The 71,614-nt window shown below is 44.3% G+C and overlaps 1 protein-coding gene across 2 annotated transcripts; it reads left to right on the top strand.

The window, feature by feature from the left end:
* Positions 1-38,674: 38,674 nt before the first annotated feature.
* Positions 38,675-69,852, top strand: RBBP6 (RB binding protein 6, ubiquitin ligase). 2 transcript variants are annotated; one of them, XM_063143327.1, is made up of 18 exons: positions 38,675-38,899; positions 43,267-43,366; positions 46,881-46,919; positions 47,240-47,276; positions 52,799-52,843; positions 55,132-55,220; positions 55,335-55,431; positions 56,075-56,214; positions 57,538-57,710; positions 59,005-59,108; positions 59,466-59,785; positions 60,637-60,730; positions 60,814-60,892; positions 60,974-61,031; positions 61,832-62,197; positions 62,565-62,666; positions 63,825-65,558; positions 67,809-69,852. In XM_063143327.1, the coding sequence occupies exons 1-18, from the start codon at positions 38,734-38,736 to the stop codon at positions 69,382-69,384; spliced, it is 5,319 nt and encodes a 1,772-aa protein (XP_062999397.1). In that variant the 5' UTR covers positions 38,675-38,733; the 3' UTR covers positions 69,385-69,852. The 2 variants fall into 2 exon arrangements, with proteins under 2 accessions (XP_062999397.1, XP_062999398.1); XM_063143328.1 differs by lacking the exon at positions 46,881-46,919.
* Positions 69,853-71,614: the final 1,762 nt, after the last annotated feature.

The following is a 71,614-nucleotide window of genomic DNA, read 5'->3' as shown; positions in this document are numbered from 1 at the left end:
ATCAAATACTTGCAACGTTGTCACACAGAGGAGGGCCAGGATTTCTTCTCGATCATCACAGAGTGCAGGACACAGAATAATGGGCTCAAGTTACAGGAAGCCAGATTCGAGCTGGACATCAGGGAAAAACTTCCTGGCAGTAAGAGCAGTAGGACAATGGAACCAATGACCCAGGGAGGTTGTAGGCTCTCCCACACTAGAGGCCTTCAAGAGGTAGCTGGACAGCCACCTGGCTGGGATGCTTTAAGGTGGATTCCTACATTGAGCAGGGGGTTGGACTCGATGGCCTGTATTCTGCGATTCTATGATTCAGAGCATCATCGGACGAGCATTTTATAGCATGCTCGTTACGGGGCACTCACAGATTTTCGCAGCTCCCTCTCACAATGCTGTCTGCCTCCTGTGCTTCTCCTGCTGGTTTCCCACTCCTTTTGCCATTTTTTCGTAGTAAAATAGTCCAAACAAAATTCAAGCTCCATCATACCAGTGTTTTATCACACTCTTGTCCTGCCTGGTTTGCCATTTTGAAATGTGATACTCACATGATGTTGTGCCTGACCTGCAGTCACTTTGCCTTTCCCTCCCCTCCCCATTTTCCCAGGGTGGGGAAAGTGTGATTTATTTTCTCCATGCGAAATAAAAGTGCCCTTCTGTCCCCGTGTATTGCTATCCTCGCACTATGTTGCTTTTGTTGGGGGCAGTCCTGCTGATGAAACAGGAGGGTGCAGTGTTTCTCCTCCATCTTGCTGAGTCTGTCAGTGGAACGTCTTTCACCCAACAAGGAACAAGGAACTGGAGAGGGAAGGAGAAGGGGCAGGGACAATAGTGGGAGAGCAAACAAGTGAAAAGAGAGTTCACCAGTACAGTGGCAATCGTGAAAGGGACCAGCACTTGCTGCAATAATGAAACGGAGGTCAAAATCGCAGGTGTATACCAGGAAAGAACAGTAGGTGTGATGGAGCTCTGCAACTCTTCCAAGTTATAATGAAATTGGTCTCCATTTCCTGCCATGTGCAGAGAACTTTCACTGTAAAATGCCCACTAGAGGGCGCAGTCGCTCTAGGCTGAAAGGGCCACGTGGTTGCAGCTCGCCTCCCCTTTCTCGCCTGTGATTTTTCTGGTCCCTATAGTGGAAGAGCAGCAGGGTGACGAACCCCTTTGCTGCACAGTAGAGGAAGCGGGTGGCCCCTGGACTACACTCAGCCCTCTCCTTACCATTGGTGTCCTGCAGCCAGATTTCTTAGATTAGGGGTGAGCACCGGGCAGAAAGCTGATTAGGATCCACTGGTAATTTGCAGTAGATTTTAAAGGGTTTCTGACTCTGAATTGTTTTAAAAGAACAGCAGCAAAAAAAGCACTCCCCATCTAAATTAGTCTTGAGGGGTGGGGAGTTGTTGTTTTTGTGTGAAAGGACTGTGAGCTCAGTTCTGACGCTGAAAACAAAGTCTTGGTCAGAGCCACATGCTGGCAGGCAGCCTCGTTCCTTCCATCTGCTAGGTGTGTGTCTGCTGCCCCTTATACCTTTGTTTTGCAGCTGACTCCAGTTAGCTGCCCACCCCCACCCTCACTGTGTGTTCCCACTGCCACTTGGAACCCTTCTAAATGTCTACTATATAGCAAGCTCACCATCTGTTTCTCTCCTCCACCCCCACCCCAGCCATGATAGAGTATATGGAAGCACAGACAATTCATCTCTGATAAAACACAGGCCTTGTATTTCCTTTGGGGAATACAAAGTATCTACATTGGTTGGGAATCTCACCTGTAAGGAGATTAAAGGGGTGTTGGCAGCGTCTCAGTGAGGAAGGAGGAGGCGGGCTGAAGGCAGCTTCTCGCGATAATGGACAGGCAGCGCCCTGCCCCTCTCCTTGGGCCAAATGATAACCCCAATTCTGTTCTTGTCGACTCTGGCAGCAGAGTGCAGGGTGGTGGTGGTGTTTCCTCTCTCCTGACAGAGGAAAAAATTGGGGGTCAACATTGGGAGGGCAGGATGCTCTACCTTGATTGTGAACATCTGTCCCTCCGAATGTTTCTCTGTTGTGGCACCTTGGTTGTGGAATCCTCCTCCCCCCCCCCCCCCCCGGAGGCCCAACTGGCGCAGACACGGGCTTTGTTTCAGCACCAAGTTAAAACATGACTTTTTATTAAAGCTTTTGAGGTCTAAATTTGCCTAAAGCTGCACATGTTGTTGTTTATTCATTCAGTCGCTTCCGACTCTTCGTGACCTCATGGACCAGCCCACGCCAGAGCTTTCTGTCGGCCGTTGCCACCCCTAGCTCCCCCAAGGTCAAGTCTGTCACCTCCAGAATATCATCCATCCATCTTGCCCTTGGTCGGCCCCTCTTCCTTTTGCCTTCCACTTTCCCTAGCATCAGCCTCTTCTCCAGGATATCCTGTCTTCTCATTATGTGGCCAAAGTACTTCCGTTTTGCCTTTAATACCATTCCCTCAAGTGAGCAGTCTGGCTTTATTTCCTGGAGTATGGACTGGTTTGAACTTCTTGCAGTCCAAGACACTGTCAGAATTTTCCTCCAACACCACAGTTCAAAAGCATCTATCTTCCTTCGCTCAGCTTTCCTTATGGTCCAGCTCTCGCAGCCATAGGTTACTACGGGGAATACCATTGCTTTAACTATGCGGACCTTTGTTGTCAGTGTGGTGTCTCTGCTCTTAACTATTTTATCAAGATTTGTCATTGCTCTCCTCCCAAGAAGTAAACGTCTTCTGATTTCCTGGCTGCAGTCAGCGTCTGCAGTAATCTTTGCGCCCAGAAATACAAAGTCTGTCACTGCCTCCACATTTTCTCCCTCTATTTGCCAGTTATCAATTAAGCTGGTTGCCATAATCTTGGTTTTTTTGAGGTTTAACTGCAACCCAGCTTTTGCACTTTCTTCTTTCACCTTTGTCATAAGGCTCCTCAGCTCCTCCTCGCTTTCAGCCATCAAAGTGGTATCATCTGCATATCTGAGATTGTTAATGTTTCTTCCTGCGATTTTAACTCCAGCCTTGGATTCGTCAAGCCCAGCATGTCGCATGATGTGTTCTGCATACAAGTTGAATAGGTAGGGTGAGAGTATACAACCCTGCCGTACTCCTTTCCCAATCTTAAACCAGTCCGTTGTTCCGTGGTCTGTTCTTACCGTTGCTACTTGTTCGTTATACAGGTTCCTCAGGAGGCAGACAAGATGACTTGGTATCCCCATACCACCAAGAACTTGCCACAGTTTGTTATGATCCACACAGTCAAAGGCTTTAGAATAGTCAATAAAACAGAAATAGATGTTTTTCTGGAACTCCCTGGCTTTCTCCATTATCCAGCGGATATTGGCAATTTGGTCTCTAGTTCCTCTGCCTTTTCTAAACCCAGCTTGTACATCTGGCAATTCTCGCTCCATGAATTGCTGGAGTCTACCTTGCAGGATCTTGAGCATTACCTTACTGGCATGTGAAATAAGTGCCACTGTCCGATAGTTTGAACATTCTTTAGTGTTTCCCTTTTTTGGTATGGGGATATAAGTTGATTTTTTCCAGTCTGATGGCCATTCTTGTGTTTTCCAAATTTGCTGGCATATGGCATGCATCACCTTGACAGCATCATCTTGCAGTATTTTAAACAGTTCAGCTGGGATACCGTCGTCTCCTGCTACCTTGTTATTAGCAATGCTTCTTAAGGCCCATTCAACCTCACTCTTCAGGATGTCTGGCTCTAACTCACTGACCACCCCATCTGACCTATCCCCAATATTATTATCCTTCCTATACAGATCTTCCATATATTCTTGCCACCTTTTCTTGATCTCTTCTGTTTCTGTTAGGTCCTTGCCATCTTTGTTTTTGATCATACCCATTTTTGCCTGGAATTTACCTCCGATGTTTCTAATTTTCTGGAAGAGGTCTCTTGTCCTTCCTATTCTGTTGTCTTCTTCCACTTCCGTGCATTGCTTGTTTAAAAATAATTCCTTATCTCTTCTGGCTAACCTCTGGAATTTTGCATTTAATTGGGCATATCTCCCCCTATCATGGTTGCCTTTTGCTTTCCTTCTTTCTTGGGCTACTTCCAGTGTCTCAGCAGACAGCCATCTTGCCTTCTTGGTTTTCTTTTTCTTTGGGACGTTTTTTGTTGCCACCTCTTGGACAATGTTGCGAACTTCTGTCCATAGTTTTTCCGGGACCCTATCTACTAAATCTAGTCCCTTAAATCTATTCTTCACTTCCACTGCATATTCATTAGGAATATTAGTGAGCTCATATCTAACTGATCTGTGGGTCTTCCCTATTCTCTTTAGTTTGATTCTACATTGTGCAATAAGAAGTTCGTGATCTTCCGACCTGGGAGTCCCATCTTCCAATGGTATACCGACATATCTCTGGTTATACTGATCCATTTAGTTTTCATGGCAAGAATACTGGGGTGGGTTGCCATTACCTTCCCCAGGGATTGTATTTAGTCTGACCTCTCTACCATGACCTTCCCGTCTTGGGTGTCCCTTCACGGTTTAGCTCATGGCATCCTTGAGGTGCTCAAGCTCCAGCACCACAACAAGTGCTGGAGAAAGCTGCACATAGTTTAATTGTTTTATTGGTTTTAATTTTTATTGCTATTAGCTTGTTAGTAGCTAATATGTTTTTAGCTGTGCAAAATATTTATTGTTTTACACTGTTTGAATTCATTTTATGTGTATGCCCCCCTGAGATCCCAATGATATAGGGCAGGACACAAATGTTTTAATTAATAGAAAAATAATAAAGAGGCTTCCTCTTTTTTTAGAAGGGGCACTTGGGAAGATCAGTGAAGGTATTGTCAACACACTGGGGACATATTTGCAGATGACACAAAATTGGGTGGGATAGCTAATACCCTGGAAGACAGAAACAAACTTCAAAGTGATCTTGATAGGATGGAGTGCTGGGATGAAAACAACAGAATGAAATTTAATAGGGATAAATGCCAAGTTCTACATCTAGGAAATAGAAACCAAATGCACAGTTACAAGATGGGGGATACTTGGCTCAGCAATACTACAAACGAGAAGGAACTTGGAATTGTTGTAGATCACAAGCTGAATATGAGCCAACACTGTGATGTGGCTGCAAGAAAGGCGAAGATGTCCTCATTCCTCGCATTCCTATGATTCCAACAGATGTGCCATTTCAATTTAAGAGATTGCAATTCCCAATTCGATTGGCGTTTGCAATCACCATCAACAAAGCTCAGGGCCAATCTTTAGAATTGTGCAGTTTAGATCTAGACACAGATTGCTTCTCACATGGACAATTATATGTTGCGTGTTCTAGAGTCGGCAAACCAGACAATCTCTATATCTACACAGACAATGGAACAACTACAAATATTGTATATCCACAAGCATTGTGAAATTAAACATATTAGAAACATCCACTTTGTCTTTTCTTTCTTTTCAATTTAACCAGACTGAGCCACAGCAACGCGTGGCAGGGTACAGCTAGTCATTAATAAAAATGTTGAAGAGCACTGGGCCCAGGACTGAGCCCTGCGGTACCCCCCTCGTTGCCTCTCCCCAGTTTGAGAAGGTTCCATTGATAAGTACTCTTTGAGTCCAATTCTGTAGCCAACTGTGAATCCACCTAATAGTTGTTCCATCTAGCCCACTTTTAGTTAGTTTGTTAATCAAACTAATATTAAGAAAAGGCTTCTTGGAATAAAGATGTTTTCAGGAGGCACCGAAAGGAGTACAAGGTTGGCGCCTGCTTGACCTCCAGAGGCAGGGAATTCCACAGGAGGGGCACCACCACGCTGAAGGCTCTTCCCCTGGTGGATTCCAATCGGAGGATGGATCTGTATTTCTATATATTTTTAACATATAGTGCAACTCCACCTCCCTTTCTATTTCTTCTGTTCTTTCTGAACAAGTTATATCCTTCAATTGCTATATGCCAGTCATGGGAGTCATCCCACCAAGGCAGGATCTACACTATTCATTACACCGTTGTTTAAGTGCATTGTTGCGTCCTCCCTTGCTACGTTACAAAATGCAACTTGAGCCCAGTCAATCGAAATACCTTTTCTTCTATCGTTTTACCCCGGCACACTCTTCTTTAGAACGTTCTTCATTATGCTCATACCGGCTCTGAAGTAAACCTCCTTCTTCCGGTGACTCTGAGCTAGACCTGCCGGGATAAGCCAGCAGGGAGGCGGGGCGACGCGTAGGGACGAGGGAAGCCCTGCAGCGTCTTAAAGGGGCCACGTGCGCCCCGAAAGATAAGCGGTTTTTTTAAAAAATTAAGCCTCTGTCCCCTTTCACCGCCCTCCCTCCCCCTCCCCCTCCCCCTCCCCCTTGTCACGTTGTGCCAGCTCTCCCTGCCCTAGAAAAGCCCTCACTTGTCCTAATCAGGAAGCAAAGACCATGGTCACGAGACATGACTTTGAAAGACGGCATTGAATACAACGAAAGGTTGGAGCACATTGTTAGTTTTAAAACGATTTTAACAGAAAGTGGAACGGTTTTAAAAGTCAGAAGAAACGTAACAACAACAGCATCACGTGACTGCTGACGTCATCTCTGCCAACTTGTTACATTTCATCTAGACAAGTGTAGATGGGCTCCAAGTTTCAGTTATACCTATCAAGTCGTATTTGCCTTCATGTAATAAGAGTTCAAGTTCATTCTGTTTGTTTCCCACGCTCTGGGCGTTAGTATATAGACATCGAAGACCATGTGTTTTATAGTCTGGCTTTGTTCCTACATTTTTGCGGACACTATTTTGGGGCACTATTGGAGCTGTTCTCTGTACTGTGGTGCATTGGTCTTCATCCATTGTTGCCTCGAAGTTTACGTCTCCTGCCCCCATAACATTCAGTTTAAAGCCCTCCTGGTCAAATTCTTCATGCTGTGGCCAAACACATTCTTTCCAGCCCTTGTGAGGTGCAACCCATCCCTTGCCAGCAGTCCATGTTCCAAGTAGCGTAGCCCATGGTCCCAGAATCCAAAACTCTCACGTCGGCATCACCTTTGTAGCCAGTCGTTCATCCAGAGTATTTTTCTTTCCCTTTCTAATCCTCTTCCAAGAACCGGAAGGATGGATGAGAAAACTACCTAGGCCCCAAAGTTCTTCAGTTTCCTTCCCAGAGCTTCAAAGTCTGAAATGATTTCTTCGTAGCTCTGCTTGGCGACATCATTTGTTCCCACATGGATGAGAAGAAAGGGGTATGTGTCCGTGGGCTTTATGAGCTTCGGTATCCCTTCAGTCACATTTCTAATCTGTGCTCCAGGGAGACAGCACACCTGGCGAGTCCATGGGTCTTCACGACATACTTGGGTTTCAATCCCACGCAGCAGGGAGTCTCCCACAACGACTACTCTTCTCTTCTTGGTTGACCTACCTTCTGCCTCTTGTTCACTGTTGCACGGTGTCTCCTGTTCTTCTTCCTCTGCAAACTGTCTGCAAAGTTTTTCCCTATATTTTAAAAAAGGCTTATATCTGATCCAGCAAATTATCGCCCAATTAGTTTGTTATGTATAACTAGCAAACTATACACAAAACATCTTTACAACAAGCTGGACAACTTGGACAACTGAGAAAGCTATTTTGGCTGATGAGCAAGCAGGGTTCAGAGAAGGTTGATCCACCATAGACCTCCATTGCCTTGCCATTAATGGATAAATATGCTAAGAAACCAGGTGGCATGCTTTAGGGTGGATTCCTGCATTGAGCAGGGGGTTGGACTCGATGGCCTTGTAGGCCCCTTCCAACTTTGCTATTCTATGATTCTATATGCAGCTTTTATTGATTTGAAAGCTGCATTTGATTCGATCTCACGCACAAGACTCCAGGACAAATTAAATTCCTCAACTATAGACGAAAGACTTCTTTTTTTGATTAAATGTTTATATAATAACACCTGGTTGTAGGTGCGATGCTCTACAGATGGACAGCTTATAGGGTCTGTGCTAGCCACAAAGGGAGTTAAGTAAGGCTGCATTTTGGTCCCTGCATTGTTTAATTTGTACATAAATGATATTGTCAAGACCTTAACATCCCCGCGTTTCACGCCCCTAAATTGGCTACAAAAGCTATTTCCATCTTATCGAACACAGACGATGCGATACTTCCTTCTCAAACAAAAGTGGGCTTAAAAAAAGTAATGAGGGCATTTTCTGAATATTGCCAGAAAGAACACCTAGTTGTGAATTCTAACAAATCTAAAGTTATGGTGTTCTCAAAAAAATACAGGGCCCATAAATGGCATATGGATAAACAGCTGATTGAACAAGTGAAAGTCTTCAAATACCTTGGTGTAATCTTTCAATCAACAGGGTCATGGTCAGTCCATCAGAAATATGTGGTGGAAAAAGCATCCCGGAGTGCTAAAAATCTGTTACGTTTCTTTCACACAAAAGGCGGCAAACATATACCCTCAGCACTTGAAGTTTTTAAAGCCAAACCTTTAACACAGTTATTATATGGGGCTCAGATTTGGGTGGATGCTTATTCTAGACCTGTGGAAGCTGTTCAGTCTAAGTTCTTAAGACAATTTTTTTCTGTCTCACACTGTGTTCCAAATGCCTCCTTGCATTTGGAGGATAATCTTCCCTCTATTAGTTTACAGGCCTGGTGCAGGACGCTTAATTATTGGCTTCGGCTGAACTTAACTCCTAATTAGGGCTGTGCTCCGCTTCGCTTAGGGTTGTAGAAGCTGCATCGGAGCGCCCTTATTCTCCTCTGTTAAAGGCGGAGGAGAAGTGAGTTGGGGGGTAGCAAAGCATAGCAAAGTGGAGCGATCTGCCCGCCATTTTGGAACTTTTTCCCCATAGAATTACATGACTTGAACTACGCATGTATAACTTTTTTGTTTTTCAAACTACATCCTTGAAACTTACTGTGCTTAGAGGGTGATCATTGGGAGTCATTTGTGCTGATTTTCAGAAGTTTTCACTGTGCAGTTTGCTTGCTATTAATTTCTTTAGAATGGCTAAAAGCGGGAGGGGGGAAGCGCTTTTTTTCCACCTTGATGATTGACAGATTCAACGCCCAGTCATGATAAGTGATAACCTGATGTGAAGCGTCCTCCAATCCCAATGTTGGAGGGGGGAAATAAGCAAAACAAGATCCTTAGTAACTTGAGATACTAGTAACAATGATTTCTTTGTCTATCGATTGGACTTTTTTCAGTGTTTTGAAGCAGTAGCCCCAGTAAACTCAGACACACAACCTTAAATCATATACTAAGTAATATAACAGATAGGCAACACATCACTGCAAGGTACCCACCATAACCTTGGGGAACAACTGAATAGAGGAGGTGGAAGGGGATGATGTTCATACAGCATGTGGACGTGCCCAGTGCACACTGCCCTGCCTTGGGGGTGGGATCATCAGAACCCTCCAAAGGTTAGCCATTTGGAGAAGCCAATGACATGCACGAGTTGAAGTGTGATGTGGCTTTTCAAAGGCATGTAACTAGACAGGGCCGTTAAATGACTGGAATCCCCTGTCCCTCTGGGCACGTCCACTTTCTCCTTACTGGTAATAAAGTCAGACAAAGCCTTTTAAAAAAAATTCTTGTTGTTATGATTATTCCTAGATTCAGCAACAGTGCTGCTTTTAATTCCACCCCTCCTGTGTTTGTTTGTTTGTTTATTTATTACATTTATATAACACCCCATAGCCAAAGCTCTCCTGGCTTTCCCTCTTCAGTGAAGTCAGGCAGGCTTTCATTGTGGTTCAAGTTCTTATTGTTGTTGTGATGATGATGATGATGATGATGATGATGATGATGATGATGATGATGATGATTACTATTATTACTATGAGTACTGCTATTATTAACATTATTACTATTGTTTACTAATGGCTGTGTGATCACAGTGCAGTCAATCAACTCTGAAGCAAGGAAGACAAAGCTTTACTCTTATCCTCCTAGCCCCCTATTAGTTATGGGATGCAAAAGGTATCTCTCTGTGCTGTTCCCACCTCACAGGGCTGGTTTGCATTACTGGCTTTGATGGCCTGGAAAGTGGAAACAATCCTTGGCTCACTTACTTGTGCCCCCAGAAATGTCTGCTGCATGCCCGCCTTCCCGCCTCCGCCTGGGTGCTGTCATTGTGGGGTATTGGGATCTGCTGCCTGGGACTTACTTCCCCATAGACCTATGGCACAGTGTGTGTGTGTGTGTGTGTGTGTGTGTGTGTGTGTGTGTGTGTGTGTAGCACCTCTCTGCCTGCCTCTCTGCCCTCCAGGTGCCTGGGAGATGTAGATGGGCTGTGTGGGTCAACCCCACAAGCCGCTTGCATGCTTGCTCCCAGTGCTTCAGGCCAGGGCATAGCCGCCGCCTGCTGCTGCCTCTCCTCCTCTGTGCCTGCCTCACAGGGCTGGTTTGTGTGTGTGTTGCTTTGACTCAGGGCATTAGTCCTTCTTCCTGGTGAAGGCAGCTGCATTGCTGCTGCGCTCACCCTGTTGAAGTTCCTTGTTAATTTTTGAAGTGTTGAAGATTCTTATTTAGGTTTATCTTTAAATACTCCCTACAATTCATGGCATGTTGGGATTTCCTTTCAAATGGCCATGAATAGGGATCTATTTATTTAGAAGCCCATTTAGCTGTCTGCAGCTTACAAAATCCCTGAGATAGATGCATTTCTGAAAATGGGGTGGGGGAATATTATTTTTAAATGTTCGCCAAAAATCAGGGGATGCTCAGATTTCCTTCAAACTGGCCATGAATAACGATGTCAGTGGAAGCTCTCAGGGTGCCCACTTACAGGTCTGTATCTGGAAAAAATCCCTGATATATTTGCGTTTGGGGTGAGGGAATTTTTTTAAAATCCCCAGAAATCATCAGGGCATGTTCAGATTTCCTTGAAACTTGGCATGAATGTAGATCTAGGTGGAAGCTGGGATGCTGCCCATTTTCAAGTTTCTATCTTGAAAAATGATGAAGACCTTTGCATTTCTGAAAATGGGGTGGGGGATTTTTAAATATTTGCCAAAAATCAGTGGATGCTCAGATTTGCTTCAAACTGGCTATGAATGTGGATACGTGGATAAGCTCTCATGGTGCTGATTTTGAGGTTTCTAACATTAAAAGTGGTCCGCAGAGCAGACCATAGGCGGACTGGCGCAGGGCGGAGCAGACCCGATCCAGAAGTTGTGGATCAGGATCCAGAGCAGAACGGGGGGTCCGTGCACAGCGCTACTCCTAATGGTTTACTCCCCTTGATTCTGGAGGATCCTCATGAGTGTTTGGATGAAGACCACCACTTTAAAACTTTACTCCTCTGGTTTATCACCACAACATTTATTAACTCTGGGGTTGAGCAAAGCAAAAGATGTAATTAGACAACGCATATATGATATTGAACCTGGTCCCTTATAAGAAAATTTTGTCTGTGGTATATGACTACTTTCCATCTTGTCTTTTTGACACATTGGCATCTTATTTGCAGAACTTAACTGTTTCAAAATACAAAGGAGCTTTCACTTAAGCAAGACTGAATATACTGCCATAAGCTGTACTTGAGGGCCGATTTAAAAGAATCCCACTGGAAAACCGCATATGCCCATGTGGAGATGGCAGTATAGAAACAGCAGCTCATGTATTATTGCTTCTGTGTCTTTCCTTCTTGCAGACCAAAATAAGCATGTGACAGCAAAAACTGCAAAAATTTTAGCAGGTGCTATCAAAATAAGATCTACCATTTTATCAGAATCTTAATTTCTCACAGCGCCTTTGACTGAACAGAAGTTTATTTGTTTTATTTACTTATTTTTATTTTATGTATAAAGACTTGTATTAATTTTGGAATTTGTATTTAAAGTAATTTTTTAGAATGCAACTTATGTAATTTTGGTCAAGTACAATCTTGCTTTTATTTTTCTGTACATCTCATTTCAAATGCTAAGGCCTGTGGCTGATGCAAATACAGGAATTCATTCATTCAGAGGAGGGCAACCAGGATGATTAGGGGTCTGGAAACAAAGCCCTATGAAGAGAGACTGAAAGAACTGGGCATGTTTAGCCTGGAGAAGAGAAGATTGAGGGGACATGATAGCACTCTTCAAATACTTGAAAGGTTTTCACATAGAGGAGGGCCAGGATCTCTTCTAGATCATCCCAGAGTGCAGGACACGGAATAACAGGCTGAAGTTACAGGAAGCCAGATTCCAGCTGGACATCAGGAAAAACGTCCTGACTGTTAGAGCAGTATGACAATGGAACCAGTCACCCAGGGAGGTTGTGGGCTCTCCCACACTAGAGGCATTCAAGAGGCAGCTGGACAACCATCTGTCAGGGATGCTTTAGGGTGGATTCCTGCACTGAGGGGGGGGGTTGGACTCGATTGCCTTGTAGGCCCCTTCCAACTCCACTATTCTATGATTCTATGTAACTGCAATAAGAATGCAAGAAGAGCCCTGAGGCTGGATCAGGACAAGGGTCCATCTAATCCAGCAGTCTGTTCACACAGTGGCCATCCAGCTGTCGACCAGGGACCAATGAAGCAGGACATGGTGCAACAGCATCCTCCCACCCATGTTCCCCAGCGACTGGTGAACACAGGGTGCACCTCAGATACTGGAGGTAGCACATAGCCATCAGAGCTAGTAGCCATGGATAGCCTTCTCCTCCAGGAATTTATCCAACCCCCATTTAAAGCCATCCAAATTGGTATCCATCACTACAATAATTTGTTCACTCTGTGAAGAAGTCCTTCCTTTCATTTGTCCTGAATCTCCCACCAATCAGCTTCATGGGATATGACCCCTTTGGGTTCTAGTAGTTTGAGAGAGGGAGAAAAAGGTCTCCCTGTCCACATCAGGCATAGTTTTGTACACCTTTATCATGTCTCCCTTAGCCTCCTTTTTTCCAAGCTAAAGCCCCCTAATCATTTTAGTTGCCCTTTTCTGCACTTTTTCCAGTTCTATAATATCTTTTTTTAGGTGTTGTGACCAGAACTGTACACAGTAGTCTAAGTGTGGTGGCACCATAGATTTGTATAAAGGCAGTATGATTCTGGCAGTTTTATTCTCAATTCCCTTTCTAATAATGTCTAACATGAAGTTTGCCTCCTTTACAGCAGCCACACACTGGGTGGACATTTTCATGTCCACCACAACCCCAAGATCTCTTCCTTGTTCAGTCACCGCCAGCTCAGATCCCATCAGGTTATACTTGAAGTTGGGGGCAGGGGGAGGTTGCCCCCATGAGCATCACTTTACACTTGCTGACATTGAACCGCATCAGCCGTTTGTGTTTCTAAGATAGGTTTGTTGCAAATGAGGAATGCAGTATTATATAAAAATAAAACTTTTATTGCCTCAAACAAACATAGCTTCTAACTAACTTCTCTCCAGCCCTGACTGACTCCTGAGAGTGCTGAGTCACTGACTGCTGTGTCACCTCCTGATTGGGCGAGTATTCCTTCAATCAAAGTCTGTGTCCCTGACTTCCTCTTCCATCTAACTTCCTGTGTGTCTCACTTAGTTCTACCTATTGATACATCTTTCCTTTTTTTATTTTAACCAACAATACATTACAACTCCCATTTACACCCCCCCCCCAAAAAAAGTTAAACATAGTCTTGTAGATGGTGTGGCTTCTGTACCAGGCGACCTGCTCGAGTTCTTACTTGTTTTGCTATAGGAGATGTAGTTTCTCTGGGGTGATAAGCGGTATCATGGGTATCCCTAGGATGTGAGGACATTTCAACTATCTCCCCAGTCTCTCTGGCAGGGGATTCCAAATGACCTCTTGCCTGGAGGCCAGACTGTGAAGTGGGTGCTCTCTCCTCCTGGAATTGCTGTTCTTGGTTGTGGTTCTGCACACCTGCATTTGATACTAGTTGGCTGCTCCTCCGCAGATGTCTACGGTTTCTTCTGAAGACTTGACCCTCTGGTGTCACCACCTCAAATGACTGTGTGTTCACTTGCCTTTGTACTTCTGCCTTTCGCCATTCCTTGTTCTCTTGCCCTGCTGGCTGAATCCAGACTTGCTCACCACTGTGTAGATCAGGTAGATCTTTGGCCGACTTATTATAATAATGGGCCTGTCTAGATTTTTGTTCTGCTATAGAGTCAGCTCGTCTGTTATGGATTTCTGGCTGCAGCAAATTTCCTCGCATTGGAAGTAAGGTCTTAGTTCTTCGACCCATGAGACTCTGAGCTGGACTCGCATCCAAGCCTTGTGATGGGGTGTTCCTGTGGTCTAAGACAGCTAGATATGGATCTGTCCCAGCTTTCTTGGCTTTGACCAAAATATGCTTTGCTGTCTTGACAGCTGACTCAGCTTTCCCATTGCTCTGGGGATAGGCCGGTGACGATGTCTGATGATCAAATTCCCACTGTGTTCTGAAGGCCCTAAATTCTTCAGACACAAACTGAGGGCCATTGTCTGAATAAAACATCGGGTATTCCATAACGGGCAAAGTGTCCTTTAAGCTTTCTGATAATTGTTCGAGATCGGGTATCTAGCAAGGAGTCTATCTCCCAGAAATTGGAATAGTAGTCCACCGTTATGAGGTAGTCTTTGTCTTGCAACTTGAATAAGTCTACTCCTACCTTTTCCCAAGGCCTCCTTGGAATCTCATGTGGGTGGAGTGTTTCTTTTTGCTATCTGTCACCTAGAGAATTGCAGATCTCACATTGTGCCATGTAAGTTTTCAGCTGATCATTCATGCCAGGCCAATATACGCATTCTCTCGCTCCCCTCAGACAGCTCTCAATTCCCATATGTGAGGAGTGTATCCTTTTCATTATGTCCAAGCGCATTGCCTCTGGGATGATAGCTCTGTTTGCCCTAAAGAGAATTCCATCTTGCACACTGAGCTCCTCTCTCATTGAGAAATAGGGTGTAGCTTCCACTGGTAGCTGATGTTTGGTCTCTGGCCAACCATCCAGGACAATGCGTTTAACTATCTGTAAGTTGGTATCCTGCTCTGTGCCTTCCTGTATTGCTTGTAGGCGTAGCCGTGAAATGGGTAGATATTGCAGCATATTTATTGACTCTATGTCCTTTTCAACTGAACCATCTTCACTGGGCTCTGAGAGATATGCTCTGCTTAATGTGTCTGCCATTACCAGGTGCTTGCCTGGATGATATTGGATCTGTACATCATACTTTTGCAATCTCATCAACATCCTTTGAAGCCTCTTTGGGGCACTCAATAATGGTTTCCGCACAATGGTTTCCAGTGGCTTGTGATCAGATTGGACATGTACTGTCTGTCCAAAAGTGAGCTGGTGGAAGCGTTCCATCCCAAAAAGGACAGCTAACAGTTCTTTTTCAATTTGTGCATAACCTCTCTCTGTTTCTGACAGTGCTCTACTGGCAAAAGCAATTGGTTGTTGTTTTTGTAAAAGGGCCGCGCCAAGCCCCTTTTGTGAGGCATCACATTGTAGGACTAGCTGTTCTCCTGGGCTGTAGTACTTCAGTACAGGAGTCTTGGATATAGTATCCTTAATTTTATGAAATGCTTGCTGATGACTCTCTGACCATTCCCATTCTACTTCTTTGTGTGTCAACTGTCTGAGTGGCTCACAGTCAGCTGCTAACCCTTTACAAAACTTCGCCAGGTAGTTTACCATGCCTAAGAATCGTTGCACACCTTTCACATCCTCGGGTCGTGGCATCTCTCGGATTGCCTTAATTTTTCCAGGGTCCACCTTCAACCCATCTGCAGTCAGCAGGTGGCCAATGTAAGGTACTTCTTTCAGTCTTAATCTGGCCTTATCCTGATTCAATTTGATGTTCCTCTCTCTGCACCTCTCCAGAAAATGGCACAACTTTTTGTCATGATCCCTTGTTGCTTCTATTATTGTATCTCCTTCTCCCACAATTAGGATATCATCTGCGATTATCTTCAGGCCTGGGATGTTCTCTAGCTCTTGATTCAACCTGCACTGAAACACTTCTGGGGCAGGGCTGATGCCCATTGGCATTCGTAACCAGCGGTATTTGCCAAAAGGGGTTGCAAATGTGGTCAGGCAGCTAGATTCCTTATCCAGTTCTATGTGCCAAAATCCATTTTTCACATCAAACACTGAAAAAACCTTGGCTCGTGATAGGTCACATAGAACATCGTCAATGGTTGGCAGGGGATAATGACTGCGTTTTAATGCCTTATTTAAAGGTTTAGGGTCAATACAAATACGGAGTTTTCCAGAGGGTTTCCGTACAATGACCAAGCTGCTGATCCATTCTGTGCTAGTCTCTACTGGAGCAATTATGCCTTTGCTTTGAAGGCTTGCTAGTTCCTTCTTCAGTGGTTCTGCCAGTGCCATAGGAACTCTCCTTTTAGGGATCTTTACTGGTTCTGCTGAAGGATCTACCTCAAGTTTCAGTTTCCCTGCCAAATGTCCTTCCCCTTCAAAAACATCCCCAAAATCTTTCAGTATTTTCTCCATAGTCCAAATCCTGGACTGGTTCTGCTCACTGGCTTGTACAGCATTCAGGATGTTCTTATGTTGCACGTGAATCAATTGCATAGCTTGGACTGCTTTGCTTCCTAGCAGTGGTCTGTGGGCATTCCCTTCCACGATGATGAACTCTAAGCGATAGAGTCTATTATTCTTTGGATTGCGAATCTTTAGCCTGCACTTCCCCACAGGTTTCAGGGTACTGCTATTGTACATAATGAGCAATTGGCCACATGGTTCCAGATCTGTTTTCTTGTCTATTAGAGCTAATGGCAGCACATTGCAGGTGGCTCCACAATCCAGTTGGAAACGAACTGGGTGTTTGTTCAACAACATAGTGGCAAACAATGCGGTGGGGTAGGTTACCTTCTTCCCTGTATTCCCCACTATGTGGACATCATGATTCACTGGACCCAAAGTGAGGCTTAAAACATCCACACAGTTTTCAGACTCATCGCTTTCATTCTGTATTGTTCTCACAGCCAGCCTATTAGGTTTCTTCTCACTCTTGCACTGACTTTGGAAATGGTTGGGTTTGCCACAACCTTTACACTTCTGTCCATATGCTGGGCACCTTTCTTTTCTCTTTTCGTGTTGTTTCCCACAGAACATACACTGTATTTTAGGCAGTCGTCTCTGAGGCTGCCGGCCCTGCTCATTATACTGACTTGACTGGTGTTGGACTGCATGCACCTGCACCTCATGGGTGCCTTCTAATGTCCTAAGCCTCTCTTTAGTAGCTTCAGCTGCCCTAGCAATCTCCAAACAACGAGTCAGTGTTAAATCTGGCTCCCGCAACAGCCTCTCACGGAGATGTCGGTCTGTGGTCCCACAGACAATTCTGTCTCTGATGAGGGAGTCTGTGATAGCCCCAAAATTACAGGTTGTTGCCAAAGTCCTTAGTAACATAAGCATCCAGTCTCTCTTCAGACCCCTGCTGCCTCATAAAGAACTGATATCGTTCCATTGTTTCATTTTGTTTAGGTATGCAGTAATCATCCAGCCCTTTTACTAGCTGTTGCAGAGTAGAAGTTGTACTAAACCCAAGAGTTTTGCATATCTCTCGCCCCTTTCCTCCAATCAGATAATATAATAACTTTACCTTTTGCTTTTCTTCCTCTTTTGTGAAGGCAAGATCCAGGTACAATTCAAACTCCTCTTTCCAGTTCTGCCAAGCTTGAGCCAGATTAGGCCCAGTGAAATCCAGTGATGGGGGGGGGGGGCTTTCAAACCTCGCTCCATAATCCAAAATCTCAAGCTGTTTTTTGTTGTTGTTGTAAATGGGTCCCGTTAGACTTCTGACACCATGTTTCAAAGATAGGTTTGTTGCAAATGAGGAATGCAGTATTATATAAAAATTAAACTTTTATTGCCTCAAACAAACATAGCTTCTAACTAACTTCTCTCCAGCCCTGACTGACTCCTGAGAGTGCTGAGTCACTGACTGCTGTGTCACCTCCTGATTGGGCGAGTATTCCTTCAATCAAAGTCTGTGTCCCTGACTTCCTCTTCCATCTAATTTCCTGTGTGTCTCACTTAGTTCTACCTATTGATACAGTTTGGAGGCCCCCTCATTTTCCCAGCTTGGAGAGATCCCTTTGGAGCTCTTCACAATCCATTTCTGTTTTAACAACCTTCAATAATTCAATAATTTGGTATCATCGGCAAACTTGGCCACTTCACTGCTCAGTCCTAATATATGGCAGCTTCTGGTTTTCCCTGCATAAGCAGCTTATAATCATGAGCAAGTCTGTTCAGGGATTCCTTAGATGCCAAAGTATGAGGATAAAAAAAAAGTTTCTGACCATGTCCTGAGGGGAGACGTGTTGTGCTTCTCAGCATGTTGTGCTTCTCCCAGTGGACGCTCCTTCACTCAATGGGCGATTTGGGAGGGGGGAGCTACGGAGGAACCACCTTGCCCAGAGAGGAGGAAAGAGAAGACTGGAGTGAAGTGAAAGCAGCGTGAAGGAGAAGCCCAGCAGCTACAGGGCAAGGAAGTTACCTAGGGAGGTGGTGGGCTCTCCCATGCTAGAGGCCTTCAAGAGGCAGCTGGACAAGCATCTGTCAGGGATGCTTTAGGGTGGATTCCTGCATTGAGCAGGGGGTTGGACTCGTTGGCTTTGTACGCCCCTTCCAACTCTGCTATTCTATGATTCTATGATTCTATGACAGAGCAAGGCAACAGCAGGGAGGCCCCATGTAAGACGAGGCTGAGAAGACTTCAGAGCTGGTGAGAGAAGAGAACTGGGGGAGAGGACTGCTCTACCATCCACAGCAGCCTGCTGCTTGTGCCACTGCCCCGCCCACCTCCCAGTTCCATTGATTGCTGAGTGGAGCCAACTGCCAAGGTTCTCTCCAGCCAATTGGCAGAAGAGTGCTGTCTCCAAGCCTGTTGAGACCTTGAGGCTTGAAGACCATAAGAACTGCCCTGCCACGAGGGGGCGACACCAAAGCGGGTGCGCCCCTTTGGTTTGCCCCTTCGGGATGCCATGAGGGTGAGGGTGATTCTCTATTTCTCTCTCTTCCCCTGGGCTGTCAACTCGCTGCTTCTTTGAACCATTACCTCAGTTGTGTGAGAAGAGTTTCCCTGAGTGAGAGCAGGGATCTCATGGGAAATGATATAATTACTTCTTGTGTCCTCCCCACCCTGAGGCAGAGGTTGGGGGCTTCACCAATTATAGCTGCTTCATCTGCCCAACGTGAGAGGCTGTGGTACTTGAAGCAGGAGGCTCCCCTGTGTGAGAGGGGGAGGAGTGTGGCCACACATCAGGTAGTAGTAGAATTAGCAGTTCCTAAGAGAGGGAGATTGTGGGGGTGGGGGAAAGCACTTTATCGCTTAGTTGGTAGTAGCCTGATGTCCATCTGTGACCAGTGGCTGATTACCACAAGTGAGAAATGTGATTGTGTTGTTTGTATGACTGAGTGTGGGTTTGAATGGTAAGTGAGTGCATAGGTAGTGTAGGTAAAGATGTTTTTGGGAAGCCGTGATGCAGGGACACATGGAGGGGGAGCCACTATTCCAGTGATTTGGGGCAGAAGGAGATATGGCAGGAGGAAGGGGTTGCAACATCAGCGTAGAACGGGTTTCAGGTGTCTTCACACTGTTCCCCTTCTACCCTCCTCCTCTAGTTCTCATGTACCTGGTAGCTCATCCACTGAGCCCTCCTTCCTTGTGGTGCTGCTCTTTAATGCCAGGTCGGTCCGCAATAAGACCTCTCTAATTCATGATTTAATCCTGGATGAGAGGGCTGACCTGGCGTGCATTACTGAGACTTGGGTGGGTGAGCTGGGTGGGGTTGATCTGACTCAGTGCAGCACCAACATAGATTGGAGGGACGGGGTGGGGGGGTCGCCGTGATTCATAGAACTTCCATCTCTATCACCAGGAAACTACTCCATCTTGGAGCAGGCCTTGAAGGTTTGCATCTGGTGTTGGGCCAGAGAGACAGATTGGGGATGCTGCTGGTATACCGCCCACCCTGCTGCCCGGCATCCTCCCTGACTGAGCTGGCGGAGGCAGTCTCGAGTGTGGTGTTGGAGGAACCCAGGACGGTGGTTCTGGGCGACTTCAACTTTCATGCTGAGGCTGTCTCTGGGGCTCCGGCTCGGGACTTTATGGCCTCCATGACAACCATTGAGCTGTCTCAGTTTGTCATTGGCCCAACACATAAAGCAGGGCATACCCTTGATTTGGTTTTTGCTCCAAGCTGTGAGATGGGTAATCTGAAGATTGGGGGGGGGGGGTCCAAGTAACCCCATTGTCATGGTCAGACCATTTCTTGGTGAGATTTGAACTCACGGTGTTACTACCCTCCTGCAAGGGTGAGGGACCCATTCGGATGGTCCGCCCCAGGAGACTGATGGAATCCAATGGATTTCTGAATGCTCTTGGGGATTTTCCAGTGGAGAGAGCTGGTGATCCAGCTGAGGCCCCAGCCTCACTGTGGAATGGTGAGATGCGGAGGGCCATCGACTTGATCGCACCTGAGTGTCCTCTCCGGTCCTGTAGAGCCCGCTCTGCTCCTTGGTATACTAAGGAGTTGCGGTCAATGAAACAGGCTGGACGTCGGCTGGAGCGCAAATGGCGCAAGACTCGAAGCGAAGATGACCGAGCACGCTGTAGAGCGCATAATCGTGCCTATTGCGTGGCAGTGCGGGCAGCAAAGAAGGCTTATTTTGCTGCCTCCATTGCGTCCTCGAGTAGCCATCCAGCGGAGCTCTTCCGGGTGGTCCGGGGGCTGCCAACATCCTCCCCAGCAAATGGGGCCCTGGCTCCGTCAAGGACCTGCTGTGACCTTTTTGCATCACACTTTGAGGACAAGATCGCTTCTCTCCACAGCGAGCTTGATGTTGTTTTTAGTGCAGCTCCAGTTGAGGTGTCCGATGCCACCATCTGCCCAATTTTGTGGGATCAGTTCCAGTTATTGTGGCCTGATGATGTGGACAAGGTGCTTGCAGCAGTGCGGCCGACCACTTGCCCTCTCGATCCCTGTCCCTCCTGGCTTATAAAAGCAAGCCGAGGGGGTCTGACTGGGTGGGTCCAGGGGGTGATAAATGCTTCCCTCTGGGAAGGGGTGGTCCCTGCTGTCCTTAAGGAGGCAGTAGTGCGACCACTCCTGAAGAAGCCCACACTGGATCCGATGGTATTAGGCAATTACCACCCAGTTGCTAACACTCCTTTTTTAGGGAAGGTACTTGAGAGGGTTGTGGCGGAGCAACTGCAGGCACTCTTGCAGGATACTGATTATCTAGATCCATTCCATTCTGGGTTCTGTTCTGGTTAGGGGACGGAATCAGCCTTGGTCGCCCTGATGGATGACCTTTATCGAGAGAGGGACAGGGGGAATGCAACCCTGTTAATCCTGCTCGATCTCTCGGCGGCTTTTGATACCATTGACCATGGTATCCTCCTGGATCGACTCTGTGGGATGGGCATCGGAGGCACTGTTTTACAGTGGTTCCGGTCCTACCTACGGGGTCGTTTTCAGAGAGTAGCATTGGGTGACCAGTCCTCGGCCTCCTGGCAATTGAGCTATGGAGTGCCGCAGGGCACCATCTTGTCCCCAATGTTATTTAACATCTATATGAAGCCGTTGGGAGCGGTCATTAGGGGATTTGGAGCTAAATGCCATCAATACGCTGATGACACACAGCTCTATCTCCCTGTGACAACTGAATCAGGTGAGGCTGTGCAAGTCCTGGACCAGTGCCTAGACTCAGTAATGGGCTGGATGAGGGCCAATAAACTGAGACTAAATCCTGGCAAGACGGAAGCCCTGTGGGTGAGTGGTTCCCGAGTCCGGGAGACAGGCTCATTGCCTGTTCTGGATGGGGTTGCTCTGCCTCTGAAAGAACAGGTTCGTAGTTTGGGGGTACTCTTAGACCCGTTTCTGTCGTTGGAGGCTCAAGTAGCCGCCACGGCTCGGAGTGCCTTTTACCATCTTCGGTTGGTTCGCCAACTATGGCCTCTCCTGGACAGGGATAGCTTGACCACGGTGGTACAGGCGTTGGTAACCTCAAGATTGGATTACTGCAATGCGCTCTATGTGGGGCTGCCCTTGAAGCTGCTCCGGAAGCTGGAGCTAGTGCAGAATGCTGCAGCTCGGCTGTTGTCTGGAGCTGCCCCTTTCCAGCATGGAACTCCTCTGCTGAGGGAACTGCACTGGCTGCCTATTCGCTACCGGGCCAGGTTTAAGGTTCTTGTACTTGCGTACAAAGCCCTAAACAACTTGGGACCAGGATACCTGAGAGAGCGCCTTCTCCCTTACCAACCTGCCCGGTCACTGAGGTCATCCGAGGGCCTGCTCCTGGTGGTTCCACCTAGATCCATCCTCCGATTGGAATCCACCAGGGGAAGAGCCTTCAGCATGGTGGCGCCCCTCCTGTGGAATTCCCTGCCTCTGGAGGTCAGGCAGGCGCCAACCTTGTACTCTTTTCGGCGCCTCCTGAAAACATCTTTATTCCAAGAAGCCTTTCTTTAACATGCAGCCTTGGATTTCTGTGTTGTTGTTGTTGTTTTTGCTTCTTTTTAAATTTTGTTTTAACTGTTTTATTCTGTTTTTATTTTCATTTTACCTTGTACACCGCTCCGAAATTTTATCAATGAGGAGCGGTATATAAATATTCTAAATAAATAAAATAAATAAATAAATGTAAGAGCCAGCCTTCAATCCACAGGCGAGTCACGAGAAAAATGCTGCTTCTTGCCCAGCCTTTTGGCCAATGTCATACTGCTCACCTGACGCCACAGGACGACTCTCTCGGGGTGAGAGGCCCTGACCTGATCCACTCTTCTACTGCCGTGTTCAGATTCCATTTTTTCAGGTTTTGACGTCCCTTTCTGTCTGCTATCCTATTTTTATGGCATTGTACTTTTATAGATTGAGGGTCGCTTTTCAAATATTATGTTCATTGCTTTGAGAGGCCTGTCCTAAAAAGCAGTATACAAGTACTATATATAAATAACTAATAAAAAAAGCAAAGGCAAGTCAAACATTGGAAGTCTCAGATAACAGCCATTTGAAGACTCATGAGAGAGCATTTCTACACGAGGCTTTGTTTACACACTTGTGGTTGGTCACTCACAGGAGCTTGCAGGTCCTTTACATGACATTGTCAACGTCCAGAGGGTCTCCTGCACTTTTTTAGCTTAATCTCACTTTTAAAAAGATCAGAAATAATCTGAAATAAAATTTAGTAGCGACGTATTGACAGTGTGTAATGCCCACATTTGCACTATAATACAGCAACTAGATTGCGCTATTTCATTGAACATATACAGCATTTCCAAGAAAGGAAGTTTTCAATTCAAATCTAGTGTCTGTCATCTAAAGAGACCCATCATAGTCCCTGAAAAGAAATGGGAAGCAAAAAAAAAAAGCCCCAGTAAGGCTGCGGGATTTCTGCCTGGTGTGGTGATGCCCAGAGAGACTATTGGTCATTCATGCTTTGGTGACTTTTAGATTAGGTAATGCAATGTGCTCTACCTGGGGCTACTTTTGAAGATGTTCAGAAATGTCTGCTGGTGCAGAATGCAGCAGCCCACCTGTGAATAGGTGTGAATCAATGCCCTCATAGATCACCTGTTTGGAAGTAGCTGTGCTGTCTGCCCCTTGGTTTCCAGGCCCAGTTTAAAGTGGTGCTTCTTACATTTAAAGCCCTAAACAGTTCAGGTCCTCCAGGAAAATCACCTGCCACGTGAGTCCTCCTCTGCCCACCCCACCCCACCCCACCCCCGCAGCACTCAAGGTTTTCTGATGAGGCCATGCTCTAGATTCCTTGTTGTGCAGAAATGACATTTTCTGTTCTAAAGCAGCCCATGGAATCCCCTTCTGGAGGGTCTCCCAACAGCCTCCGCCCTGCAGACTTTCTGTAGACAAGTTGAGCTTTCTTCCATTCTTCAGCCATTCTTCAGCCAGGTACTTGACCACATGGCAGCATCTCAGTTCCAGCAGGTTCTTGGATGAAACAGATCATCTCCTGGTCAAGGGTGGACAATTTGTGGCCCTCCAGATATTTTGGCTGACAACTTCCATCAGCCCTTAGCCAGCAGAACCCACAGTGAGCAGCCCTGGCAGTTGTACAGGAAATCATTTGGAGTGCAATGAGTTCCCCCCCCCCAACCCGCTCCAGACACATTTCTGCCCACTTTCACAACAGCTTTGGGTTGCAGACAACCTTGGTCACCTGATAGACAATCTATACTGGGAACTAGATGTGTGGGGGGGATACATCCCAGTTGGTTCTGCTGGACCTCTCAGTGGCATTCAGTACTATCAACCATGATCTCTTCCTGGACTGCCTGGCCAGGATGGCTTTAGGACATCGCATTTTGCAATAGTTCTGGTCCTTTCTCTGAAATTGGGTGCCAAAAAGTGATGTTGGGAGATTCCTGTTCATTGCCTTGTCCATTAGCATATGATGTCCCTCAAGGCTCAATTCTGTTCCCCCATGTTGTTTAACACGTACATGGAACTGGTGGGAGATACAGCTCTGTTCCTCCTTTTTGTCTGTGCCAAGGAAGCTGCTAAGATTGGTGCCTGAAGGCAGCAAAGAGCTAATAAACTGAGACTTGATCTCAATGTGCTCCTGGGCGGGAGGGAGGCTCTGGAATAGGGATCCAAGGTGGTTTGGATGGGGTGGTATGCCCTTGAAGAACCAGGTTCCTGGTTGAGGGGTGTTTGGCCTTGCACCTGGACAACCAGGTAGTGGTGGCAAACAGCTTTGCCATTTCCCAACACAGGTTGTGCCTATTCCTAAGGAAGACCTAGCGATAGTAACATGTACCTTAGTTACATGACAGATGGCTTGTTGCAATGCGCTGTACATGTGGCTATCTTTGAAGAGTCTTTGGTCACTTCAGTTGTTCCAGAATATGGCTGCAAAGATGCAAGTGGGTGACCACCCACAGGAGCAGGTCTTACCTATCCAGCAATGCCAGTACTGGTTGCCAGCTTGTTGTTAAGCAGAATACAAAGTGCTGGTGATTACTTTTCATAGCCCTAAATAGTCTGAGTCCAGGATACCCAAGTCCAGGAAACCTCCATCCATCCCAATCTGCGAACTCCCTGCATTCTGGTAAAGGCCCTTCTCCAGGTCCCTTCTAGAAGGAGGGGCAGTTGATAGTGAGGAGATAAAGGGCCTTTTCCATGGCTGCCCCAATACTGAGGAACTCCTTGTCCCATGAGGCTCAGGCTCCACCTTCTGGCTGCCTTCCACTGTATTATGAATACTTGTTGATTCCAGTAGCCCTTGACTTGCCAGCAAAAGGATGCTCTGAACATTGTTAATCTTTCATCTGCACTACCTGCCTCTGTTGCATTCTCTTTGATAGTATTGGTCTATGATGTATTGTAATTTTAAGTGTCGTAAAGCACCCTCTGAACTTGAGGGGATGCAGCAGGAGGGTTGCACATCTAGTTTGCACATTCTGCACCAGCTGAGGTTTATGGACCATCTTCAAAGGCAGCTCCACATACAGCGCATTACAATAATCCAGCCTGGACATCACTAGGTCTGCCCTATCTAGAAGGGACACAACAGGCATACAAGCCCAAGCTGATAAAACGCGCTGCTGAACCCCACAGCTGCCTGCCTCCCCCAGTTAGTGCAGAATCCAGAAGGACTCCCGAACTACGCACTTGGGCCTTTTAGGAGTCGTCTAACTCCATCTAACACCAGCTGTGAACTTCCATCCAGAGTATGTACGTACACACACACACAAACACAGAGGGAGGGAGGGCGGGGGAAAGACACTCTGACACATACAAAGGGTTACAAATGCATGACATTGTTTTTAGATATATGTTGTCTGCACATGTATTATCTGTCTATATGTTTTTATACAAATACTTTTTTGTAGGTTGTGTAATGTATTTAATGGCTTTTAATTTTTGTGAACTGCCCAGAGAGCTTTGAGTATGGGGTGGTATAGAATAATGAATGGCTGTTATAGGGAACCCGCCTCCCCCTAAAAAATGTGACTGACCAAGTCATGGCAATTCCACAATAAACCCTTATCTGGAACCAACCATGGAGGGGAAAAACCAACCAGTTCAAGTGACTCCAGGCCTCAAAACCAGGCCTGCACCTGACAACCAAGATCCCTGAACCAGGGCCACCAGGGGCAGGGTCCCCCAAGATAAATTCCAGGATCTTGACCTCTCCTGCTTGTGGGTGCTCAGTGCCATCGACTACCATTGCCCCCTGGAGAAGCTGAATGATGGCTTGGCCTCTGTCTACCTAAGAACATAAGAAGAGCCTGATAGTGGGTCAGAGCAAGGGTCCATCTAGTCCAGCATTCTGTTTGCACAGCGGCCAACCAGCTGCCCACGGGAAACCCTCAACCAGGATAGGAGTGCAACAGATCTCCAACAGATCTCCAACCAGCAGCAAATTGTAAAATACATTTTAATTACTTTTTAATATGTGCCTGGGGAGCTCTGGGGGATACGGGGATGCCCACATAACTGTGGTCATGGGTAGGGGGAGGTATGGTGCTAGGGGAGGAACAGGCCAGATGAGGAGAAGAGGGGATAGATTCCTTACAGCTATTCCCTCTTCTGGTTCCTACCCCAACCGGATAGTTCCTGGCGGCCTTATCAGCTTGCTCTCGGGTCTGGTGCTGCTGCTGCTGAATGCCAGGTCAGTCCAGAATAAAATCTCCCTCATCCATGATTTGATTGTGGATGAGGGGGCTGACCTGGTATGCATCACTGAGACCTGGGTGGGAGAACTGGGGGGGGGGGTTGCTCTCACCCAGCTCTGCCCTCCTGGGTGCAGCACCAGCACAGACTTGAGGGCTGGGGAGGGGGGGTTGCCGTGGTCTATAGGAATACAATCTCCCTCTCTAGGCTTCCTGTTCAGTCGAGTGCTGGTCTGGAGTGTTTGTACTGTGTGTTGGGTACTCGAGACAGATTAGGGATTCTGCTGGTGTACCGTCCACCCCGCTGTCCAACAGTCTCCCTGCCTGAGCTGACGGAGGTTGTCTCGGACCTGGTGTTGAGGACCCCCAAGATGGTGGTTCTGGGGGATCTCAACTTCCATGCCGAGGCTGCTGTATCCGGAGCGGCTCAGGACTTCATGGCTGCCATGACAACCATGGGGCTGTCTCAACATGTCATCGGCCCAACACATGCAAAGGGACACACGCTTGATCTGGTTTTCTTGACTGGGCAGGAGGATGGTGATCCGGAAGTGGGGGAACTAACATCTACCCCCTTGTCATGGTCAGATCACTTCCTACTGAGGTTTAGACTCTCGGCGGCCTGTCCCCTCTGCAAGGGTGGGGGGCCTATTAAAATGGTCCGCCCCCGGAGGCTAATGGACTCCGATGGATTCCAGAGGGCTCTGGGGGATTTTCCTGCTGATATGGCCGGTGCTCCTGTCGAAGCCCAGGTCGCTCTGTGGAATGCAGAGATGACTCGGGCGGTTGACACGATCGCGCCCAAGCGTCCTCTCCCTCTGAGCAGAGCCCGGTCAGCTCCTTGGTATACACCTGAGCTGAGGGCAATGAAGCAAGAGGGGAGACAGCTAGAACACAGGTGGAGGAAAACTCGTGCTGAGTTTGATCGAACACGGGTTAGAGCTCACTATCGAGCCTACTCTGTGGCAGTGAGGGTGGCAAAGAGGCAGTTCTTTTCCACCAGCATTGCGTCTTTTCAGTGTCTTCCGGCGGAGCTTTTCCGGGTGGTTCGTGGCCTGTTACACTCTGGGCCAGGGCGTGAGATAGTTGAACCCTTGGTAGCACGCTGTGACGAGTTTGCACGGCACTTTGAAGATAAAGTCGCTCAGATTCGTCATGAATTGGACACCACACTTAATGCAGCACCACTAGTAGAGGCGTTCAGAGCGCCGTCCGGCTCAGTTTTATTGGATGAGTTTCAGTTATTGAGGCCCGAGGATGTGGACAAGGTGCTTGGCCAAGTCCGGTCGACCACCTGTGTACTTGACCCTTGCCCCTCGTGGCTCATTACATCAAATAAGGAGGGGATCGCCGGCTGGGTCCAGGAGGTTGTAAACGCCTCGAGAGAGGGAGTGGTGCCGGCCTCTTTAAAAGAGGCGGTAATTAGACCACTCCTGAAGAAGCCTAACCTGTACCCGGAGGATGTTAACAACTACAGGCCGGTGGCTAATATCCCTTTCCTGGGCAAGGTGCTTGAGCGGGTGATTGCAGGACAACTCCAGGCACTCTTGAATGAAACGGATTATCTAGATCCATTTCAATCGGGTTTCAGGCCTGGTTTTGGAACGGAAACTGCCTTGGTCGCCCTGTGGGATGACCTCTGTTGGGAGAGAGACAGGGGGAGTGCGACCCTGTTGGTTCTCCTGGACCTCTCAGCGGCCTTCGATACCATCGACCATGGTATCCTTCTGGATAGGTTGTCTGAGCTGGGAGTTGGAGGTACTGCGTTGCAGTGGCTCCGCTCCTACTTGGATGGCCGATTCCAGAAGGTGGTGCTGGGGGATTATTGCTCTGTGCCGTGGCTCCTAAGCCATGGGGTTCCACAGGGCTCTATTTTATCCCCTATGCTGTTTAACATATACATGAAGCCGCTGGGGGAGGTTATCTGGAGATGTGGACTGAGGTGTCATCAATATGCGGATGATACCCAGCTCTACCTTTCCTTTTCATCAAACCCAGGTGAGGCAGTGACTGTTCTGAACCAGTGCCTGGGCACGGTAATGGACTGGATGAGGGCCAACAAACTGAGACTCAATCCAGACAAGACGGAGGTACTGTTAGCAGGTGGTTCATTTGTCCGGCGAGGTGATGTTTGCCCTGTCCTGGACGGGGTTGCACTCCCCCTAAAGGATTGGGTCCGTAGTTTGGGGGTGCTCTTGGATCCAGAACTGTCACTTGAGGCACAGGTGAACTCAGTGGCAAAGAGCACCTTTTATCAGCTTAGGCTGATATACCAACTGCGCCCTTATCTGGACAGTGATAGCCTAGCTACAGTTATCCATGCTCTGATAACCTCTCATTTGGATTACTGCAATGCGTTATACGTGGGGCTGCCTTTGAAAACGGTCCGGAAGCTTCAGCTGGTACAAAACAGGGCAGCCCGTTTACTAACAGGGACTGGCTGGCGAGATCACATTACGCCAGTCCTTTTACAACTTCATTGGCCGCCAGTCCAGGTCCGGGCCCGATTCAAAGTGCTGGTATTGACATTTAAAGCCCTAAACGGTTTGGGGCCAGGTTATCTGAAGGAACGCCTCCTCCCGTATATACCTACCCGGACCTTAAGATCATCTACAGGGGCCCTTCTCCGTGAGCCCCTGCCAAAGGAAGTGAGGCAGGTGGCTACTAGAAGGAGGGCTTTCTCCGCTGTGGCACCCCAGTTGTGGAACGAGCTCCCCAGAGAGGTCCGCTTGGCTCCTACACTGTACTGCTTTCGTCGCCAGCTGAAGACCTTTTTATTCACTCAGTATTTTAACACTTAATTTTAACTCAAATTTAAATTATACTGTTTTAACTCTGTATTTTAACCTTATATCAATTTTGCTGCGTGGTTTTATCCTGGTTGTGCTTTTTATATTGTATTTTGTATTTGTGTTTTTAACTTGTTGGTTGTTTTATGATGGTTTTAATTTTTGTGAACCGCCCAGAGAGCTTCGGCTATTGGGCGGTATAAAAATGCAATAAATAAATAAAAATAAACAGCACCCTCCTGCCCCAGCAACTAGTGTACATAGGCATAATAGGGGTAGCCTTTAGCCGTCAGGGCTGGAAGCCATTGATAGCTTCGGCCGCCTCCTTCTCCTCTTCAAATTCGCATCTTGTGGTAGCAAATTCCATAGTTTAACTGTATGAAGAAGGGCTTCCTTTTATCTGTCCTGTATCTCCCAGCAATCAGCTTCATGGGATGACCCTGGAGGCAGTTTTCGTCTCTGTGCTCTCTGCCTTTTCAGCAGTGGACAGGCTCAGAAGGAGAAGAGTGGCAGGACCAGAGAAAGGTGCTGCTGTTAGACAAGCCACAGCGAATGTTTTGTATACGCCTGTACTCGAGGTTGCAACATTTTGCTTTGACATCCAGTGCCCACTGCTGGCCAGTTGCGGAAATGTAGTGCAGCCTTTCCCACAGAAACCGGAATTTGCATTTCACAAAATACAGATCAAATGTGATTATGCTTTTCTATGGGACAGCAGGACCATCTTTGAAAAATGAGAAGCAGGAACATATTCCTACAGCTCAAACACTCAGAGCCAAACCAAAATGGTTTGTGTGTAGGAATCAGAACACAGGACGAAGGCGTTTTGGATGAGCCAAAGTCCCAATGGATGCCCCAATGGGAAGCCCACGAGCAGGGTGCGAGTGCAATAGCCACAGGCACCACACACCTGCCACACGCTCATGCTCCTCAGCAACGGTATCCAGCAGCATTCTGCATCGAGTCCTGGAAGTAGCATGTAGCCATCTGTTGTTCTGATACAGTTGTTCAGGGTATCTAGACATTCTACAAAATTGATACTAGGCAACACTGTTATTAGGCCCTCTCAAAGGCCACTAAAAATGTGCAAGCTTTCAAAATATCTTCAAAAGCAGGTGAGCAATAGAAGGGCGGAAGCTGACTTGCTGTCATGAGGCCTTCGGGATCAGGGTCTTAAGATGAAATGGTGGGGGGCAGCTGCAGACATTCAAATTAGGCTCTGCCAGGTGATGTGATGAGTTCAGGTTGCCCCTACTGCAGCATAGGAGGCAGAGGCAGCGGATGGCCCTGGCAGAGCAAGCAGGCAGGTGGTAGATAGTGCCAGACACAAGTTGACACCTCCTGATGTGGAACCATCAGCTGTCTGAACCTGATGCATTCCACTAGGCTGAAAGGAATGAGGAAAAACAAACTGAAGCTGAATCCAGACAAAACAGAAGTGCTTGCTGTCAAGGGCTCTGACCTAGGTTTGGAGGTGTGTCAACCAGTTCTGGATGGGGCTACGCTCACCCTGAAAGACTGTGTTCGCAGTTTGGGGGTGCTACTGGATCTGTCGCTCCAAAAGACAGCCCAGATAGATGTGATGGCCAGGTGTGCCTACTATCAGCTTCTGCTGTTGCACCAGCTTCGACCTTTTCTGGAGTTGAAAGACCAAAAGACAGTAGTGCACGTGCTGGTAACCTCAAGGCTTGACTTCTTCAATGCGCTCTACATAGGGCTACCATTGTACCTAGTTCGGAAACTTCAACTAGTTCAAAATATGGCAGCCAGGTTGGTCACTGGTACATCTAGGGGTGAGCATATTACCCCAATATTAAAATCACTCCACTGGCTGCCAATTAGTTTCCGGGCAAAGTACAAAGTGTTGGTCATTACCTTTAAAGCCCTAAATGGCTTGGGTTGAGGTTACCTGTGGGATCGCCTTCTCCCATACAGTCCACCCCGCACACTCAGGTCCTCTGGGGAGAACTTACTTCAGTCAGCCAAAACTAGGCTGACATCAGTTTCCCAGAGGACGTTTTCTTCTGTCGCCCCCGGATTATGGAACGGCCTGCTGGAGGAGATTCGTAAAATTAACTCTCTCTGTGATTTTAAGGCAGCTTTGAAGACTAGCCATTTCCAGCAAGCCTACACAGATCAATGTAAAATCAAGAGTTTTTTAAGATGTGTTGATTCCTGTACTAATGTTGTTCCCCACCTCGATCCAAAGGGAGAGGCAGGTAAGAAATTATTATTATTATTATTATTATTATTATTATTATTATTATTATTATTTTATTCTGTCAGAGCCAGATATACATCCCCAGTCTCCCTTCCCCTGCCAAGCCCTTATTGCTCACACTCTGAAGTTGACCCAAGGCCCAGCAACGGAGCCCACCGACATGGGGCCAGCCATGTGACTTCCAACAAGACAGAACATGTTAATTCAACAGTGCACCTGAACATAGGATGCACAGAATTAAGGTCCTCCTGGGAGAGGGAAGGAGCCACTAAAGACCTGGCCGTGTTCTGTATCACTTTGCAAAAGTGGCTCACCTTTCTGCCCTGGATAATGTCCTATTTGTACATGCAGCCTCTGGGTACGCATGCCTTCTCCACTGTTCCCACACCCAGGTACATTTCTGACCCTTTATTCACCTCCTGCTCCATTCAAACGGTGCTTCCACACTAGACATTTAGTTTGGAATTGCCACACTTCATTCATGCGCTTTTTATGGGGCATCTGCATGAGACTGTCATCCCTTCCTGGTTGTCCTGTGTTTTCCCTCAGTTCTTCCTTCTTTTCTCAGGACACAGAAAATCTAATAGGAAGAAGGAGGTGAAGGAGAAGAGGAAAGTAAAAGAGTAGAGCAATTACCTCAAGTGTGGTGGGTCCTTAGTGCTACTCTTCCATCTTTTCCTAGAGATGGAGGGTTTTGCTGTGTGCAGTAACATATCAGCAGGTGAACTTATTACTGCTGGGCACACCTTCAGTTTATAACAGGAATTTATATATAATCATTTAATTGGTGCTAAATGTGCTTTTCGTTACATATTTTAAAATATAAAAATGTTTTCATTGTAGCACTTAAATGAAAGTGTATTATAGCACTATGATGCTAATTACAATTGATTTTTTTTAAAAAAAACAGCCACTATTCATGCTAATTTTCCTCTTTATCAGCAGATTTGCCCTTAAACCCTTTGTAACATTTTGTAACTTTAAAGAAGTCATGAAAGTAAATATAGAATCACGCTCCAATAAATAAGCTCCTGAGTGCAAATTAAAGAATTAAAGCTCAGTTAAAAAAAAAAAGTTGTTCACATATGTCACACCCCCTAGCGTGGATGGAATATACTGGGATGCACACAGAGAAATACCACAATATCCCTGGTAGTGTGGAAAGTCAATTGCAATCCTGGTTATAGCTTACAGCTAAATTGTATTGCATGGACGGCACTAGAAGAAGCCTCTCTGGCACCCACCCAGTTTCTGCTTTTGCTCCTGTGTCCCCCATTGCTTTGCTGACTTGGAATCCTCTTCTGCCTGTCTTCTCAACCACAACCCCCTGAGTTCTGGCCCTTGACAAGACACCTCTGGTTGACCAGTATGAAGACTGTGCTTCACTCAACACCTTTCCATCCTCATGGTCCTGCAGACCCATCAACCCAGAATATGTCCCTTAGAAGCCACGGAAGGAATTCAGTAGCAGAAATGTAGGAAAACATTCACTAAAGGTCAGATTATTATTATTATTATCATCATCATCATCATCATCATCATCATCTGCATACTGCCCCATAGCCGAAGCTCTCTTGGTGGTTTACATAAGATAAAAACACTTAAAAACAATATTAAAAAATTAAAAACCACATACATTTAAAAACAACTGTAACAACTTTTAAAAAACTGTTAGCCTAAAAAAACAGACCCAGGCTAATTACATATTGCTAAATGCCTGGGAGAAGAGAAAAGTCTTGACCTAGTGGCGAAAGACAACAATGTAGGTGCCAGGCTAGCCTCATCAGGAAGATTGTTCCACAGTCGGGGGGCCACCACTGAAAAGGCCCTCTCCCTTGTTGCCGTCCTCTGAGCTTCCCTCGGAGTAGGCAGCCAGAGGAGGACCTTAGATGTTGAGCATAGTGTATGGGTAGGTTCACGTCGGGAGAGGTGTTTCATCAGCTATTGTGGTCCCAAGATGTAAGGCTTTATAGGTTAAAACCAGCACCTTGAATTGGGCTCGGAAATGTACAGGCAGCCAATGCAAGCCGGGATGAGGAGGTGCAGGGAACGCTTATCAAATTTGCAGATGACACAAAATTGGGTGGCATAGCTAATACCCTGGAAGACAAACAAAATGCACAGTTACAAGATGGGGGGCACTTGGCTCAGCAGCACTACAAGCATGAAGGATCTTGAAATTGTTGTAGATCACAAGCTGAATATGAGACAACAGTGTGATGTGGCTGCAAAAAAACAAAATACTATTTTGGGATGCATTAATAAAAGTATAGATTCCAAATCACGCAAGGTTCTGGTTCCCTTCTGTTCGGCACTGTTTAGGCTTCGTCTTGAGTCTTGTCTCCAGCTCTGGGCTCCACACCTCAAAAAAAGATGCAGATAAGCTGGAGCATGTTCAGAGGAGGGCAACGGGGATGATCAGGGGTCTGGAAACAAAGCCCTATGAAGAGAGACTGAAAGAACTGGGCGTGTTTAGCCTGGAGAAGAGGAGATAGCACTCTTCAAATACTTGAAAGGTTGTCATACAAAGGAGGACCAGGATCTCTTCTCAATCATCCCAGCGTATAGGACACGGAATAATGGGCTCATGTTACAGGAAGCCAGATTCTGGCTGGACATCAGGAAAAACTTCCTGACTGTTAGAGCAGTACGACAATAGAAGCCATTATCTAGGGAGGTCGTGGGCTCTCCCACACTGGAAGCATTCAAGAGGCAGCTGGACAACCATCTGTCAGGGATGCTTTAGGGCAGATTCCTGCATTGAGCAGGGGGTTGGACTTGATGGCCTTATAGGCCCCTTCCAACTGTACTATTCTATGATTCTATGTAATTAGCAACCATGTTGAATTTTAAGATGCCTTTTTATAATGTGCTGCTTTTAATAATGTATTAGTTTTAAATGTTTTAATTAAATGTATTTTATGGCATTTGCATTTATGTTGTACCCTGCCTCAATCCAGAAGGAGAAGCTGGCAACAAATAAATGTATTATTGTTGTTGTTATGTCTGAGATTTTAACATCTTTAGTTCTAGGTGTAGGATCTGGCAATTTTCATTGTGACTTGAGATGACATCATGCAGAGAAGTTTAACCCTTCCCTCCTCAGCTGTGATCCCAACAAAAGTTCCAGACATTCTGGCTAGCCACACCATAAAATTAATGTCTAGTTTGGCCCCCGATGGTACCAGCATTACCCTGAAGTAAGAAGCAGCCATGGGGTCTTCAGGCAGCAAATTTCAGAGGGGTTAGCACGTCCCTACCTCCAGCATCTATGTCATTTCATACATTTTTTCAAAATGTGTAATATATAAAAATGTGTTTTCTTAAAAATGAACACACTTTCTCTCTCTCTTGATTTAGGTATTTCCTCCTCTGTTTGGCCATGAAATGCTTGCTTCCTCTCCTCATTATAAGATTGTTTCCAATTATCTGACTTAACGTGAGATTTGGGAGTGCAATGGAAAAGCTGAGCCATGAGGGGGCCGCCAGAGAATGTACACACTGATCCAGTCCACAGTCAAAACACATCATGGTGGCTTGTTTAAATCGGTGAGGTGTGCTACACTAATAGCCAATTATCTGCCAGGCATGGCTTGTCATGTTGCCCAAACCCAGATGGCATAGCTAGTTTGAGGAGGAAACAACCCTCTAATTAGCCATGGTCTGTTGTTGGGTTATTTAAGGGTTGTTTTCCCCTCAAACAAGCCATGTCACCTGGGTTCAGACATGACAAGCTGCACCTGGGCAGGTTATTAAACTAATAGCACCCAACATACACCACCGATTTAAACAAGCCACGGTGGCTTATTTGATTGTGTAAACTGGCCCACTGAGTGTAAGATGGCAGCTCAATTCAATGGGAATAAATCCTTGCATTAAGTTCAACATTAAAAAAACCAGTCAGAACTAAAAGGTGGCTGTGTGTGCGCGCGCACAATGAGACCGTATTTATTTGAATCAGCCATGGAAAATTGCCAACTGATTGGGGAGAGGGGGATTGGAAATCAAATAGGTCTCATGTACTCCTATGCCTTTAGTGATGGCTTGAGCTGAAGAAAGCAGGATTTCACAGCATCATCCACTGCAGCTGGGCAAACCAACCCCAGACTCACATTTCATCAGGGCCAAAGATAGGTTGCCTCTACACTGGCAGACACCCGGGAATGGTGGGGAAATGGCAGACGCGCCCCCTCAGCTCATAGAGAAACTACGCCAAGGACAATGGCCACATGCCGTGTGCACAGAAAGAACTAACCTATCACCCTGTCCAGGGAGTTCCAACATAATCTGTCCTCCATGATGCCTCACCACTTGACCTGGCTTGTGAGGATGATGCCAGAAGTGCCACACCAAGGCAGGAGCACAAACATCAGCAGCAGTCTCCAGAGATCCGGGCTCAGGCCAAGAGCCCTTCCAATCCATGAGGTATTGTAAGCATTCCCAATGCCTGCCTGGGCCCGATTCCACATCTGAGTTATTTCATACACTTCCTACCCATCGATCTCCACTAGTGGCAACTGGTTGATATTGGGATCTATATATGATGTGGCTGGTACAAGGCGAGAGGATGAAGCCTTATGATTAAGGGAGTTGAAGCCAGCAAGCATCAGAGTAAATTACTTCAAATATGGGAGTTGCCCTTGTTAATTTGGTCTGGTTTAGCTTCAGAAGCTATACCACCTGGATTCAATACAAACCGGAAGGTAACCAAACTAAGGCCAAACAGGCAAACATCAGCACAGACTCTAAAGTAAATTGAAACACATTAAAGGTTTGTTTAAGAAAATTCCCCCTAAAACAGAAAATTAGCATGGTGGTACATGATTTGAGTTTCTTTGTGATTACATTATTAGCAGTGAAAAAGAATGTACCATACATTTAAGATTAACTAAAAGGACTGCAATTGATAGGGCCTTTTCAGTGGTGGCCCCCCAGACTGTGGAATGATCTCCCTGACGAGGCTCGCCTGGCGCCAACGCTGCTGTCTTTCCGGCGCCAGGTTAAGACTTTCCTCTTTGCCCAGGCATATGGCGGCACATCTTAATCACCCATATGTTTAGTTTTTTTAAAACGGTTTTTAATGCTTTATGTGTGTATGTTCTGTGTTTTAGTTTTAAATTTTGTACACTTGTTTTTACCTCAATTTTAGAATTTCTGTAAACCGCCCAGAGAGCCCTGGCTATGGGAGCGGTATATAAGTTTAATAAATGAATAAATAAATAAATTGACAAAACTTGGCATTACAAGTGTAGCAAGCAAAATAGCAAATTGAGCTTCTAGCATTGTTGTTTGGATAATATGACTCCTCCTCGTCACCCTCCATGAATATAAAAGGCTAAAGTGTTTCTATATTCCTCTTGGCATGTGAAGAGTTAATCTTGACACACCTATATAGGTAAATGAAAACACTAAAGTGAAAAAAAAACAGTATAAAAGTGAAAATTAAGTGGTCTAAATAAAAATGTTTCTGGAGTTTAAGGGGTTAACTCTAGCTGCATCAGTTATAAAAACATTACATCAGGTCTAAAATCTTAAATCCGAATTTTTCATCCAGGTCAAGAACCTAAAATGTCATGGCACTTAAGTGATTAAACAAATTTAGGCTATAGGGTGCAATCGGTAGGAACTCAGGAGGCGTCAAACTGAAAGAGCGGCAGAGGCGCTCTCCTGTCGCAGATTTCGCTAGACGGGCTGTTTCGCCCGTCTAGCGAGGGCGCTTCGGAAGGGAAGGAAGGAGGCTGGAAGGGGCTCGGGGCAACGCGTATCCCGGCCGCTCTGGCCTCTCGCCCCCGACCCGCCCGACCCGAGGTTGAGCTTCCAACCGAGAAGCGGCAGCCAGCGGGTCTCCGGGGTCGGAGCTCCGGCTGCCTCCAAGCTTGGTGGGGGGGGGGGTTCACCAGCAGCCCTGCGGTCCCGGGGCCCATACAGGACCTCTCTCGCGCTCTCCCTCCCAGGGGCAACCAAGAGCCTCCCTTGGGGGCCAGAGAAGGGCGGGGCTTTCCAGCTTCATGGCCAGGCGGGGCGGGGGGCGACACAGGACGCCCCCCCCCCGCAAGTCAGCTTCCCCGGGGCTAGGGGGGCGGGGCCTGGGTCAGCGTGCGCATTCCTGACGGGAGTGTTTCCTTCGAGATTGTTTGGAGGAGAACCTCAGTGGGCGCCTCCGCTGCCTGCGGGACTCAGCGGCACCCAGCGGCAGCCACTGCGCCTGGGCTGGCCCCTGCCCGTGCAAAGGCGCGTGGGCAAAGCCCGTCGAGGCGGGTCGCTCCAGGGCCAGGGGGCGGCTCTGGGCACGCGGGAGCCCCGGGGCCGCCGTGCGCCTTCCTCGCCCGCTCGGAGGCAGGCGGGCTGGGCTGGGCGACCCACCGGGCCGCGTCGGATCCAGGCCAGAGCAAACGAGCAAGGGCCCCTCCCACGCCTGCGGCCTTTTGCCGACCCGCGCAGGGAGGCGCCGCCCGTAGAGAAGGCGCGCACGTGCGGGTGGCTTGCGCCTTTAAGAGGGAGGGCCGCCGGGAGATCATGTGGCACGCTCTTGTTTTTTGACGGAGGGAGGAGGCAGAGCAGCCGGAAGAGCGGCTTTTCTTCCTTTGTCATAATGCGCAGGGTCACGTGAGGCCGAAGGTGGCGCACTGTGACGCATGCGCAGTCCGGCGTCTGGCTCGCGCCTCGTCCTGAGCTAGGCTCTGTGTGTGTGTGTGGAGCGGCCGTTTCCTTTGCGTCCTCCCTCCCTCCGAAGCCCGTGCGGCTATCGGCCGGGAAACCCCGAAGCGGAGAAGGAAGAGCAGCGGCAGCATCGCCGTGAGGAGGACGACGAGGAGGAGGAGGACGACGACGACGCTGACGACGAGGAGGCGCGAAAGGAGGACGAGGAGGCCGCCGTCGAGCCGGGGCCGGTGCGGCCCGCATCGCCTGAGGGGAAGGGAAGGAGCCGGAAGCGCCGCCGTTGCCGCCCCCGCCGCCGCCATAATGGAGGCCTAGCCGGCCCAGCGCAGCGCCTGACGGGGACCGCCGCTGTCGCTGAGGGCCATGGCGGGGCGAGGCGGCCTGTAAGGACGAGGAGGAGCCGCCGCCGCCGAGCCGCCTGCCCGCGCGCCCCCCTCGCCGGCTGAGAGCGGGCCCGGCAGCCCAGTCCGTGCGCCGCGGCCTAGCCCCTCGCGCCTGCCCGCCTCCCCGCCCGCCCGGCAGGCCGCCCCACCATGTCCTGCGTGCACTACAAGTTCTCTTCGAAGCTCAACTATGACACGGTCACCTTCGACGGGCTGCACATCTCGCTCTGCGACCTCAAGCGCCAGATCATGGGCCGCGAGAAGCTCAAGGCGGCCGACTGCGACCTCCAGATCACCAACGCCCAGACCAAAGAAGGTAGGTGGGCAGCAGGCCGGCCGGCCGGAGGCACGTGGCGCCGGCGGGCGGGCTGCGGCCTTCGCTCTCGGCCTGACCGACCCCGTCCCGGAGAGGCCTTGGCCTGGGCTGAACCTGGGCAGGCGCGACCCCTGCTCCGGTGCGCGTCCCAAGCGAGGCTCGGGAAAGGTGACGGGCCCAAGGTTAAGCGGCGACGGTCGTGGGGCATTGGGGATCCCGGCTTAGCCCCGCGCGCCCGCCCCGCCCCCCGGCTTCATGTCCTAAAAGTGTGACTACAGTGTCCTTCGTATTTTGACTTGCTAGGCCTCCTCCCTGTCCCGGGAGCTCGTGGCATGAAAAACATTTGGGCTACTGCTTAGCTATTTTGTGGCCCTATTGAGCAGTGTGAGGCAGGCCCGTGCCCCAAGGACTTGTGCGGGCGGGAAGGTGTAGTGTCATGGATATACTAGAACTTGTGCTGCTTCCTTGAAAAAGCGGTTGGTACCCCGGGGCAATGTTTTAGGGCCGATGATGGTCATTGTGGGTAGGGTGGCTGAATTGTTCTTCTACCCCTTCCTGAGAGGTGCGATAGATTTCATGATTAAGCCAGAAGTGGGTTAATCCATCAGCTAGGACCCTCATAGCTTTCTGTTATGTCAACTAGATTTATATGGCTCTGCTCCTTGGCCTGTTTAGTCCAGAGCCCTGTCAACAGATGTGTCAGAGGAAGTGGATGGTAAACAGTAGTTATACGTGAGCCATTCGCTTCTGCCTAATGAAAATTCCAAGGCTTCACATACTGCTTAAACAGTTCAATAGCTAGTAGCCATTGCTGGCCTGCTCATATTTGAATGTCTGTAAAGTCTTATTGAGCTTATAGCCTGATGGCATGGCATGAATTTCTGCCTGAATGGTGGATCTTTCAACAGATTCCTGTTTCTGATTTCACAATTGGTACATGAGCTTGCACAGTAGATGTGCTTTGTAAGAGTGAATAGCCCAAGATCAATACACTGGATAACACCAATTCCCTAAGCATGTGATAGACCTGGTGTACAGTCACTTTGATAATACCAGGACCTAAAAAGGACCAGTAGCCCTCAGTAACCTTGACCCTTCTAAAAAGCAGTCTCAGTCTGGCTGAATGTGAATCTTTAGGCAAATGCAAATTGTTTTGCTATTAATGAGGGTACGTCATTTTAAATTTGATGTCCATTACCAGAAATTTTGGTGAACAGAGCAGACTGGAACTGCTGCAGAGGCTGTTCTCTCACATAAGACTTTGTGGAAGAGACAAAGATGTGGGGTGGTTTTTTTAAAAAAAATCTTGGCACTGGAGAATTTTTCTGAACCAAATTAGGTTAATTTGCATTGGAAAAACTACTGTGATAATTTAGCATGCTTACTAAATGCAAGAAAAATAAACAACAAAGCTAAAAAAAAAGTACCTCTTGCTAATTCTTGTCTCAATAAACCTCAATTTTGTGACCTGAAAAATTGAGAAAAATATTAAAACACATTTAATGTGATTTAAATATTATACTACGTACACGTTTACTGGAATATTGGTAAAAATAAAGACAATAGCTTATACTTCCCTTAAATGTAAGAAAGAAACAAATGTATTGAAAATGGGCAACACACTCATTTAGCCCTCCCCATGCACTAATTAATTTCATCAACCCAAAGAACTATATGCTTAGAACCATTCACCTATTTCAGTGGAGTTTAGCTCTCTTCCATGAGAGTTGTTGGGGCATTTCCATTTCACAGAGATATACATGTATTCTCTCTCATACTTGCTAGGGATAAACACCTGAAAGCATTAGTTGCAACTTTGAACTGCCCAGTTTGCCTAATATTGTATTTGTCTTTGGTGTTACTGTTACTAATGAACTTATTAAAGGAAAAAAAGTTCTGCAGATAAATAAAGCACTGGAAATTTGTCCGCTTTGGAAAAAGATTCTACTCCACATCACTGGGAAGAGATCATTTGTGTGTGCATTGGGTATCTCTCAGACTCAGGAAGTAATGAGCTAGCAGAAAAATCTGGTGGAAGGTGGTGTTGTTTCAACATTGGAAGGGAATTAGTAGCAAAAATGTTCATCTTTCATGGAATCTGGCATATGCTCCACTGAGGGTGCTTAATTTAAATGTAGGTATAGATTGGTGATGTCTGAAATTACCAATTGGGTTAGGCAACAAGGTTACAGGAGTTCATCTACCAGTGTATCCCAGAATGTGCTAGTACTCCTAAGGAAAATGAGGTATTTCATAATCCCCCCTCAAGGTCCTTTTTTCAATAGGAGTACAATTATGAAAATTTGGTACTCTTGAAAACTGGATATAGTTCTAGCTGAAATTGTGTAGAGACTGTTTGGGAAAACACAATGAAAATTAAATAGGAAAATTAAATTTTCTCCAGAGAAGTTCACACTGGACTCAGTTATTTTTCTGTAACCACTTAACATTTGATGTGATTCAGTTATTCAGACAGCTATCTGGGATAGAAATTTCTCAGATCCTCTGGCAATTCAGAGCTGTTACAGCATGTTTGACATTCTGAAGGTCTTTTAATGGTTCCACAGCCAAGGATTACTGTCTGTTATTTGTGCCCAGCTGTAGGGGTCAAAAACTTTTGCTGGCTGTGCCTAGATTGGGAACTCCTATTGTAGGTCTTTTTAAAGACACATGGTTAAGCACCCACATTGATCAGATAAATATTTGCAGTGTCCAGGATTAATAATTAAAAAGTAATGAGATTTTTAATTTAAATTGGGTTTTATTTTAAATTGTAAAAACTTAAGTTTCTCTTAAAGAATAACTTGGTTAATATTAACTAATCTGAATATAAACATGTTAAGACCTGCAGTTTATTCTATAATCTGAATCAGTGCCATCTACCAGATACATTGAGTTAACAAGGCTTTTCCATGTAAAGAGAACCAGTTTGATCATTTCTCGAGTATGAATGTTTGCAGTTTACCTACCAAACAGTAATTTCATTTTCACTTGCCAAAAATAACTTCTCTTATCTGCCCAGTGACAGTGGCGGTGTTTGGATAACACAATAATCAATGGTGAGTTAATAGTAAACTCCACGGTTGATTATTGAGGGCGTACTCCCCAGACATGATTATAATCAACTTTGGCATGGATTAAGGCCAGCATCAAGTTGACTATTAGTCAACAGTGTGTTTGATTGACATATCCCCCCTCCCCCCCAGTCTTCTCCCTGGTATCTCATCAGCCATTGCAAGTTCTGCTGGCTGGACTAGAGTGGTGGCCATCGTTTTGGTCACTCTTGCCAAGGGACTCTGTAGTCACTGAAAATAACCACAATAACCCACCATTGACTATTTAACCTTAGTATTTCAGTCTATCATTTCTGACCTATCAGTCATGGGTGTTTCGTTTCTCTTTGCCACTTTGTTTTTTATGTGGATGCGCTAAGGCAGAGCAACACTGGAAAGAAGATAATATTGACCAGTGCACAGGTTCCTATATGTCCATACTTAATATAAACTTTCATGCCTGCTGGCCATAAGACCCTATGGGGGAATATGTTATAGAGTATAAATTTTGATACTCTATAGGTTAAAAAAACAAAGCATGCAAAACAGATGAAATCCAACAAAGGAATGCAAAGGTTTAGTTTATATTAATCATTTTGTAATTAGGTGCCATTTGAGATATTAGGGTGGTTTCTCATGTTTGGAACTTGACTTCAGTAGGTTCTAATAAAGAAATGCATTTATTTTAAGTATTAAACTAGTGGGATATATAGGATTGGAGAGACAGATAGGATTGTACTGAGAGAATCCTATGCATCCCTAATCTTCATGCACTTTGAAATGCTAGAGTATTCTGTACATGAAAGTCCCTTCTGCTATAAATATTAAACATTTCCCACTCTTAGTTTATTTTCAAAATCTGATACATTCTATTTAGACTGTCCCTAAGACAGGATGGGGAACTTGTAGTCCTCTGGGTGGTGTTGGACTCCCATCATTCCCAGCCAACATGGTCAGTGTTCAAAAATGATGGGGATTTTATCCCAACAATGTCTAGAAGGCCCCAAGTTTTCCACCACTGCCCTATTATGTTAAAGTATTGTATTAATATTATGCTTGTAGCTCAAATTTCATGTTCATGTTTTGAACAGGTTGTGTGTTGGCTTCCTGATAAATTTTCATTAGCGTACAATATAGAGATGTGAGTAGCCTAAATTTGCACCAAATGCTGCCTCATTACAAGTGTGATAAGTACAAACCATCCCATATGATTATGAATGCTGAAAAGCCCTATGGTTTGGTGGGAAGAAATTCCATGTCGGTCCTTTCAAATGTGAACTCTTTAACAGCTGTATGTGCTCTCTCACTTTTTAGAATACACTGATGATAATGCCCTGATTCCCAAGAACTCATCGGTTATAGTCAGAAGAATTCCTATTGGTGGAGTAAAATGTACAAGCAAAACATATGTCATGTAAGTGCCTGGCTTTTCTTTTAAGAACTAAGAGTTTGGGTTCTCTCTCATTTACCTACAATAGTACTGTTATGAGTTCTCATTGTAATTAGAAAGGAGATGTTTAACTTTTAGATTTTTGCTAGAATAAAGCTTAGTGATGCAAGAAATGTGTAAATTATAACTCCTTCCACCTTGTATCAGAACTTTTTGTGCAAGTTCATTTTGTCCAATATGGCAATTATGGTAAACCACAGACTTACACTTCAGTCTATGACAGAGAGTTACTAGTTCTGACCCTGATGCTCCTCTCTGTTTTTTCTCTTCAGTTCCTGCTACAATGTGCTAGTTATGAGTAGCTGACAAAAGTGGCAAGACTGTTGTTGATAGGGCTTTTGTCAGATCCCCCCACCCCAGTGAGAGTGCTAGTTCCTTGTGGATGGGCTAGGCAACATTAAGCTACTAGTCTGTAGTAAACCCATGTAAGTCGATCCAAGTTATCTTAATAAGACTGTTGGGACGTTGCAGGCAACAAGATCCTTACTCAGTTTACTGAATGCAATTTTATAATTATTCAGTATCCTTTCTGGAAGTCCTTTAACAAAGGAAGTATTGGAATTAAGTCAATTCCATTTGAATTATTTTATATGTCCTTTACTTTAACTGGCCCACTTCAAGTACATGGTGGTCCTATTGTGCTATTAATAGTTGTTTTCCTGCCATCTTGGAATTTGGCAAGTAACTCAGAATTGGACTTAAATCCTGAGTTTGTAGATTCTGGTTCCTGAAGTCAGGTAGTATGTAGGTCTGCAAATGTTAGAACTGTTTTCGATTTGAATTCTCCTTTAGAGGTCAAACTGTAATAAAAAAGAACTTTAGCATGTATTGTTGTTGTGTTTCATCTTTTATTAGATATTTTATGTTGCCTGTTTCAGCCTTTTTGGGATTAGCTAGCCTAGAAATTTAAACAAGTTCACTGTGGTCTTTCAGGGTTACATTTAAAAGAAGAAAAAATCAAGGAGAAGTTCTTTGGGCCTAGTTGTCCAGTATAGAAATTGGGGCTTGTCCACAAGTTTCATAATTCGGTCAGCAGCTCTTCATTTGACCAGGGGTTCCTGGACACAGAACTCATTCCTGGTGGGCTATTGAAATGAATAGGGGGCGGAGGGGGGCGAGAGGCAAGAGCAATGGAACTTGGATAGGGTGGGATTCTGATGAATTGTGCTCCTGGGGATTATGTGTTGAATTGTTCCCTGTCCTAAGGATGTACTTGCATATGTGGTAAGTAGTTCATGATACCTTCTCAGCCATTATTAGGCTATCATGTGAATAGTTGTGTGTGTGAGAGAGAAAAATGGTCCCACATTTGAGTACTTGGTAGTTAGATCACACATTTCCAGGTAACTCACAGTCATAGGTGCCATGGGCTTAGCACTGAAGGATATTGTGCTATAGATGTGTAATGTGGTTAAAAATGAGGGTTTTTTAGTTTGTTTGTTTTTCTAAATTTCTCTCATTTAAAAATTAACATTTTACAATTAAATCTAATCATAAGCATGCTAAACCTGTGATTTAAATCAACCCACCCTGGAACATTGTCTTGTTCCTTTAAAGCCAAGTGGGAGTACTGATGATTCTTATCTGCTTCTGCAGTCTTATCAGTAAAGGCATTTTGTGGGACAGCATTGAAAATCCTCAAGTGCCAGCTTAAGACATTTTGTTGCCTGAAGCAGAGCCCAGGTCCCATTCCCCACCCCTCACACAGCCCACTAGAGTCAGTGTGTGTGTGTGTGTGTGTGTGTGTGTGTGTGTGTGTGTGTGTATGTATATAACACATTATATCTTGCAGCACCATTCAGGCATTAAGTCTTCCATCTATTTCCCACCCACCCAATGCTGCCTGAAGAAGGTTGCTTCACCCTGCTACTTGGCAAAATCACCCCTGCTGCAAAAGCATTATTCATAGCCAAGAAAGCTTCCATGGAATAGACTCTTATAGATTGCCCTGGTGCAAGGAGCAGGTTGGTTGTGTGTGTGCATGTATAGAAGAATCCGATCCCATAAAAATGGAATTGCTTCTGGTGATCCACCCCATCTATAGTTTTAACTTTTATGTGCCTATGACCTTTGTTTTATACCACTAAAGATAGTGGATAAAAAGGCTGCATAGAATAGAATATTTATTTCTTACCTGTCTGTCTCTCTGGATCAAGGCAGGGAACAACATTAAATACTAAATCATCATAAAATGCATAAAACTGATTAAAAACATTTAAAAAACTGATACAATATTTTTTTAAAAATGGACATGTTAAACATCTGGGTAGGCCTGCTGGAAGAGATCGGTCTCAGTATTAGCTCTTTCCTCAATAAGATACATGAGTTGAACATCAACCCCTAAAATGATGAGATATAATAAAATAATGGGGAATTCAGCTGTGTTTATCTTGGTTTACTTGCTGCTTATATTTAAATTGTTGATTGGCCTATGACAAGTATGGAAGGTATGTGCTGCAAAGGTTTTTAATCCTAGTGGTATATATATTGGCCCCAGATCAGATATTAGTAGGAAGTCATACTTTCCCACTACGTGAATTAGCCATGGAGACCCTTGGGCTTCTCTCTCTCTCTTTCATGTGACATCCAAACTTAGAGCTGTTATTTATTTAAAGTATGGTTTGTTGAGAAGAAGCTAAGATCTCAAGCTATCATTTGAAATACTAGCTTGTTCTCACTAACCTTAGCTTAAAGAAGGACAGTTTCCTGAATTAGGATGTCATGGAGAACTGTGCGTCACATGAAATCTGAAGCAAAAGCTTCAGGTCTCTTCACATCTGTGGAAGAAGAGAGGGAAGGCCTGTGTGAGCCCCAGGCTCACCATGGTGTTTTCAAATAGCAGAAAACCATGGTTTCCCGTTACATCAGAACCAAGCCTTTAGTAGGTTTATTGTACGTCATTTGGGGGTGTGGGGGGAGAGAGGCAATTAATAAATACAATCTATGCATATGATGTAGTGGACAGTGTCCACGAAATCCTATGCTAGAATAAATATGTAAGTCTTTAAGATCCCACAAAACTGTGTTGTTTTCTGCGTCAAGATACCATGGTTATCCCTCGGGAAATGAATCCATGTTCAGTGAAGCAGATTTCCCCCCCCCCCCCAAAAAAAAATTGCAGTGTTTTTGTCTACACACTAGGTGCCCAAAAGAAATTTAGGCAGTTTGAAAGTTACTTTGAAAGCACTGTATTTAATTATTGCATTTTATATCAAATGCAATTGGTAGCATTGTAATTACATATTAGACATCTTTTCTGGGCCACAAATCATGATCATCCAGTAGCTGCCTATATCTCAAAATGCAGTGGTTGATGCCCCTCTTTGTTGTTAATATGTTTGCCATGGCCCCAAGATTTAGCTATGGGATTCTTTTGTATTTAATAAACCAGTCATTTCATAGAAAATATAAAATTCTATTGTAAAATTTTCAAGATTTATTTAAAATTGAGTAAATGAGACTTTTTTCTTTATCACAGAGCACATAAATTATACAGAATCCTAGAAACTCCTCTCAGGTGATGTTTTTGACAACTACTACCACTTTTAATAAATCTACCCTATAGCTGGGTTCTTTCCTGGCCAAGTTGGCTGCCTTATTCACGTTGTGGGGATTTGGCCTCTGTGTAAGCTTTTGCATGTTCAGCCTCGTTAGACAGGTCCTTTTTGGTTATATAAACTTCATGTGCTTTATCTGCAGGATCAGAGCTTTGCCTTCCTTAGTTTTAAGGGGCGATTATTGTATAAGGACCATTGGTATCCGTGGTGGTGGCAGCGGCTTTCTCTATTTTGTGCAATATGCTTTGTTTTTCTGACCGTGTCTATTTTCCCTTTTTAGAAGCCGAACTGATCCAGTGAGTGGAACTTCAAAAGCAGTATGTAAAAACACAATCTCACACTTTTTTCTTCTACACATTCTGCTTAATTTAAAAACCGTAATGTAGCAATAAACTACTTTTAAAAATATTTTTCATTAATTTCCCATAGAGGTGCTTTGATATTGTAAATACATTGTATTTTGATTCCATATAGTTAAATGAGCAATGCAGATCATTTTAATGTAAATATTAACACTTGTGCCAAGTGACACACTGTATTGCATATTGAATGCTAGATTATCGCCTGTATGACTTTGTGTTGTACAGATAATGTATGATCATTAAAGATCGTGTAAGTTAAGGTTTGCACTACTGAACATGATTACCTTGTTCTGCATCTGTGTGTCTCTAGTTGGTAGCTGTATGTTTGTATAGGTTGTTGTGTGCTTTTTGTTTTCTTGAAATAAAAACATTTGGAGTGTATCTTTTTTTTTTTGCCACTACCACATTGTATCTCTTAGGTTTTGCTCTTAATATTTCCCTTAATGTTTTTTGAAAATGTTATCAAAAACCGCATGGTTAAACTTTTTTCTCTTTACTTGTGATTCAAACACATTGATGCATCAAAGGCATTTTTGTGCAACTAATGTACACTAGAATATACAAATATGTCCACATGATTTCCACGAGTAGAAAACCTCTTAGGACAAGAACTGCTATTCTCCACGTCCCAGACTTGCTTCCGTTTTTCTGTGAGCAGCACACAAATTAGTCAAAATGGTCATACGTGAGATGTATTTGGGAATAACAACCCAGCTATTTGTTCTAATAAATTTCTGAGAAACCCATCGAATAAGGACTTATTCCCCTTCTTTCTTTTCTCCCTCTCTTGGTTTCCCCCCAAAGTCTTAATTTTGTCTTGCCATTGGGTGTCCTCTTGAATTGTATACTTCAGTAAAAGCCCTTCTTTAGATACCATTGCTTATGTACAGTTATATGGGTAGTATTTTTTCTTCCATTTCAGTTCATTAATTTTAGCTGTAGTACACATTTGTGCTTTTCTGCCCCTAATAATTTTGCTTAATTTAAAATATTGCGAAGTATTCTCAGTGAGAATTACAACTAGGCATTTTATTAGAATGGGGCAAGTGGTCTCTTAATGCTACATCACGGTCTTGTTGACCAGTGAGATTATTGATGAAATTGTGGTTAAATATGTTAGCCTTTTCGTGGCCTATTAAAATGTTTAAACCATGGGCTGCACATGACCATTAGTTGTATATGTCTCAAAGGTGCTTCGGATCATAGTGGTGCAAAACCATAATAAGTAATGTAGTGGATTTGTATAAATGACATTTATTTAATTCTTATTTAATAAGCATTTTTGTTAGCATGTATATAAACAGACTCTATGTTCACAAATAAAGTTCAACTTTCATTTAGAACTGTGTGTTCCCTGACATGTCTATTAACATCTGGGTGTATATCAATTACTAAGGTGCACTTTTTAAAGCAGGCTTGTAAACAAGTCCACAAAATGTTATAGCCCATAAATCTTCAGCAATCTGCCTACCCACACATACCATCATAGTAAGTGATTTGCACTTTGAAGTGGAGATGGGGACAATTTTGTATAATTTCTCTGTCAAGTCACCTGGAGCAGTTACATTTGCTGACCTGGCATGTGGCTGTTTCAATTCTGCTTTAAAGCTTTTTAGACCTTTTTCATTGAGAAAAAACTCCCCATCTTCTGTGCCAATTCATCCAGGTGCCATATCAAGTGAGAACTAGAAGGAAATTCTGTTTGTGGTTGGTCTTTCCAACTCTGTGTATGAAGTCTTTAGTTGCTATAGGGAATTTTGTCTCTCTGGCAGGGAGAAGATTTCAGTGCCCCAGAGTGGATTAAGATTGAAAGGGCCAACCTAAAGTCTGAAGTCCGGGTTTGGCATTGGACTGATTCAGATTAATTGGAGGGAAAGTTAAGAGAAGCAAGTTAATGCAGTTTCAAGGAAATCCTTAGGCTCTAAGGTCTCAGGGTATAAATGCAGGATTAGCCATTCCCTTAGAGTACACTTGTGATTGGTGACACAGTGCTGCTGCTTTAGTGTCCAAGAAGTGTTGTGTCTTTTTATAAGGGTTCCCTGGATCTAATAAGCATGATATTCTTAGCCAGGCATCCTCAAATCCACTTATCAGGAGCAAATACCCTTTGCTGTTTTGGAAAGTATCTCCTCTTGTGTTTTCTCTACAAACTGCAGAAAACTCAGCAAATCCAACACTGCACTAGGCTCAGCTCAGTGTGACAGAAGATCTCCCCCCATGGGTTGGGAGAGATGTATGCTGCTTTTGCCTTTTCTAAAGCCCAGTGTGAAGAGACATCCCCTCTCCTCCTAGTACACCCAGAAGACAGGCGAGGAAAAGCACAGTAACTGCTAGCTATTGAGCTGAGATGAAATCTATGAATTCATGTTCTTGGCTTGCTTTTTCTCCCACTGTCTGATATCCTTTGTGTGGTATGCTCTTTGAGCATATCACCAAACTTCTACGCCTTCCTTGCCAGATTTCGCATGAACTTCAGTGGCTGAAACTGAAGCCTTGACTGATCTCCATGAAGCATTTTAAGTCGTTCTGTCATAACAGTGGCAATGGCAATCTTTGATCCCTAGTATTGTGTCGTCCCCATCTCCCCACTTTCCTCTACTTTCCCAGTCCAGTTTCTCTAGCTAACTTACTGGAAACAGTTTCCAGTTCAAAGTTACTGTGCCTATTGAGGCAGTTCAATATGTAGGATGTGTGTTGTAGGGTTAGACTTTTTTCAGGCAATACTGCAAATACTTTGAGTTCTTTTCCATAGTTGGTTCTCTTGAATCCACACTGAGAAAATCCTAAGCACCTGGTTGTCCAGACAACTAGATAGTTGATGCAAGTGACAAAGAATTTTGAAATCCACCTTCTACAGGGCTAGCAACAACATTGCTCTGGTCATTTATGACACTCCAGAGTTCATTGTAGGGCATGGATCTGACTGTGAATGTGCAGTGCAAATCAGTGATTTATGGCTATCCAGAGACAAGGATCAGAGGTTGGCAGAAGGTAGATCTCTAGATGTCTTGGACTTCAACTAGAAACCCCTGCCAGCATGGTCAATGGTCCGGAATGCTGTGGATTGTATTCCAAAACAGCTAGAGACTGACTTTTTGCCCATCCCTAGAATAGATGATTCTCACATTTGTCTAAATAGGTTATGAAGTCAGAGACTGATGGAAATTACAGCTGAAATTGAATTTTTTAAGGGAAAAGAGATTAACCTTAACATCATAGCAGGTAGAGAGACCTGCTTGTGACATTTTAGTGGCCAAGATAACACTGTTTATTCCCTTCCCCTTTTTTAGAAGATGAGTTATTGCTTGTAATCTGTACAGCGCTTTTTCATGAAAAAGATGTACAGTATTTTGCTTTTTATGGCCACGCCTGCTTAACAGTCAGTGACAACGAGCTGTTAACTTTCCTTCAGTTTATCCCACCCTGTTGCCACACAAAAAGGATTTTTGGCATCACGCAGTTTACAAACTCCTTTTGAAGATTTTAAAGACTACTTTTAGAAGGTTGTGTTAGAATGTGCTCCTTTTTTCCCCTCACAACTTTTCAAGTTCCTGCCTGGCTCTTTACAAAAGCCATAATAACATGTTTCTAAATAAAAAATAACAATAAAGCTCGTTATATTTTAATTAGCTGAAATATTTTCACTGTAGAATTCTGTCAAATTTGAATCTAGAAGATGTGCGTCTGCCAGTTTACTTTTTTGTGGAATTCTCCTATGTGATGAAATAATATCTGTTTAAGGTTGTTTAAAGGATGCTGACTTTTTAAAACAAAACATTTAGTATCAAAATGTCCTCTTCATTGTGATTTGTGGAATATATATGGTAGGGACAGGATGCGTGTTGCAGGTACTCTTGGAGAGTCAGGGAGGGTGACCAGGACACACTCTGTTATCATACTCTTGATCCAGGCGCAGTGCTTGGTTTTCTCTGAAGTTGAATGGCAGCCATTCATTTATATTCATCCATTCAGTGAATGCTAAACTTGCTGACATTGGCATCTGGGGTAAGGGGTAACTTTTCCCACCCTCCCCAACTGGGTTCCACAAAATGGACCCTGCCCGTCCCTGCGTAAGCCTTGATTTCATTCTGATGGGGTGTGCTGAGCCTGCTTGTGCACAGATATTAAGCTTTTAACACTAGTTGCAATCACTGTAAATATTAATTAGGAAGTTATAAAGGGAATATGTATTTCATTTATAGAAAAGTGCTTGTTTCATTATTTAAACGTAAATCTATTTTTTCTTCAGTGCCCCTGAAGACTATAAGAATGCTTATGTTATAAACAAATAGCTTTCATTAGATAACTATCTGTAGGCATCACTTAGAGTTGTATCTTAAAACATAATTTGAAAGTTACTTCGTGATATCACCTTTTTTATTCACATGATACCAGGCATGTATACTGGAGGCCCAATCCTGGTATGCTCTGGGTGTAACCATAAGAAGCAGTATCTATTTTTAGTGAGATTGCTTCTAAGGCAAGGTGGAGGGAGTTACTCTCCCACAAGAAGGGTTCGCTTGCCTTATCATTATGGTTTGTCAGTGCTGCGTGGGATGCCCTTATTCCAAAGTAAGCTGTAATACAAGTACACACAGTCAAGTTTAATGTTCATGATGTACCCCAACATCTTAAATCAATGCTTTATGAGAGTGCTGTTCATTTCCTGATCAGCATCCATAGACTTCTCACACGGTGTAGTTTGTCCAATTCCTTGTCATGACAGACCCTCACAGCTAAACTGGGACTCTTGAACATTTTATGCTGTCCCCTAGGACTGGAAAGTATTTGCAACTCCTAGTTTAGATATGATCAGGTTCAGGAGGGTGTTCACGACAAGTGTCATAAAATAGTTTTGTGTATGTTGAATTCAGTGATTCCCACTAAAACAGCTAATTTGAAGAGTTGCATAAATTTTATTTAAGCACTTCAACGTTTTCCTGTATCCCGTGCTTCCTGACACAGAACATTTAATTAGTACTCCTCTTGCTATTAACATCTTAATGGTTTTTCTTTTCAGTGCAGCATCAGAATCTGCCAAAATTTTAATGCATCTGCTATATACTAAAGCTAAATATTTGGCTATGAAAAAGCTTTACCCCATGTTTTGTTTGAACGTTTTGTGAAATCCACTTCTCCAACAGCATGCCACTATGTAACGAAAGAAGGTTTTTAACCAGTAAAGAAACAATTTATTTTGTAGGCTTGTTTATGCTGCTTGCAGAACATAGGCCCTCATGAGTTGATTCCATTGAATGAGTGCAGTATTTAACTCTTCTTCTGTAGGACTGATTATGTATATCTGCACAATTGTACAAGCAATTACATTTTTTTGGCCAAAAGGTTGCAGTACTTTGAAAAATACATCTCTGCAAGACATATGTTCATGCTAGATCTTAATACCACAGTAGAGGCTAAATATGTTGGCTGAATTTTGATTGTGGAACTTGAATGTGTGTTTAATTTTTTATGAACAGATTGATGACTCTTCTGCATCTATTTCTCTGGCCCAGCTTACAAAGGTATATATACATATATATTCTTGTCAAATATAGCCAAATGAATTGTTGCTTGCTTGATATTTTGAATGTCTTTATCTGGTTAATTTCTGTCACTGGTACAAAGCATTTTTAGTGAAAAGTGGCAAACCTAAACATTGAAAATGTGTGTATATTTATTGATAACTATCCTGTAAAGAGTAGTTCCCAGTATGGGAAGATAGAAGGGGAGTACCTTATCAGCCTCAACATAATGTTGCAGTTTTACTCATCTTCAAGACACAAAGAAGAAGCACTTCTGAAGCTGTTTTATCGTTTCTTTCATACGTTCCATTAATTTTGCATTGGAAAAATAGCACAATTTTAAAGAAGAATTTTAATACTATTTATGGACTCCTAGGATTTCTCTGTGCAACAGCCAAAATAGAAGTTATTTCCTTATCCCATGGACAATTTACATGATTATTTTGGGATTTTGCACTAAAAGCTAGTGATAGAGCAATAATTTGCATAAAATAAGTTGTACACTTGTAGTATATGCAGTGGTTAGTGCCTATGCAACTAATTTGTTTGAACACAGACTGTGTTAATGTATTTATAGGAATATACCAATGTGTATGTGTGGCATATTGGCAAATGTGACCTTCTGAAATTGTTGTATCTGCCTTGTTTTTCTATGAAACTGCTTGCATTCTCTGCTCAATAATGTGTAACTTTGTCTGGGAAAGCACTAGTGATAACACCCATTATCCAAGTAAATAGCTTCTCTTTTTAAAAAAAAATCAAATTTGAAGCAGTGTTGCATAATATTTCATTTGTGTTTCTTTTGTAAATAAATACTGGAGCTATATTTTTTCAAGAAAAACTACTTTTTGTAGCTACTTTGGAAAATTTGACATGCATTTACAAATACAAACATTTAAATCAAGCAAGTTAGCTAGAGTTTGGTTTCCATTAGTGCTGTCCTTAAACTTGTCCTTGGTTCTGTAAGCTCATGTCAAGTTTATTTTTCTGAGATGTGAAAAATGTCCAAGAGATGTAAAGTTTTAGGTTTTAGAGAGAGCCTAAGTAGTTCCGACAAATGCAGAATATTTCGTTATATAAAGCAGTTCAAAACTGTTATTTCCTTTAATCTCTTCAATGCAGACAGGTTTTGCATGGAGGAAATATGTTTAACAGTTTTCTGTTTTATTCCTATTGTGTATTAAATGCCATATTTTAATTTTGGTCTATTCCTACTAATGTTCTGTGCTATTGGTTGTGTTCTGTAAAACTGTTTGGGTTCAAACAAATTAGCTAAGTATTTGTAAAATAGACTTCTGTAAATGTGAACAATTCCATAGTTGTTAATCTTGACTGTTAAGAAAAGTTATGTATTTTAATCAACTGTTTAATAAAATGTTGAAACTAGCTGTTTGCTTTTGTGGATGAATGTATAAAGTACGTGTGACTGATCTGAATGTTAGGTGCTTGAATATCTGAACAACTAGTGACCAGTCCCTTAGACTTTGCTTGTATCTGTATTAATAAATCAACTTAACAGGTACGAAGCCTTTAGAATTGTACACTCCACATGGGAGGTTCACATCTCTGGCTTGCGCCTTGAAGGGACTGTCATCTTGAAAGCTGTGTGTCCAAAACATTTTGTGCTGTCCTGGATTCCAGTTGGCAAATATATATATATATTGCTCAATTTGCATTGCAGCTTTTTGGATACATTTCAGTTGCACTCCTGCATTTTACTTATAGAGATTTGAAGGAGAACAGCGAAGTCATTTCTCAAGTTCTTAAAAGCAGTCCAGCTGAACCTTCTGAAGCTTCAGTTTTCAGGATGACACTGTCCTTGTTAATATTTTGAGGCATCAATAACACATAGCACTATAATGCAAATGGAGACAATAATGAACAGCACTGCATCTTTGTAGACTAAACATTCGGTGGCTTTTAACCTGTAAGTATTGCAGAAGGCAACTTTAAAAACACTTAACTCCAGACCACTTAAATTTATCGCAGGAAACTGGAGCAGTTACACAAGCCATTATATAAGGTACAAACAGAGCCGGTGGTTTAGAATGCCCCAGCAAGTAAGGGGTTTGGTTTTTTTCCTTTCAGCATAGGTTTAACAGGCACATAAACATCATGTAATGGCATAAGGACTCCCTGGAACATCTTCAGGACAATCTGAGCTGTTTTTTGAGGCAACTTCAGTTAGCTTTGTGCTGCTCTTTACAGGATTGGATGAGTGGTGTTTGTCTTTGGATGGACATAAATGTGTTTCTAATGTGTGTGTCAAATGATTACCTATTGAACAGACTGCCAATCTGGCTGAAGCCAATGCTTCTGAAGAAGATAAAATTAAAGCTATGATGTCACAGTCTGGCCACGAATATGATCCAAGCAAGTAAGTCATATCACATGTCAAAACAAAGCTAATTTTGGAACAATTTAGTTATTTACTTTCGTATTCTTTAAAAAATGTGCAAAGACACAACCCTCTCTTCTTACACCTTTCTAGTTACATGAAGAAATCTATGGGTCCACCTCCGCCAAATTATACTTGCTTTCGTTGTGGAAAACCTGGTCATTATATAAAGATCTGCCCAACCAATGGGGTAAGGGCCTCTAGTAGAAATATATCCTTGTTTTTGTTTGTGTTCAAATAGTTTGTCTTTATTTCCAGTATTCTTCCTGAAAGATAACTGATAACAAGAAAACTAGTATTATTCCTTGGCTTTGGGGAAAATGGGGGTTGGGGTTGGAATCCTTGTATTCATATTTCTGGCCACGTTTAGGTTGAGATTTTAAATATTTTTGGTCGCTTCAGAGCCATTTTTATTGGGTAGCAGGCAGTGGGGGGAATGAATCAGTTTGGCAGTGTCTGCTTCATATGTACCACATATTTTCAGTAATGGGAGAAAAGGTGGTGGGACTACTTGTTTTTCATGTATTATTCATGCGGGGCAATACTGACTGTGTAAAGTATTTTTTTAATGGTAGCTGACCTTGCTGTCAGTCCTTGCAGCTACATTCTGAGAGCAGTAAGACAATTTGTTTTGCTTGTCTCTCAAATGAGAAATGCCTGACTTCAGTAGCAGTCCTTTTGAAGTTGCAAAGTTAATCCATTGATGTCAGGTGAACAGTGTTGTGAGTTCAAACCAGGTCAAGAAACTCAGCTAATTTGGCAGGGAGCTTCATCGGAGGAATTGAAAAAAAATCCTCTTAGTTTATGTTTTTTTCCCCTCCCCTTCTTAATAGGACAAAAATTTTGAGTCTGGTCCCAGGATTAAGAAGAGCACAGGAATTCCCCGAAGTTTCATGATGGAGGTGCAGGACCCTAATACCAAGGGCGCCATGCTCACCAATACTGGAAAATATGCCATCCCAACTATTGATGCGTAAGTATACAGGTCCTCGTAATTATTAAAGTTTTATGGTGTGTCATTCTTTCATAACCCTCCTTGCTAGGTTGCTTAGTTACTAGTGTGCCAATAGTTAAAAGTTCTCTGGACAGCACCTACATTCAGACAGTATACTGTCCGTGTTTTCCGTCCTTGAATTGAACTGCTTGAGGAGCCCTTCAAAAAACTTACAGTGGTGGGTGTTAATGCCATTTGAAAGACAGTTAATTGAGCATTTGCGTTATCTCTGAGAGGGCTGCTTCATCCATTTAACCTTTTCCTGAATGGAAACTAATATCCCTGTGACGGGTGGCAGGGATTGAGGTGTGCTCCAAGTGTCTTTTTTCCTACAGTATGTGGATGAGGCATCCAGTTCCATATAGCGGTGAAAGAAACAAAGGCTTCTCTTGATTTGCCTCTGGGGAAATCTTTCTTTAAAAGATATTCTACTCTTACGCTGCCTTCTGGTGCATGGTGGGTTTTTTTTAATGGAAATTAATAGACACAGTGAATGATAGAATATTTTAGGCAATCCCCATGTTTTGGTGTACTATGCAATAAAGATGAGCCCATTTCCATTACTTTAAGGTTCAACGTGTTGCATAACTGATATAAATTCTTCGCTGCTACTCAGTCCTCATTAACATCACATCTGGAAATAATGATGGCTTACTTTTGTAACTAAAGGTTTAAATATGTTATGTTGAACATAGCTGAAATGTTTCCTTAGTAACCTCAAGATAAGACTAGTGTAACACACTCTATGTATAGATGACCTTAAAGTGCCCGGAAACTTCAGTTGGTGCAAAATGCCTGATGGTTGGCAACCATTCATCAAGCACAGCATATTACTCTGGTATTGGTCAATCTGTATTTGTTGCCTATTTTTGCCAGGCTCAATTTCAAGTGCTGGTTCATAGCTTTTAAAGCCCTGAACAGGTTGGTATCTTGGTATCTTAAGAAATGCATTGCAGAGGACAAATATGTAGGGCCTTTCCAGTAGTGACGTCAGTGGGGCGCAGGGGGTAATCTCCTTTTCTACTACTGCTGATTTCTGTTGAGAATATTCTCTTGTTTTGCAGCTGGTTTTCAGTATTAGTTTGAAGTTTTAATGATTCATGAGCTGCTTTTTAACTGAAGTTAAAGTTGGCACATAGCTTTCTAAAATAATAAAACTTTAAAATTAATATTTTATTAGTTTAGCCAAATCTGTAGTCTGGACTGCAGACACAACATTTTTTAAATATGATTAATATAAATTAAATATGTTTACTATAGTTTCTAAGACGTAAAGATTTTAGTGAAATTATTTTCTTTCAGGGCGGCTTATGCTAAAGGGAAGAAAGAGAAGCCTCCTTTTCTGCCAGAGGAGCCGTCGTCTTCTTCAGAAGAAGACGACCCTATTCCAGATGAACTGTTATGTCTGATCTGCAAAGATATAATGACTGATGCTGTCGTCATTCCCTGCTGCGGAAACAGCTACTGTGATGAATGTGAGTTCCATGATCTGTCATTTATCCAGGTGTAATGACAGAAGAAGAGAATGGTGATTGGGTTTCCCCACCTGTAGTGTAAACTAGGAGTAGAAAGGCTGGATTTTTTTTGTGAGCTTTGGGTATTAATTTACTCCTCAGCTGCCTCATTGCTGTGTTTGAAAAACAATAATTAAACTTAATTTTTTACTCAGAAACCTTTTATTCTAGCATTGACACACAGAATTCTATTTTTTCTTTAAATTAATTGACATTTAAAATACATTTACTCTACTGTGTAAATTGTATTGAACGTATGCATCAACAGCAAAACCTTACATGTGCCACTGAAATTTTGAATATGAAACATCCAGTTGGAAGTTATTTTGTGATGTGGGAACCTGGACATTATGGGTTAATTGTGGGTTAAACAACCCAAAGTTAACCTAAAACGAATTGTTCGCTCATCACAAAATAACCTCCAATAAGCTGATTGGAGGTTGCATATTCAAAGTGGCAGCAGCATGTGACCTAGAAAATCATGAGTTAATTTACCCACAATTTACCACCAATACGTGCAAAGAGGCCCATTGTATTGTGTTCTTTTAACTTTAGTTTGTTATTATTTTAGGTTTTGTAATTTGCCCAGAGAACTTTGTTAATAGGCTGATTAAAAATAACCAGTGTGGAGTAGTGGCTAGAGCATTGGACTGGGAGTCGGGAGATCCGGGTTCTAGTCCCCATTCAGTTATGGAAACCCACTGGGTGACTTTGGGCCAGTCACAGATTCTCAGCCCAACCTACCTCACAGGGTTGTTGTTGTGAGGATGAAATGGAGAAGAGGAGGATTATATACACTGCCTTGGGCTCCTTGGAGGAAAAAAGGCGGGATATAAATGCAATAATAAAAAATATATTAAAAAAAACTATGGCCTAGTAGGAATTCTTGCCTTGCTTGATCCACTAAGATTCTGTTCAGTCATGCTTTACAAAGCAAGGACAAATCTGAAAGATGGCTCATGCTAGTGTTCTCGATGGAATGCAAGAAGTAGAAAACTTTCATTCATAGGTATTAAAATGTCCCCTCTCTGCAATGCCTCTTTAGAGGCACAGCAGCTTTTGGGGGGAGAGGGGGGCAGCTGTTTGCTGTTTTTGCAAAATAGTTATGGTCTGTACATATTTAGAGGCCTTTAGGCATTGGATGCTTTTACGGATCTCACAGTTGCTGTGCTTAGTACATGCATACCAGTTTCCGCAGAGGGGATTTGTTTACGTGTACTGCATGTTTTACATGGCATTTAAAAATTATTCACAGGTATCAGAACATCACTGCTAGAATCAGAGGAACATACCTGCCCAACTTGTCATCAAACAGATGTTTCTCCCGATGCTTTAATTGCCAACAAATTTTTACGACAGGTAACTTCAAATCCATCAGTTCTGTATCAGGCTGTAAGTGGACACAAATTTCCTCCCTACTCTGCTTGAATCACCTTATTGGCTTTTCTGGGAAAAGTGTCTCTGGAAGGCTTTGAGGAGGAAGGGCAATAGGGTTAAGGACTAGTTTGACCCCTCTGTGAACTCCCACCCCCAAAATTGCCCCACTGCTGGCAGTGCATAGCAAGACTGAATGGCTATTCAGGCTTCAATACCTTGATCAGCCCCTGTGCCAGTTAGCAAGGCTGTTTTTTGTTACTGAAGCACAGGTGTGTTGCTGCTATTTAAGGAAGTTTTGATACATTGATTCATTTCTTTTCCTTGATTTTCTATCTCTAGGCTGTAAATAACTTCAAAAATGAAACCGGCTACACGAAGAGGCTCCGCAAGCAGGCCCAGCCACCTAGGCAGGCAGCTCAGCGGAACATGCCTTCTGCGCCAAGGCCAACCGGCTCCAGGCAGCAGGATCCCCTCATAATTCCAGCCACATCTGCCCCTGTCCATGCAGCTGCATCCCTCACCCTGTCGCTGGCACCTAGCATGTCAGCATCTGCAACAGCCACATTGCCAGCGAGCCAGTCGGCCACCATGTCTGCTAGCGAGGTTCCTGCACCAATATCCATGGCAATGCATGCAGACAAGCCAGAAGGACCTTTCCGGTAAGGCAACTTCTCCAGCGGAGATCGCTAGATATACAATGTGCCTTGGTCTTCCTTTCTGTCTTTATGCTTTACGTTTGTATGCTGGTTAGCACCATTTTGTTCTGTTTATGCTCTTCCTGGCCCCAGCAGTGCTGTATCTCACCAGTGTTACGACTTGATCCTTGCAGGAATTCACTGTGTGGCCTTCCATGTATGTATGAGAATCTTGGAAGCTGTTCTGATCCCTGCAGAGCAAGAAAATTTCTAAGGCTAGGAAGTTTAATAGGCTTCTTAAAACCAAATCAAAATAAGCCATCTCAAGCCCAGGGTTTATGCTTAGCCTGCTAAATTTGAGTGTTTTCAAACCCATGGTGTTTAAATGTCTTAATGAGTGCCATTATTTGGATTATAGACAGTCTGGCCATGCTGGAGAGAACTGGGTAATGGAACCTCCACAGCTCTACCTTTGAGGAGTTTAGCCTCAAAACAATCATGTGAACTTAGGCTGAGAAAGATACAATGAAGCAGGGATCTCTTTCTAGCTTTTTATGTTGTCTGATTGAACTAGCTGCAAAAAGCAAAAATGTTCATGTCAAAGTTCCTTGAGAACCATACTTTGGAGAGCAGGTATTTGGATAGCACAACAAACTGGTTAGCATTAAAACAGGAAATGGAGAGTGGGAGCAGGAGGGAATAAGTGATGATCCTCCCAGCCATGGGTTTGAAAGATTGTCTGAATTAAGCCACAGACGCCAATTAAATTAACAACTACATCCTTGAACTACGTAATGGCTTTATAGCACCCACCCCGGTACTTTCAGTTTCTTTCCTAGTAAATCCTAATCATAATTTTTCCTATTCCATTCCAGTGAGGGCGATGGTATTGGACCAGCTGCTATAGTGACTGCCTCGGATCACTCAAAACCGCCTTCCTTGCTGTCAAACGCCATGATAGAGGAGAAGGTAAGAGCTTTGTTTCAGCGTTGAACTCATTTGTTTAACTTGGTAGCAGCAGCATCTAATTCTTTTCCTTCTCCTCCCTGAAGGGCTATCAGGTTCCTGTGCTTGGGCAGCCGTGTTTGCCAGGGCAACTGAGCTCTCATGGACACTCAATACCCACTATGGGTAAGTTGTACCACTTTGATCCGTGTTAGTACAGCAGTACCTGTGTGCACATTAAAAGCAACTTTTCCTTTTTCCACATAGGTCAACCAATGAGAACCAACCCCGTTCGCTCTGCAGGCAATAGGTCAGGCTGGGAGCCGTAAGTATCCCTCCAAAACACATTTTTCATATTCTTAGGCAGTAAGTTTAGAACATGATATTAAACAGCTGTTTCTATATTCATAGGAAGGTCTGTATGTATGCTTTATTTTTAAAGGAAAAATCAACTTCTACTTAAAGAACTCTAATAAAATGTATTGTGGAAATTTAGCTGGATATTGAACAACACATTAAAACTATCACTGGACTAAAATAGGCACAGAGTTGTCATGATCTGTTTGCAGCACACAGTTGGGCCCAGGGCTGGAAAAAATATTTCTAATTCCTAGGCAGCAGATTTTAATATTTTTAAAGGCAGCCTCAAGATTCTGAGTTACCAGCCATAGGCAGTGATAGAAAAGTCAAATTTTAGGTGTTGGTATCAGATTCCTCCAGCCCTGGTAGAAGAAATCAGCATTGTGATGCCAGGCTGTATGTGCCAGATATCTTTAAAATCTCAACAGACAGTGAACTAGAAATGCAGTTGAGATTCAAAGTGAAATCAGTAGCTGCATGGAAATGCTGTATGGAAGACACTTAAAGTAGCAGACAATTAGCTAATGTTTATTAAAAGCTTGGAAGAAGAAAACTGCAGTAAGCATTGAGTATGATGGGGAGGGTTCTTGAGAAGCCAGGGGAGCATCTGGCAGACAGTTGAGTTGAGGGGGAGCAAGACTGGATCAGCCATAAGACAGAGAGGATGGGCAGTTACTACAGAGGGTTGCTGTCCATTTCACGTTCCTCTTGTGAACAAAGGACAAGTGTAACACTCAGTGACAACGTGTTTTTGGGTTTCTTTAGAAGTTCAAACCGAGGACGCCCGCATAGTGACCGTACACAAAGGACTCAGGCCCCAACACTGCCAGCATCAACACCAGTCTTTGTGCCCGTGCCTCCACCTCCCCTGTATCCTCCTCCTCCCCATGCACTTCCTCTTCCACCGGGGGTACCTCCACCACAGTTTCCTCCTCAGTTTCCACCTGGTCAGCCTCCACCAGCTGGGTATACTGTCCCCCCTCCGGGATACCCCCCAGCTCCAGCAAACATATCAACACCTTGGGTACCAACACCAGTACCAACGGCTCACTCAAATGCCATCCCAACGACACAAGCACCTCCTTTATCTAGGGAGGAGTTTTACAGAGAGCAACGGAGACTTAAAGAGGAGTAAGTATTTGGCTCTGAATGAAGTTCCGTTATATTTCATTCTTCTGTTTCAGTAGAATATCAGACTGCAACTATGCTAAAAACGCATATGCCGTAAGCAAAAATGACATATAACGTGAGATTTCAAATGTTGATTTTCACTACCAATAAAAATAACCTTACAGATCTAAACCTCGGGAAACTGTAATTCTATGGGGGGAAAATACCATGAGACATCGCTTGAAAACCTGTGCTGGTTTTTGCTTTATAGTAGCATGTTCATTTCTCACTTGCATGCAGTGACCTTTTTGAAGTTGGTATGGTGGTTCTCATAATGCTTTCTGCAACAATGCCCAACCGCATTATAATAATTTTCTTACTTTAACAGAGAGAAGAAAAAGTCAAAGCTTGATGAGTTTACAAATGATTTTGCTAAGGAACTGATGGAATATAAAAAAATCCAGAAGGAACGCAGGCGTTCTTATTCCCGGTAATTATTTTTCTTGCATCTGTAAATTAGCTGAAAACAGATGCTTTGCATCTGGAAAGTCCTCAGTTCAGTAATCCCTGGCAATTCTGCTGCTGCTGGTGGTGGTTTTAAGGTTCTTGAGTAGTAGAAATGAGGAGAACAGCTACCATTCTAGTAATGGGCTAGATCAGGGGTGAACAACTTGTGGTCATCCATATGTTGTTGGACCATCAGCTCTAGCCAGCCTGGCAGTGATGGGAAATGCAGTCAAGAGCACTAGAAGTTGCCTACCCAGGGCTAGATGGCAAGTAGTCATCTACCCCAGGTAGTTCTATATGTGTTGCATGAATCACAGGACCATTGCAAGGCTGAGATTTGCAGGTCTCAGGCCGTATAGATCAACACGGGTGCCAGTTGCAGCCCAAGGGATGAAATGTATTTTCCACAACATTCTGAGGAATAATGCATTCCAACTTCATTTGCCAAAACTTTTTTAAAGCAAAGATTGTTTATAGAAAGCCATATTGTCTTATGCTTGAGAGACTAAATAGTTACTCAGCTAATTTAACATGGAGTAGTTATTTAGCTTTCTGTGAACTTATGTAGAGTTCTAAAGCAAACCGTAATGTCTAGCCACAGTCCAGAGAGCTAGTGGATACACAGAGCTTGCCAGGCAGGGCTTCAAACCTTATTTAATTATTTATTTATTTATCGCATTTCTATACCGCCCAATAGCCAGAGCTCTCTGGGCAGTTCACAAAAAGAAGCTGTCATAGTAACTTGGGGAATCATTTCTGAAACATCTGCAATTTCAAAAGCAATTTGTGGAAGATTTAGGAACTGACCTTGACATTTTCAGGTTAAAAACTGAAAAAGCCTCACTGAGCTCAAACAAATCTTAAGGCAGCCTTCCTCAATCCAGTGTCCTGCAGATGTTTTGGATTACAACTAGCAATCCTGACCACCAGCCATACTGGTTGGGGCTGATGGGATCCAGGTTGGGGAAGGCTGCCCGAACATTTGCCCAAAGTAACTGTTGCTTGTGGCTATTTAGCTACCTCTATTGGCTTGATTCTCAAAGGATTTTGTAGTCTTGTATATGTTTGCTATGCCATGTAGTTTGTGCAAAAGTGGAGAGGTTGCAGTTCCACACATCATTTTTCCCTCATTTTCTTTAAGGTCCAAATCGCCATACAGCGCATCTTCATATTCAAGAAGTTCCTATACGTACTCCAAGTCAAGATCTGGTTCATCCCGTTCTCGGTCATACTCTCGGTCATTCAGCCGCTCCCATTCTCGCTCCTACTCACGGTCACCCCCATACCCACGGAGGGGCAGGGGTAAGAGTCGGAATTACCGTTCCAGGTCAAGATCGCACGGATACCATCGATCAAGATCTAGGTCACCCCCCTACAGAAGATATCATTCTCGATCAAGGTCTCCAGTGTACAGAGGACAATCCCCAAATAAGCGCCCCGTTCCCCAGGGAGAAGGGGAAAGGGAATACTTTGGTCGATATCGGGAAATCCCACTTTATGACATGAAAGCATACTATGGCAGATCTGTGGACCCATTTGAGAAGGAGAGGTACCGTGATTGGGAGAACTACAGGGAATGGTACGAGAAATATTACAAGGGCTTTGCAACTGGAGCCCAACCCAGACCTCTGCTCAACAGAGAAAACTTCTCCCCAGAACGATTTGGTCCCCCTGGGCCAAGGCGAGAGAATTCCCCATATATTCGGGGTCGTAGAGACGATTACCCTGGAGGGCTAGGTCATCGGAATCGAAATGTAGGTGGTGGCTACTCTGAAAAGGTGCCCAGTAGAGAGAGCCATAGTATGAAAGACATGGCAAAATTGAAAGACAAGGAAGTTGAAAACCCACCAGGAGATGCAAAAGGAAATAAACATAAGAAACACCGGAAGCGAAGGAAGGGAGAAGAGGGCGAAGGCTTCCCCAGTGCCGACCTCTTGGAAGGTTCACAAAAGCCGAGAGATCTTGCAACTGGGGAGGACAGCAAGCCTGACCCACTCTTCATGCTTCCAAGCAGGGATGATGCTACCCCTGTCCGTGATGAGCCCATGGAAGCAGATTCGGTTGCTTTTAAACCCATTTCTGACAAGGAGAGGAAAGAAAAGCCGAAGGCAAAACCTGAGAAAACAAAGCGAAAGGTGGAAGGCGCTGTCACTACCAAGAAAGAGGTGCAAGCGAAGCCAGCTAAGGTACTCCCAGAAAAGGCAGAGGCTGACCGTGAAAAGTCCCCAAGGGCAGACCCTCCTGCAAAGAAAGCAAAAGAGGAGTTGCCAAAGGCTGATGGTACTAAGTCGTCATCTTCTCAAAAAGATGAGAAACCACTAAGTACACCACGGAAGGTTCATCCCCGAGGTGCAAAAGAACATCCGGAAACCAGATCAGCCAAGGAGGAGAAAACCAAGAAAGAGCACCCCAAGGAAATCAAGCAGGAGAAGCAATCTAGCAAAGAGGAAAAGCTAAAGAAACCCGTCGACAAGAACAAACCCGTGGATGCAAAACCAGAAAAAAGGAAAAGAAAGCTTGAGGAAAAAGTAGACAAGGATCATGAAACCACATCATTAAAACCATCCAAACAAGAAGTCACAGAATTGAAACCTTTGCCAAAGGGGAAAACCGATCCAGAAAGTGAAAAAACAGAGAGGACCCCCGAAAAGGACAAAACTGTTTTGCCAGTTGCTCCAACGAAAAAGATTAAGCTGAACCGAGAAACTGGCAAAAAGATTGCCAGTGCTGAAAACATCCCTCCTGTTAAAGACGTTTCAGCCGAAAAGCCTGAGCCAACTGGTAGCAAAGTGAAGCAAGAGAAAACAAAAGGAAAGCTGAGGAGAAAAATTGCAGCAGCTGATGGATCTGGTTCAACGCTGGTTGATTACACCAGGTAGCCTCTGATTAATAATGAAAAATAAGTTTTATTTCATGTCCATGCCATGACATAAACTGGTCTGTTGTATTAACTTAAGATTCGTGCAAGCACTTGAGTCATTGCTGACTCCTAGAGGGACGCCTGCTTTCGCTGACGTTTTCTTGGCAGACTTTGTAGCGGGGTGGTTTGCCATTGCCTTCCCCAGTCGCAGTTACTTTTCCCCCAGCTAGCTGGGTACTCCTTTTACCGACCTCGGAAGGATGGAAGGCTGAGTCAACCTGAGCCAGCTGCCTGAGAACCAGCTTCCACTGGGATCGAACTCAGGCCATGGGGAGAGTTTCAGCTGCAGTAACTGCCGCTTACCACTCTGCGCCACATGAGGTTGTCTTAAGATTGGCCTGTCTTAAATTAATGTGGGGCTAGAGATGTAAAATTTCTGGAAATTTTGAAGCCATGGGAAAAAAATATTTTTTTGGGGGGGGGGGGAGAAATGTAATTTTCAGGAAAATTGAAATAATGCAAACATTAGTACTTTTTTCAGATTGAAAGTCACTTTGTTACTTTAGGAACATAAAATGTAATTATGTCCAAGTTGGTTTGGCATTAAATTATTACATTTCGTATATTAAAAGTACAGTGTATTCAAACAATTATTACACATTTAATTTACTTTTTAAAAAAATTTCGTTAACAAGTGGAGCTACAAGTTCCTGAACTTTTAGGAACACCTGAACTGTAAGGAACCTCTTTGGTTCTGCCAGTTTATGAGAAGCAAGCCAAAAACAATTTAAAAAACAACAATAGAAGAAACCACCAACATTAGTAACAAATAAAATTATTTCTGTCTCTGCTAGTCCTCCAGTGTCAAGACATAAAGCCCCCATTCCCATAAAAAGAACTGATAAAAAAAGGGGGGACCAAGATTCAATGAATATGCATGAAATTTAATCGGACTCATTTTCTGACCTATAGCTATCACTATTTGTTTCAGTCTCTGCTTCCATGGCAGTGCCCCCTAGAGGCAAAAATGCATCTTCCTCTTGCACTTGAGAGTTGTAGTCTCAGTTTGCAACCTAGGACTTACTTGTCCTTGGTGCACAGAAATTGTAATAATCTGATACTGTACAGTTTTTAGAAATCATTTGGAGAAGTAAATATCTGAACACCTTGTCTTAAACATTTTATTCATCATGCTAAAATCAAAAATTGCGTAATCCATTTTTACTTCATTCTTTTCAAATTTTTGGGGGAAAAAATAAAAAAAGGCTTCGGAAAAAAATTTTTTTTTCTGGGGGGTTTCTGGGACTCTCTATGTGGGGCATGTCAACTCCTGCAGGGCCTTCTGGGAGTGAGGAGGGACGATCATGGGCTATTCCGCTTCCAGGTTGTCCCTCAGGGTTTAAACGGAAGGAGTAATTCCGGAAGGAAAGAGGGATGTTCTAGCACAGTGTTCTTTTTTGAAAAAAACCAAAAACACGGACATTTGCGTAATGGTGTAGGCACGATCCTGCACCAAAAGTACCTTAAAAAAAAACCCGCCGAAAACTGCTGAGAGCCGTCCCATGGATGGCAAAAATGCTGCCCCCCGATGGGCACAGAGCCCCCCACCCTTGCACTGCACCGTGCCTGTTTGAGGAGCCCCTCTACTTGCAGGTAGGAGGGAGGGACCTGGGAGCCCACGCCACACTGCTTGCAGACCTCGGGGTTGTCCCAGGACCACTGTAAAAACCATGAAAACAGCGGTCCCAGTTATCCTGGGGAAAGTGTGTGGTCGTCCCTAGTTGATCCCAGGATCCCCGGTGCATCATTTGGACGCATAGGGACGACCACGTGTATAGCCTGATGGCTTGCAAAACCATGGCTGTCTGCAAAGGCTTCTGGGTGAATGGCTTTTCTGCCTTTAAGCTAGCAAACTATTATTTCAGCCTGTAAAGATGAATCAAAGCACAGTTACAGTGCTCTCATGGGAACACCAGGTGTCTTATCTGGAAACTCTTAACAAGCTGACATTCCAGAGTGGTTCAGTCTCAGACTGAGCCATAACACCTTTAGACACCCGAATTAGTGGATCTTCTCCGTGCCAAGGAAATGCCAAGTTGTGCCTTGTTTATTACAACAATGTAGACTAGTGCTGTAGTCTCTTATTATGAGAAGAGTTGCTTTGTTATTAATCCACATGTATTAATAACAAAGCAACTCTCTGAAGTTGGCAGCAATAATAATGTATCTCCCTTAATAATGTATTCTTGGTTTTGGTTTGCTCAGCGCTAGCTCTGCTGGAGGCAGCCCTGTGAGAAAGTCAGAAGATAAGCTAGACATGAAGCGGACTGTCATCAAGACTATGGAAGAGTACAACAATGACATAACCGCCCCTGCTGAAGACGTCATCATCATGATTCAAGTTCCACAGTCCAAGTGGGATAAAGATGATTTTGACTCTGAAGAAGAGGAGGAGGAGGAGGAGGTTAAATCTGCACAAGTTCCTTCTGCCATTGGGAAACCCACTAGTGTCATAAAGAATGTTAGCACAAAGCCATCCAATTCCATCAAAAACAATGAGAAGGATCCTGAGCCCTTAGAGAAAAATCAGAGAACTACAAAAGAATCTGGGCGTGAAAGTTCACAGCCTGAATCCAAAAGCTCCAAAACTCTGGTATCAAATGAAAAAGGGAAAGCCAAGGACAGGGATCATAGTGCATCCGACAGAGAGTCTTCTGAAAAAAAAAAGAGCGGGATCCAACCAGAGAAAGAACGTTCTGAACGTTGTGCTGAGCAAGGAAACCTAAAGAGCGGCTCGTCTCACTCTTCTAGGGAGAGCAGGTCTTCAGATAAATACGAATCAAGCCATGGATCCTCCGTTAAAGACTTCACTCCTAATCGGGACAAAAAGTCTGACTACGACAGCAACCGAGATTATTCAGGTTCTAAGCGAAGAGATGAAAGGAGTGAGCTTGCACGGAAAAAGGTTTCACCACCCCGTGGCCGGGAATCTGCCACCTCTGGACCGAAGAATAAGACTAGAGACGAGCGAACAGAGCAGCCCAAAAAAGACATCTGGGACGCGAAACGGAGCAGCTACAGCCCTCCAAGGGACAGAAGGCAGAATGATCACAAAGCTGCCCACGATTCTAGGCGTTCAGCAGAACAGAAGTCCCAAGAAACCGCCTCAGGCAAAGAAAAAGAGAAACATGCACCACCTGAGACCTGGAGCAGTAAGGAGAGGATGACGGGTGGGAACAAACCCTTGTACAGGCGGTGCTCGCCAGAGGCAAAAGACCCAGGGGCCGTGCAGAATGACAAGAGCACTGTCAAGCCTAAGCCTCAGCCCAGCCACTCTTCCCGGCTCTCTTCTGACCCGACAAGAGAGACGGATGAGGCTGCCTTTGTCCCAGACTACAACGAAAGTGACAGTGACAGTAATGCATCAGCGAAACAGGAGGACTCCCCCGGGAGGAATGCCAGGGATGGGAAGGACAAGGCCGCTGATAAACCTAAAGAGGCGGCGGCAGTGGCCATGTTGGCCACCCGGCCCGATGGAAGCAGGAGCCAGAGTCAAAGCAGCCGCAGCCAGAGCCCCTCGGAAAGCCAAGGCCGCAGCCGCAGCAGCAGCGCCAGCTCTGCAGACAGCCAGGACAGCAAGAAGAAGAGGAAGAAGAAAGACAAGAAGAAGCACAAGAAACACAAGAAACACAAGAAGCATAAGAAACACACCGGAACAGAGTCGGAAGCCGAGAGAAGCCAAAAACATAAACACAAGAAGAAGAAGTCGAAGAAGAGCAAAGACAAAGAGAAGGAGAAAGAGAAAGGAGATGACCAAAAAGCAAAACCTGTCACTGTCTAGAATGGCAGAGAGGGGGGGTGGGGGGGATGGACTGGCTTGACAAAGTCACCTGTATGAAATTTTGTTATAATGTAAACAAACAAGAGCCTTGTAAATAATGCCATGCCAGGCCCTGTGCTGCACTTACACAATTGCTGCTTGATTTGATTTTTACATCAGAGCTTTATAAAGTGAACATTTTGTACAGACTTGTGAGTTGTGACCATGTAATATGGGGGAGGGAGGGAGGAGGATTTTTTAATTTTATTTTATTTTTAATTTGGGGCATCTTATTTTTAACCACCATTAAACTAGTTTGGGTGGAGTTTACTGTACTGTGAAATTTCACACTTTTTTTAAAAATTGCCTGTCAGGAAAAAAAAAAGGTCTGATATTGGTTTAAAATATCAGCCGGAGGACTTGCAGAATGCATTACAGCCCTGTTCTGTTACTTTTGGATTACAATAAAAAAAATTCATTAAACTTTAACCAATGTGGTGGATTTGCAGCACCAGCTTTAATAAAAGAAGCAAGGGAAGGTGAAGCTCAAAATACACCATGAATTCTTCCCTTCATAAGAAATTGTCTCCAGCTGAACTATCAACAAAATGTTGGTTTCATCTGTACCATGATAAACTGGAGGTGCATTTACCTTTAAGCAGGCTGCTGAAAAGCTTGGAGTGCTCTCAGAATTTCAGAACGGGCAGCCGTGAACCTTTCAAAGCACAGTTGATGGGCACATGCAGTCACACAAGTACTTGAACAACTGGCTAGTCCTTTAGCCCAGGATGTTGTGTTTAAAGCAGTGACTCACTTTAGGGCTTCCTTTGGGCACCAAGACCTAGGTAAGCTTAATGTCCCTTGCTGTTGGCATCATATTGGTCCATACTGCATTGGGGGAGTGGCTGCATCCTTATTGTCCATCATCCCTGTGTGAAAATGGAAGCTCAGACAGTACGACAATGGAACCCATTGCCTAGGGAGGTCTTGGGCTCTCCCACACTAAAGGCCTTCAAGAGGCAGCTGGACATCTGTCAGGGATGCTTTAAGGTGAATTCCTGCATTGAGCAGGGGGTTGGACTTGATGGCCTTGTAGGCCCCTTCCAAGTCTACTGTGATTCTATAAGTTGCTGCTATGTTCTTGTGTTTCCCTGTATGTGTCTTTAGGACAGGGATTAGAGATCATAGAATAGTAGTGTTGGAGGAAGCCTATAAAGCCATTGAGGACCTGCTTTATTCTCCTAATGCCATTATGGGATTACCACAATCCACAGATCCCCTGGTTGTGTGTGCATGACAGCATGCAAGAATCTGTATGTTTGTCTGTGGAATAGATTGATGCTAGGTCCCCTCCCCTCCAAAGAAGCCTAAGTTGAGAGTGGGAGGAGCTAGTTCAGAAGGTTTGATCAAAACTGTCTTAAAAGGAAGCCACTTTGCTTTCTAACTTTGCCATTTCACATTGTGTCACTGTTATCTGTAATTGCATCAGTCAAGATACCAAAGTGCCATAGAAGAGTTGAACTTGGTGAGTAACAGCCCACACCAAGGAATGTGGGCACTTAGGTGAAACCTGAGCAGAGGCTGGTGCTCCTGGCATGCAGTGGGCCAGGATTCGCTGCAGCCAACCAGTTGATGTGCTCATTTAAACTTCTTTTGTTGACCTAGCCAGTTGTGAATTCTGTTGGGGTTTGGATTTGGCAAGATTTATGGCCTCAAAGTTCATCACTAAGTTAAGATTAGTGTGTGGCTTTTGTTCCGTTTTTCAATTAATCCTCTCCTCCCCCCAGAAAACTGGATTTCAAAGACAAAAAAATTAAAGCTTTGACATTTTGAAGTGAAATCCTGGAATTGTGCTCACTTCTTAATGTAAACCACCCAGGCTATGGGAGCAGTATATAAGTGAAATAAATAAATAAATTTAACCTAATTTGAAGAGTACCTAGAGCTTAATGCTCATTGAGTAATTTTGTACATGACAGTTTGGGGATGGGATGCTATAACGTGTATACCTCTCAAGTATTTGACCAAGAGAGCAAAAGGTTAACACTTAACTAGCCTGCCAGCATTTATTACCTGCCATAAGCAGCTTCAAAATTCCTTACAGCCACAAGTATAGTAACTTAGCTTGGTTCTATTACCCATGGCATCTCGCACTCAAAATACACTTTCAGCATTGTCAGATCCAATTCCCAAAGAATGCAGCCAGTAAAGAGTGACCCACCGTGCTCACAGGTGGTAGATAACCTTCAGT

This window comes from Elgaria multicarinata, chromosome 17 (genome assembly GCF_023053635.1).
Source record: "Elgaria multicarinata webbii isolate HBS135686 ecotype San Diego chromosome 17, rElgMul1.1.pri, whole genome shotgun sequence".
Taxonomy (NCBI): domain Eukaryota; kingdom Metazoa; phylum Chordata; class Lepidosauria; order Squamata; family Anguidae; genus Elgaria; species Elgaria multicarinata.
The sequence above is the reverse complement of the archived record's forward strand: the minus strand, read 5'-3'. Positions and strand labels throughout refer to the sequence as shown.

Bases quoted from the DNA above. Each gene is read 5' to 3' on its own strand.
- RBBP6 (XM_063143327.1), top strand. From the start codon at position 38,734: ATGTCCTGCGTGCACTACAAGTTCTCTTCGAAGCTCAACTATGACACG. The intron at 38,900-43,266 runs GTAGGTGGGCAG...CTCACTTTTTAG, and splicing joins CAACGCCCAGACCAAAGAAG to AATACACTGATGATAATGCC. The intron at 59,109-59,465 runs GTAACTTCAAAT...TTCTATCTCTAG, and splicing joins CCAACAAATTTTTACGACAG to GCTGTAAATAACTTCAAAAA.